At 41.4% G+C, this 53,313-nt stretch overlaps 1 protein-coding gene across 1 annotated transcript; it reads left to right on the top strand.

Annotated features, from left to right (window-relative positions):
• The first annotated feature begins 981 nt into the window (after positions 1-981).
• Positions 982-53,105, top strand: GLCCI1 (glucocorticoid induced 1). The gene is made up of 8 exons (XM_054991940.1): positions 982-1,795; positions 12,308-12,459; positions 28,261-28,347; positions 30,411-30,524; positions 34,074-34,226; positions 37,941-38,151; positions 49,048-49,168; positions 50,233-53,105. Exons 1-8 carry the CDS (start codon positions 1,273-1,275, stop codon positions 50,570-50,572), a joined length of 1,701 nt encoding a protein of 566 aa, XP_054847915.1. The 5' UTR covers positions 982-1,272; the 3' UTR covers positions 50,573-53,105.
• Positions 53,106-53,313: the final 208 nt, after the last annotated feature.

Below are 53,313 nucleotides of genomic sequence, written 5' to 3'. Positions count from 1 at the left end.
AGATAAAGCCAAAAACAGGCACAAGCCTGTTTATGTCCTGCTGGAGAGATCTAGTTCACAAAAAGAGCCGATCAAGTGATAAAACTATCTGACTATATGCAGACTGCACAGGAAGGAACCGTATGACTGAATGTTCTACTGTTTAAAAACTCCCTACATAGTTTTGTACATGCATGAATTATTTTTTTCATGGGCAATCATTAAACCATATTTCCCCAAGTCGTTCAGTCTAAAAGCAGCTTGACCATCTCATGTTGTTTTGTGGGCTCTAAGACAGACCCTCACCTAATTACCCCAAGGATACCTTCAGTATCTCAAATAAGCACCCTCAGAGGGGTGTAGTGGTTAGAGTGTTCACCCAGGAGATCTACGTTTAAATCCGCATTCTGCCAAAAAATTGTCATCTTTCATGCGTTGGCTTGTTTACTTCATTTATTTATACCCCACCTTTCTCCCCAACACATAGTTTTATAAGCACTTGTATTACTTCATGTTTTAAACTGAGCTTTCTGTGCTGCACTGATAAAATCAACACTCATATGAATATATGAAAAGTTTAATTACAAAGTTTTAAAAGTGTTGTTAAAGTTACGTTGTCTGCGTGGCCGATTGCCAGCTTTCAAAAGCCGGCAAAGCAGAGAGCTCAAAGAGCTGTCAGAACCATCCCTTCTCACGTGTTCCCGGCACCATTAGCTTGGGGGCAGCGTCACCCATCCTGAAGGGATAACTTCCACTCTCCTACCTTCGCCCCGCCTCCCGCACCCCTGTCGGTCCCGCAGCTCTAACTACCACCTCTTCCTTCTCCTCCAGGTAAGCCGAGGCGAACGATTGGATGGAGCTGCCGTCCCTCCTAGATCCGCAGCCAATCAGGCTGGAGCTAACGGAGGTTGGGCGTCCAATGGGGGTATAGCTTGACGCCCCTTGCCCGCCACCGACGGGGCGGTGGAGCCCGCAGAGTGCCATTCGGAGGGAGGGCGGCGGAGGAGGAGCAGCAGGAGGGGTGGCTGGGAGAAGCGGCGCTGCAGGTGCGGAAGCGCCCCCGGGGGAGCCGCCCGGCAGAAGCGTCCCCTCCACTGCCCCCCGCCGCTGGTGTCGTATGGACGATGTAAGCCGCGAAGGGCTGCGCTGCCGGGGCGGGCAGCCATGGCCCCAGCCCGGCGATAACCGCAGCACGGAACGGTCCGGAGCCGCCTCCTCTTGTGCCAGGGGGCGTGCGAGCGTCTGAGGGAAGCCGTCCTTGTTCCTCTCCCGCCTTCAGCCGCCGCCGCCACCATGTCCAGCTCCTCCTCGCAGCCCCCTCCTCACCACGCGCCCCCACAGCGGATGCGCCGCGGGGCTGCCGGCTCCCCCACCGGCGGCAGCGCCGGGGCCCCGGTCGGCAGCAACGGGGCCGGCGGCGGCGGCGGCGGCGGCGGAGGGGGGCTCGGAAGCGGCGGCGCCCCCGGTGGCAGCGCCGGGACTAGCCGGCTCCTCCAGCCCATCCGCGCCACCGTCCCTTACCAGCTCCTGAGGGGCAACCAGCACAGCCCGACGCGCCCGCCGGCCGCCTCGGCCTCGGTCGGCAGCAACACCGGCCCGGCGGGGGGCCGCGGCAACGGCTGCAGCCCGCCCCCGCCCAGCACTCCCCCGCCGCTGGCCTTGGCGGCCGGGACCGCCACCCCTCCGGGAGCGGGCGGCGCGGCCGAGCCGGCGCGGGGGAAAGGCCGGCAGAGGCGCTCGCCCGACAGCGGCGGCAGCGGCAGGCGCAGAAGCAGCTCACCTGAGAGGAGGAGCCCCAGCTCGCCGGTGTGGAGAGGTAAGGAGGGCTGGCCGGGAGCGCGCGCGCCTGCCTTCTCCCCGAAGGGCTGCGGGGGCTTGGCGCTGCCCCGAGGGGGAGGCGGCGGGGGTGCGAGCCTGGCGCCGCCGCATCCCTCCTCTCCAAGCCCTGCGAAAGCAGCCGGAGGGGAACCCCCCAAACCGGCGTAAAGATTAAACGTCTCTTTTCCGGGAACAGGAAGAGAGAGGCAGAGCCGGCGTTTGCTGTAGGATGCGCAACCGGCCCTGTGCATGCCTACTCCGAAGTAAGCACCTTAGTTCTGTGAGGCACAAGACTGCAACTTGAATGCTCGTGTAGCCCTTCATACCCTCTGCTTGCTATCCAGTTGTGCTTGCAGCCAGAGGGGCTGAAGGGGGAGGTCGAAACTTTCTCAACTAGCAGGGTCTGTGGCTGAAGTGAGGGCTCTAATCCATGTTAATGAGTGAGTGTGAGGAATCTGGGGGATAGAAGGTTAGCTTACCAATTGCAGAAAGCATAGTTGTTGGCTTGTGCATATGGATAGATAGCATGTTGATAGAAAGTTGTATCTCATATTCTCTCAAAGTGGGAGGCTGCATCTTAATGGTCCATTTTCCCATGTACTTAACTACTCTTTCTTCAGGAACAGAGTGGCTTGCCATCAAACTCTCTTCATGTCTGTATAAACTATTTATTTTTTGGTTACTTATCTTACAGCCTTTTTCAAAAGAAAGGCTTAAACGATGGGTTCTTAAGTATTATGAAGACTGCACTAGGAAGGACAACATGCATGAGAGAGACTTTGTGTTCTGAGCCCATAGGATGCTTGCTTGTAAACAGCTTGAGACAACAAATGTCTGTAGTAGTGCCCTTGTACTTTCCTACCTGCACAACAGGAGGGATAAAAAATGGTTAAAACAAATGCATACTGCCCAAGCACAGGTTCTAATACTAATGTTCTCATAGTATGCTTGTACTGTTACTGGTAGTGTTTATCAAATTAGGATGCTTAAACCATATTAACATCTAGAGAACTTTCTCCAGAAAGCCTAAAAAGAAAATACCCTTTTTCTTAAATACAGCCACTCTTGCAGAGCTAAAAGTAAACCTTAAGACTGAGTTGGTTCTTCAGTACTTTTTGTTAAATTCTGTGATATGATACCAGGAGGCATTAAAAATACAACTTCAAAATCCCCAGAACATATCTTGAAAGCTGAAAGCTCTCAGAAACTGTATTTTAATTTTAGCTAATATCTTGAACTTTCTCAAGTGTCTGTGGTCATTTTAGTTCACTCCACTCCCCCTCCTTTCTCGCTTGAGCAGTTGAATGAATCAGACTAAACATACTACTTGTAGCTTTCAGGTATCCTGTATCTTTTAACTTTTCTACTTCTTAAATCATGCTAAGCTTCAGGTGCAAATTATATACTTCTTTCGATTTAATATTAAAAATACTTGTCTTTAAATACTTGCAATTGGTTGAGCAGGTACGATAATTAGGGTAGTACAGAACTGTTTATATTCATCCAAAACATTGCTTTAAGTCTGTAGAGGTGGTGAATGTTTACTGTAAAAAATAATATTAAATTTCTTCCTTGCATTCCAAAGTATGCAACAGGCCTGTGATATTTAGAAAAAAATTCTTGGAGATCTTATTGGAAATAGCTTTTAATTGTATCCACTTTGTGTATAGTGAAGTTTAATTCACATTCTTAGGTCTAGAAAATGATTTACTTTCTAAATTTTAATGTATATCTTCTCATAATCTGACTGGGTTGCTCAGAAGTTAGACAATGTTTTTAAATAAAGTATTCAGTTTTCCATTCATACAAATTTTGTAGTATAATCTGCATGTCTGACTACTAACAAGGGAGGCAGTGTATTTAGGGGAAATCAGAACATTTTAGTATGTGTAACTGTTCCATCCAAAGCATCTTAGAAGAATATTAACTCTTTAAAGAAGATGAGCAGTCATTTGTTGCCTTTCAACATTTTAAATTATAACTGACTGACTGAATTGAATTTGTTCCGAGGCTGCTTTAAGCTGTTGTAGCAGTATTCAGAGCTTGATGCAGTTATGAGAAGCTACGTAACTTTTATTTATATGCATTATTTATAGCTGGCCTTTCTCACTGAGACTAAAGGCAGATTACACAGTTTGAGTCAGTACAGTCAGTTTCAAAGATACTCGAATACACAGTGTAATAGGGTGCATAAATGCAAAGTTGCAAAAACTTAAAATCAGCAGAAATCCACTACAGAGTTGAAGAGAAGCTAAAAGAGCATAAGCGATTCTCTTACCCTTCTTCTCCTTAGTCAAGCTGCTTTCATCAGAAAGTGGGCCTCACCCTGCAAATATGGAACAAATAAAAATAAAATTATTGCTGTTGTGCTCAATAACTTCTTTTTAAAAGAAATATTCACTGAACAACAAAATAACAATATTATTTAATTGTGCAAATAAGGAAAGTAACACTTAGAAACATGAGCCTTATGGACCAGGTTTCTCACTTGGCATGGCCAGCTCAGTTCTGGCTTGATCTCTTTATCAGTTGTTACAGGTTTTGACCAATGTTGTAAAATCAGAAAGTGAGCCTATATTATGGGATATCTGCAGAGAACCCAGAGTGGGACTTTGAAAATCTTTGGTATGAGAGACAGTAAATCTGGCTTCAATTGTTAATTGCTTTAATTTGACTATGTGATTAATTTATTTCATTTGAGGATGTGATTATTTTAACAGTTGCCAAAGGCATGGCATTATAGTAAAATATGTTTCACGTTTGTCATATTTCAGAATGTTTCATTTTAAGTTGCACTTCAAAGTGTGATTTTACTTTCTGTTTGCATTAGTATTTTTACTGCAGCGTATAGCGTTGACTGTATTAGTGAATTATGCAATCTGTGCTGGAGACTCTGTATGATTTGGCCATAATTATTTTCCTAGAATGTCGATCACTTCTATATCTTTCCGAGCAATCTCACTTAAATGGCTTTGGTAGTTAGGGAGCTGCCAGAGGTTCTTAAAAGAAATCTGCAGAATTGCTCTGGATTTGAAGCCTCCACAGGTCAGGCAGCTGCCACTGCAGACGCTGACATCACTACTGCATGAATGAAAACAGCTTCCTCGGTGTGTGTTTTTTTCCTCCCATTATCCTTTTCCTCTCTTGCATCTTAACGATGTCCTAAATTGTTCATTTTAAGATGAATACTAGCTCTGATTTCAAACGCCATCAAGCTAGGAAAGCTTTATGTTTTAAATGTATAGGACAGCTTTTTTTAAAAAAAATACTGCTACATCTTCCTGCATAAATGCTGCATGTTTATGAAATTTAGCCACCTTCATTTTAAAAAGCAATAGCCATTGCATGTTCTGCTTAATGCATGCATATATTACAGTCAGATATTGAACATTACAGGATATCTGATACTACAGTTCTGTCCTTTCCAACATTTAACTGTTTCCTTGCTGTATATATCTTTGAAGATGCACGTTTTATTATTAATGAAAGCTTGGCTTTGAGAAACAGACATGTAAATAAGCCCAGTGCAGAAAGCTATATTAAGAAATTATTTTAATGTATGAATTGGTAACTTGTGTGCTAATGCATTAAGGTTCAAGTTGACCAAACATTGTTTCTTTTCATTGGTAGAAATGCAAGCTGTCACATTGCACTTTCTTTGTAATGTTTTGCATCGTATAAGCTCACTTATCCATCCATTTTCCTCTTTTGTATGACGATGTATCCAAATTTAGAAAACTAAGTTGTTAAAATGCTTTATTTCTAAAGCTAATTCTGCAGTTTTCATGTACCAAAAGTACTTATGTGCTGTTTAAACAAGCAGCATATAAAATAACATTAAAATGAAGTGATCTGCATATAATTGGGAATTGGGGGTACGGCTGCCTGTCATTTATAATAGATGAAGATGCATTGTTTTCTTAGGAGCCTGTAATGGGCTATTGATAAGGAAATAGCTCTTACAAAGGTTTCAGCTGACAAGTTCAGTGGCTTCCGAGTATATTCTCTGAGGCCTAGAATTCCTCTCTGTGCCTCCCCCTCCCCCTCTCCCCATTGGGCAAGCAACCTAGAATGTAACTGACATGATTCGTTTTCTTTAATGTGAAAGGCAATTGACAGATGTATATCATGTCTGTGATAAAAACTTTGATCTTAAGTTATTAGTTTCCTGTTTACCCCTTTCCCCCCTCCCCCCTTGTTGGTGGATTGTGAGTGCCAGTTTTGAGTACTTGATGCAAGGGCGGCATAGACGTTTTTGTATCTCATTTTGCATATGTAGTATCTGTGTGTTTACACAGGCTCTGAGTAGAAAAATGTTGTGAGAGGAAATCTCTGAAATGTCCTTTGGGGATGCTCTGTGTACTTTGCTGAAAGCTAGTTCTTGTGCCTATGCAGTAAACAGTTGTCTCAGAATAAGATTAGATGGGTTGGATCCCACAGAAGATTTCTATCCCTGAAACATGACCTTTTCACCTTCCTCCTCCTTCTGCAGCCCCCAATACTGTTCCTGAAGGACTCCCAGGAATAGCACTGGGGGAAGTTTATGAAAATTGTCCTTCTATCAGTCCATAGAAATCCCCTGTGGGATCCAAGCTGGGTTTCTTCCTAGCCCAATCTTGCAAATGCTGAAATAGGCTACAAAATACGTTTATTCTTTGGTGGATGTGGGGGACTAACACTTGAAAGGGCGAAGGTAAGCCCTATAATATATACAGTACTTTGATTCTAAAAGTAACGTTAGTAATTTTTGGCACACTGATGTCCTGAGAAGTGGGGCAGGACCTGCTTTTTTATGTTTTTGCTGCTCAGGTTAACAAGAGGTGATTTCCCCCCCCCCTTGACTTGGGTAGCTGGGAGAGAAGGCTGCTTTAGCCAGTGGTGTGCAACTCAGTTGTCCCTGAAGGCCGTATTGGAAACATTAATCATCATGTGCTCAAATCTTCTTAAGCTACTCTCAGGACTAGAACCTAAGAAGACATGAGTAATCCTAAAGGCTAATGGCATACTTTGTGATGGTTGCAACTTACCTCCTCAGTCATTTAATTTTACATAATGAAAAGTTAAAATAGCTTTTGTGGACCATGTAAAATCAAATACTTTAAGGCTTAGAAGTGTAGTTTATGCACTTAGAAGGGTATAATTACTTCATTAAAATATTTCCATCTGTATCACTCAGTTGATTTATGAAGTAGATTTGATGATAAACTTTTTGTTCATGTCCATACTGTAAATGAATTTCTGCATGATGATGATGATTTCTAAGCCCAAATAATACATATTTTGTTTACCACATTGTTGTCAGTTTAAACCAGTTTATTCTTTTATGGCACAAAAATATGGTAGTGTGTATGGGCTGAAATAGCTTCAGCTGTTAGCATCAGGTATGTGAGTGAAGACTAAAAGATTGATACTTCGTAAAAAAACACAGTATTATTTTGTGTTAACTGTTGATCAAGTTATACAGTGTAGTCAATGCACTTTTAAGTGGTAGATTTTGGAGGTGAGATCAGTGTTGCCTAACTCACACCATGACAAATTTACTTTGAATCTATGAGCCAGTCCAGAAATGTAGGGACTGAACTAGTTTTCTGGCCTTCAGAGTCTTTGTGTTTTAATCACCATATTTTCTAATTGTTACTACAACAAAACCAAATCACAACGTACTTTTACGGTTTCTTTTAATTTTATTAATGCTATGACAAAAGTGTTGTAAATAAATATAGTGGTAACCTTGGTTGTCATCACTGCAACAAAATACTAAACTCTAATCTAAGAATAAAACACCCATTTTTACAGAACTGCAGATTTGGGGGGGAAATCAAGTAGGACGCCCAGGGGTTAACTAAGAAATATGCCCAATGGCGTGTTAGTATCTTGATAAAGTTCTCAAGATATATCTTCAGGGCTTCTTCCATTACCTAAGGTACTTTAATGCAATATGAAGGTTGCATTATGCATTCCCAAGATCATGAACAATCACCCCGTTTCTAACATTTCTATGATGGTGTGAACCCTTCTGAGGCTAGCAGAGTCCCATTTTGATTATGGTAGGGAGTATGAAAGCACAAGTGTTGTTGGGAGCCACAGCAGCCAAGCTAAGAGACAGAAGTTTGTGTTTGAAAATGCCATGAAAGTACCATGATGAAATTTCTATGCACCATGGTGGCTTGGTGCCTGGGATTTACCAAGCCCTGCTATAACTTCAATGTTTCCCCAAATTTCAACTTTATTGTATGTGTTCTGTAAATTATTACAAGTGGTTCTAAATGAAAATGTGTGGAATGCTATCATAGTTTAGCAAACAGTACTTTAAACAATTAAACCAGTACTCTAAACAATTAACATGTTTTTGTTATTCTAGAAGTGTAGATATTCTTGAATATGATCTGATTTGTGCTGTAACCAAAGCATTCATTTGGCAGTCATGGGATTATGTCATTTTATATCTACCAATAATTACTCAGTAGTTTGAATCTTTCCTAGTTTTGTTTGCTGTACTTTAAAAAAAAAGTGCTGGTTACACAGCCCATGTATACCTGGTCTGGAAAAGTCCCTTTTGTTTATTTCAGTAATACACAGGAAACATGACTTCAAGACCGAATGCCCAATTTGGCAACCTTGATTAAGTCCATTATCTTGACATTCAGTCTAAATATAGAAACGTGTGGTAGTGCCCCCACTTCTTCCCACCCACATGTGCTATAGTTTTTGATTTGATTTATTAGACTTTTAACCTGCCCTCTCCACAAGTGGGCTCAGGGCAGGTCACAACATCAAATCCATAATACAATAAAAGATAAAAGCATACAATAAATATAAGTAAAATATAATCAAATACAGTACAAAATGGTTAAAACCAAATCATTCCAAGATGCAGCACTTGCTGTTTCTCAATCAATACACTCAAGCACTGTAGGGTGTGACATGGGAGGTCTCCAAGATCAAACCAGCAAAAGCAGGATGGCCTGAAGGCCATAGCAGAAAGGACAGCCAAGCCAGATAGTTCACCCATGCCTCAACCACAGCCATTAGCCTGGTGGAACATCTTCGTCTTACAGGCCCAGTGGAACCGTAACAGGTCCTGCAGGGCGCGGGTCACACTGGAGAGAGAGTTCCACCAGTCTGGTGCTAGGGCTGAAAAGGCCCTGGCTGAGGCCAAGTGAACATCCTTGGGGCCAGGGATCACCAGTAGATGTTCGTCAGCTGAATGAAGTGCTCTCTGGGGAACATACGGTGAGAGGTGGTCCTGCAGGTATGTTGGTCTCAGTCCACTGAGGGCTTTAAATGTTAAAACCAAAATCTTAAGCTTGACCCAAAATTCAACCAGGTGCCAGTGCAGCTGGTGCAAGACAGGTTGTATATATGCCCTTGTCAAAGTCCCCATAAGGACACGCACTGCTGCATTTTCAAGGGTAGCCCTTTGTAGAGTGAATTACAGTAAGCCAGCCTGGAGGTGACCATTGCCTGGATCACTGCAGTTAGGTCATGGGTTGAGAGATACAGAACAAACTGCCTGATATGATGAAGATAAAAAATGCAGATCTGGCAACTGCCGTGACCTGGACCGTCATTGAAAGGGAGGCATCCAGAACCATGCTCAGACTCCTCACTGTTGGTGCAGGTGCCAGCAGTGCTCCCATCAAGGACTGGGAGCCGAATTCCCAAACCCATCAACCCACAGGCCAAGTGCAGGACCTCCATCTTCATAGGATTTAACTTCAATTGACTCTGCTTTAACCACCTAGTCACAACCTCCAAAGCACTGTCCAAAGTATTTGGAGCGGTATCAGAGCGGTACAGATATAACAGGGTGTCATCAGCATACTGGTGACAACCCAGTTCCAAACTTCGAGCCAACTAGTTGAGGGGGCGCATTATTAATATTAAATAACATAAAGGAGAGTATTGCCTCCTGAGGGATGCCGCATACCAGTGGGTAGCGGGTGGCATTTGCTCTCAAAGTGTTTGAGGTCAAATACTATTAACAGAAAAAAAGATGGATGTAATAATGGAAGTGGCTTTGCTCTGAAAGTCAATGAAAGCATGGAGTTAGCACATTAGCAATCAAAGAAAAATTCATTGAACAATCACTTCTGGAAGAAAGCAAAAAACAACAACCCTTAACAAGTGCAACTACAGGACAAGAAGTAATGGGACAGGAGAAGGGGATCAAAGTTGTGACGTCACTGGTGGAGGGTCCATGTGGAACACTGGAGATTCATGTAGAACATTGTGAACTGGGGTGGCATGGGCAGAGAAAGAGAGAAGGTAACAGAGAGGTTTGGTGGGGGAGGGTCTCAACCTGTCAGCGATAAAGTGGAATCCTCTCTACTGCTGTGTGATTCGCTTAGCAGTCTTACTACTTCTCTCACCACATGTACAAAGAGACAAGGCATGGCTCCCTTGCTCTCTTTGCAGGCACACTGTAAATATAGTAAATACATTTAAAAAAAATAGACTTGATATGCTGGTCAAATACTGGTCATTGACCACAGCCAGGAACGCCATCACGAGGGTGTCAGCTTACCTTTTTTTATTTCAGTATGGTAGCAGTTATTACTAGTAATGTTAAAAAAAATGGCTTCCAGTTTTCAGTAGCTGCTGTTTACTTTACTTTGCTTCAGTTATAATTTAAGTTTTAAAATAAAATTAGCTGTAGGTTGAAATTGGTGTTTCAGAATAAAAGCCAAAGAGGAGAACTGTCCATTTTTATATAAACTAATATTTCTAAAAGTTACAATAATTATTTAAGTTTTGAAGATTAATTTCATCATTTCACAATCAAATAATTTGTTTTGGTAAGTAGCAAGCCAGCTGTTGTTTTAATCTTTGTTTGGAAAAAAAAGTGAATTTGACTGGTCAATTAACCAAATTTTTTTTCCTAGTCAAATGCTCAGCCCTTCCAGAATGTAAAGTTACAAAACAAGCAAATAATTAATTTGAAAAGCAAATTGCTATAGGTTTCAGAGCAATTGTTTGACTATGTCAGAGATGGGGACAACTGTCATAGAGGAGTACTGAAGAGAGATGAAACTAGTTAATACAATCTAGTTTCTTAGGACCAGTTTTCACTGCGGAAGGTATTTGGGAAAGATGCCCATAAGAATATGAGAACCAAACCATTGTTTTCAGGGAGTGTTTCTAAAGAACAGCCTGGTGGATGACTGATGTATTGGCTTGGTCCTGAGAAGTCTCATGTAGGGTTCAGTCTTCATTCCTCCAAACCAATTATGGGAAGGAAGTGAACTGGGAGGATTGGGGGTCAAGATGGTAGGAATTGCTGCCAGGAGTGCTGCTGTCTGTGGGGGGCGGGTGTGCTAAAGTCCTCCTTCATGTTACGTTGCTTAAATCAGATTTGATCTGTGTGATGCTGTGGAATTAAGTAGGCCAGGTTGGCTGAAGGGTACTTGTGAAGGGAGTAACTCTTCTTCTCTATGCTATCTAGAAGAGATCCACCCCGCCCCCCACCCTTGTTGCTGACAGGATTGGGAAAATTGAATGGGCTTGGTCAGAATTGAGAGTCAGTCCTCCTTCCTCTTTCTTATTTGATGGAGCTCTTAGAAACTTAAGTTTGGGCTCCTGTTGGAGGGCTTTGTTCAAGTCCAGTCTGCTTCAGGAAATTGTGGTTTGTTTTTTCTTTACACTGGGACCCTGTTGAGTGACCCCTTTGGCTTGGATCTGCCAATAATTTGTGCTGATGCAGCAGTATTTGGAACAGTATTCCTCAAAGTTCCATCGCAGTCTTAGAGGTGGACAGCTTGTGATGCTGCCTTAGTCCATCTAGATCAGTATCATCTACTATACTGACTGGCAGCAGCTCTTCAAGGTTTCAGACACAAGTCTTACTGTGGCCACCTGATGATAGAAAACTGGCTTTGCAAATGCATAATAATCACTAAGGATGTAAACTACAATAGCTACTTATTTGAGATGATATGTAGCTCACCTGTAGTTATCTAAATGTGTAATATCAAGAATATATATCTTATATGAATGGTAATAAAAGAGTCGTGAGGAGGATAGGTATAAATTTAAAGTCAGTGGCTTGGTTCGTATGTAATATTAAATTGTAGCCCTGGGTTTGCAGAGCAAGTGCAAACAAAAGGTTTACCATTACATCTGAAATAGCAAAGTGTGGTTTGTTGCAAAGCAGTAAGTTTGTGATTTCCTTGTGGAAGGGAGGAGAAATCATGTGAGAGTCTGAATTTCCTTCCATGTAGTATTGTCTGAACCAAGCCAAATTCAGCCGCATACTGTAAAGTCTCTTGGCTTAATTTACCCTTGTCCTTGCCTGGATGTAAGTAGATGTACATATCCCCTCTAGTAACTGAATAGCTGGCATAGTTCTTACTTACCTCTAGTTTAAGGAATTAGAATGAAGTTGATCTCAATATATTTTCAAGTAATTAATTGCTTTGAGAAAGCTGCCACACTGAAAATTGATGTGTTCAGCTGAATTATTCACATCAACATATTAACAGTGGTATGTATAAAACATTTTCTCTTTCAGTGGACCGGCCCAAAGCCCAGCAGATTAGAACTTCTAGCACCATAAGACGAACTTCTTCTTTGGACACAATAACAGGACCTTACCTCACAGGACAGTGGCCTCGAGATCCCCACATACATTATCCTTCATGCATGAAGGATAAATCTACTCAGGTAAGTTTGAAAAACCAAACATGGCTACTTAACTGTTAACTGATTTCAGATGGGTCAGGCATTATGTAGACATTTTGAGGTGGCATGATTGCACATGGCTGTCTTGAGTTCTAACCTTTCTCAACAGAAACCTCTCTTGTTCATCTTTGCTTTTCTCATTTCTTTTTTTTTCTATTGCATTATCCGTGCTTCTCTTTTTGTTCTCATTGTCAAAATTGTTGTAATTCTGCCTCTTTAGGGTAGAAATCTATCTCTTTCTCATCCTTTTTTTCTCCCAAGGATATTTGAATCCCAATGAGTGGGTGAACAGCAGGCACCCAGTTCTTCTCTGGTAGTTGTGCTCCTGCCCTTCCCATTACAAAAAGATGAGGATGTAGTGTAATGGGGTTAGTACTTTCACATTTACTTGGAACATTCTAAAGTTCTGTACCTTGTTCAGACAATGTATTTGTGATGTGCTGCAGGCATCTGGCCCACTTTGCTCATGAAACACTGATATACTCTGGGATGCAAAGAATCTATATAGTATCTATGGGGATTAAACCTTTTTGACACTTCTTAGATTTTGTTGTACTCATGAGGACTTCTGGCTTGGCTCAGCATTTATGAAAGCCACTTGTAAAAATTTGAAGTATGACCAGATCAGGCTTAGATATACAGGAAGTATTTATAATCTAATTTTAGTGTGATCACTCATCACATAGCAAGGAACAGTCAGAGTCCTTATAAACATATTTCCTGAATCAAGTATACTATAACATTGCTAGAAATCAACTTTCATTCATTCTGTATTTAGAGGTCCTCTGGCGCATTTCATTATTTTTGTTCAATTTTTACTTTTTAAATTATTGCTGCTGTACCTATGGTACTCTTAATGTGCAGTGCTCATGTGCGAAGATAAGCACAGGGACAAATGAAGGGTTGAGGTATCTGTTGACAGGTAGGTAATTCAGCTTGTCTTTTCAGGCAACAAGCTTGAAAGGGAGGGGCAGCATTTTCATATGATGCCATTGCAGGAGCTTAGCATCGTGAGATGAGAGAGCAACACTGAGATTTTGCTAACAAGGTTGAGGGCATTTACATTGATTCCTCTGTCCTGTTGAACAGCAACATTTTGGGGAAATGAGTTGGCTGTAGCAGGAGGGGAAGGCAGGTATGTTCCATTCCACTGACAAGTGGTTTCCTCTAGTGGAAAACTTAGTTGATTTCCAACCTGCTGACTAAATGCAATTTTGAAGTAGAGGATAATGCCTCTCAAACATGGTGCCTAAGCAGTTTTCCTGTTTCTCCAAAACATTTCTTTCCCATAGCAGAGAGCCAGTTCTGGCTTTTTTCCTGCCTCATTGGAGTAGGAGGTGCTTCAGAAGAACACAAGAGGTATCATCATCACCTTTGTATCTGCAGGAATCACCGATTTCAGAAACAGCTGCTTTCATTGCTTGGCTTGCGGGCTCCCAACAGTTTGTGATTGGCTGGCCCTAGTACTTCATGGTAGCCATTTTGTGATTTCACCTTGGGGCACCCACTCTGCATCCTCAAACTTCCAGAAGTGCCCACAGGCCCAACAAGGTTTGGAACCCCTGTCCTAGACCATTTTCCAGTTGATCATGGAGAAAGTAGGTATAATATAGGGATACTTGAGCTAATTTTGCCCACTAAAAATGGGACCCATGTACTACAGTATCCATTTTTTGTATATTGTAGCATTGTGTGTAGATTCTTCTGTACTTTTTGGCTATATGCTAGATGGACTCTAGGCAATATGAACTTGAGTAATTTAACTATCCTGCCTGAAAAGGTGGAATTTTCATTCCAGTGCAGAAAACCAATAGTAATCCTTAGGCCAGTTTGACTACTGCTCTTGTATCTCCATCCTAAATGTATTCTTTGTTTTAAGTAGCACATAATGCTGCAATTAAGCATATAATGCTTAATTGAACAAGTCTAATGTGTAGGTATTAAGATTAGTTTCCACCAGAAATAAATCCTTTTCATTGTGATTCTATAATTGTGAACATTCTCCTCGAAGAGGTTAGTTTGTGTTCCACTTGGTGTCTCTTTAATGAGATGTCACCAGTTGTATTATGTCAAGCCTTCACAAATCAGTTATCAGAATGTTCTTCATTGCTCTGAATTTGTTTTAAATTGTCTTAAATGGTTACTCTTTTAAAAAGTAGTAATGTTTTGTTTGGAAAAGAAGTGGTTAAAAGGCAATCATTGCAAATAAATTGCAGCCTTACTGTAAGGATAAACAATATCAGTGTTTAACTAATGGAATAGTGCCCCTAGAGGTTCCAGATACGTAGTCTTAATCTGTAGGAGAGGAATAATGTCTGATCCTGGCCATGGTGGCTCTGTCATACAGGTTAGTGGAACAGATGTCAATTGACTGGCGTAGAGCCAGTTTGATGAACACCTTGAAAATTCCAGCATACCTTAGGGCAGGGGTGGTGCGGCCCGCGGGCCACATGCGGCCCACTACAGAGGTTTTTGTGGCCCGCCAAGACAGTCAGAAAAATCCGCCTTGAACCGAGATTTCCTTCCCATGCGCGATATGAAATTAGCACAATAAATAAATTGAATAAAACTACCACTATTTTATTTAATTTATATTTATTGATTTTTATGAAACAATTTATACCTTTTCTGAAATGCAAAGTTAACTAATGAATGCAATCATTTTAAAAGGTGTGGCCCTCCGCTAACCTCCGCTCCCACAAACTGGCCCCTGAGCCAAAACAATTGCCCACCCCTGCCTTAGGGTTTTCAGGAGGGGGGTTGAGATCTAAGACATCACCTGTGATTCTGTGGTTCATTAGCTTTATTGATACTTCCATTGGCTTGCAGATACTTCTTAATGGTGGGCTTTATCTAGCAGACTAGGTTTCAGTACTTATTCCTCTCTTGTTCAGTCTAGTGAGGCTTTAATATAGTACATGTCCCCAGTTGTCTTCTGATTTAATCTTAAGACTTCGTAAACATGGGTATTTTGATCCCCTTTGTCTTCTTTGAGTCTTTCAGGCTGTTAATGCATCTTATGGACTTTTTACAGCAGTGTCTGGCTATTAATTGCATGCTACACAGTATTGACTTGATAGTGGATAGGTGTATTGGAGGACTGAGGTTGATCCCACAGTCACGGAATGGTTACATGCTTACTAGATATATAGGAAAACACGTAAAATCATACAAGAGTAATGCAATCAATGTTTTGTCATCTTTGGAAGAGATCATCTGCAACTTTCACTGCTAATTAGCTTAGTTTTATGCTTGTGCATCTAGGTTATGAATTCTGTATCATTGTTGATACACTATGAACATGGTTTGTTCTGAATGCTAGTTGAGAGATTCTGGAATCAGCAGTTGAATTCACTTGCTTTTAATGCAGTATTTTTAAAATACTGGGACTGAAACCTTTTAAAATTTTTGTTTTGCATCTATCTGAACATTTGTTGGTGGCTTACCCACTAAACTCCTCATGTTTGTGAATTGTTGCTTATAAAACTATTTCTTGGATTTTTGGCAGTAGTGCAGATAATGACAAACTAATTTTGGATCTGCTACAGAATACTCTAAGGTGAAAATAAACTTATACTTCTGTGTATGTAAAGCCCATTTGCTTTTAAGAATCCTGACCCTTGGTAGCTGATAGGAATCTGTGCTTTCCTACCCTTAATTAGTGCTCACCCAGATTGCAAAACCAAAAATTTAAGTGGGAATGTCATATTCATTGTGCAATGAAAGAATTATGCACGTTACTTTTTAATAGCCTTTCTTGAGCTACTAATCTGTTTTTTCAATAATTATGTGTCATGTTAGCAATACAGCATTGAAATGAGCTGATTGACAACAAATTAAAATCTACAGCAATATGAAAATCAGAGTTGCTCTCCTGTTTTAATGGACAAAAGTAGGCACATAAGATTTAGCATAGTGGAAGTGCTACATAAAAAACTTAATTTTCAAAAAAGCTGAAGGTCACTTTGTTTTGTACGACTTCCCTTCAAATGACATAATCCACAGTGTCTAATTTAGCACCTCTTACTCAGCAGTATTTGTTTTGAAAACAAATAAAGTACAAACTAACGAGTCAGCCAAAGAATGGCTGACTCGTTAGCAATATATGACCCACATGTGGTCTGCAAAGCAGTTTCATTTGGTATTTGGAACCATGCCATCTTAATTAAGGTGTGGCAAAAATGTTAACAGAATTGCTACTTGTTTGTAGTTTCTTAGGGGTTCTATGCCTCAGCTGGAGCTGTACCAGAACATTCTAGAGATCTATCCAGAGGGCTGGCAATTTCCCTTCCCTGGAAGAAGATTGGTAACTATCTACATGTCTCAAGTGGATGGGCAAGACCTGTCTGCTTAAAGAGTATGTGCTTTAATGTTGCATACAAACCCAAAATGTGCAACTCCTCAACCATTAACTATTTGAGGAAACAACAACAATGTTTCACCTAAGTTGTATTCTATAAAGAGGACCTACAAGGAACTCTTGGGAGAGGGAAGTCCCATGTTTTTGCCTGCCCCCACCCTGCTGCCGCTTCCTTCCTTCCCGTCTATGCTATCTCCAAAATGGTGAGTGGGATCTCTCAATATCATGTTGTGAGATCACCTTTCTTCTTTGATTGCTTAAGTAGTTTAGGTTTTTAGGAGCCCCCTCACTTCTCTTTTGTGTTTTCTACAAACCTGAGGTTTCCTCCAAGTTGTAGAAAAATCTCCCCTATGCTTGGGTGACCTCTTCTTGTGGATTTTTTTGATTCACACTGGGGTGGGGATCAAAATTAGATATATGATTGCTGTCTCATATGTCCTTGTCTACCTACTTTGGGGGAGACATTCATTTGGCTGTGACTCAGCATTGCCCAAAGGTACGACAAGCCTGTCTGCTAGATGGGCACCAGTTTTATTATTGAGCCTGAGCCTTCTGAGGCTCAACAGCAACAACCACAACCACCCCCCACCCCCACATTTGATTTATATACCGCCCTTCAGGACAACTTAATGCCCACTCAGAGCAGTTTACAAAGTATGCCATTATTATCTCCATGGTCATAGATGCAGAGAAGTTAGCCGTGTTAGTCTGTGGTAGCAAAATCAAAAAGAGTCCAGTAGCACCTTTAAGACTAACCAATTTTATTTTAGCATAAGCTTTCGAGAATCAAGTTCTCTTCGTCAGATGCCTGATACAGAGACTGGTCAAACACCAGTCTCTGTATCAGGCATCTGATGAAGAGAACTTGATTCTTGAAAGCTTATGCTAAAATAAAATTGGTTAGTCTTAAAGGTGCTACTGGACTCTTTTTGATTATTATCTCCGCAACAAAACACCCTGTGAGGTTGGTGGGGCTGAGAGCGCTCCAGAGAGCCATGACTAGCCTAAGGTCACCCAGCTGGCTTCAAGTGGAGGAGTGGGGAATCAAACCTGGCTCTCCAGATTAGAGTCCCGCCCACGCTCTTAACCACTACACCGAACTGGCTCTCAATGTAGCAAAATGAATTTGCGCCCTATGAAAGTCTGACATTAAACGGTATGCACATGCAAACATAAGACTGAGTAGCGTGCAAGAGTGACTTACTAGTCTATTTGCCCCGAGGAAACTGTTTTTAAACAACAAAGAGTCTTGCGGCATCTTAAAGAATGATAAACGTATGGAATAAGCCTTCATGAACTAGAGCCCACTTAATTATTTTAGTTATTTGTGACATAATGATGGCTTGGTTGGATAGGATGGAGGGACAGGATCTTACTCCTTTCCAGTTGATAAGAGTTTTTCTTCTTGCCCCTCTGGCAGCAATACTTATGCAAGTGAGTGGTAACTTAAAGGCCTGCAGTAGCTCTCAAGAAAACCTGCCCTTCCTGCTTTAAACTCTGCATAGAGATATTTCCTTGACTACAGTAGTGCTCTCTGAATCTAAATCCACTAGAATTGCCAAATGAAAGCATGGGTTTCTAAGTATGCACATTGATTTGTCCATTCACATATTCCTAAATGCTGTTAAATATATTACAAGTTTACATACAATGCAAATTAGTTACAATTAGTTAGAGACCTAACACTTTTTATTTTTACACCTCTTTAGCTTTTAACATTTAGCTTTTAAGATTATATTATGTTTCAAAAATTCTGTTTTTCTGATTTAGAAGTCTGGAGTCGTTCGGCCATGGTTTCAAAAAGTTAAATATTAGAAACTTGGTTAAAAGCCCAAAGCTTAACTAGAAAATCAAGTGGAAAGTAAGCTTGGTTGGTACTTGAATCACCTTTTGTGCCAAGCAGAACAGACGAAAGCAAGGGAGAGGGAAGGCAAGATACAGAGACTGCCTGGCTTGGCAATCATGCTTGCTGAGCACAGAGTTAGTTTTGGGATCTGTGTCTACATGTTTTTTGCACCTTCAATTTAGGCAAGGATATTTTCTCCTCCTCAGAATGGCGCAGTTTATACTTGTACCATATCACTCGTAGTGATTCTACAAATTCCCAGATGTTGTTTTTCAAGGCAAAGAAAAGAATGCTTCTGGAAGTTTCCAAATAGTGAGCAATATTTTAAGTTACCCATCGGCAGGTAACCAGTCCATTTTTATTTAATTGAGCAAGGGATGAAGAGGCAGTAACTTTATTCTCTTCACTAATTCACTCTTGCACAAATCAACACATGGGCAAAGGGCTCTTTAACCTCTGCCCCTCCAATGTACAGCAGTAGAGGGTTTGACATAGCTTCCCTCTTAAGCAATTCACCTACTCGAAAGTACCGGAAGAGGACTCTCAAACTCACCCAGCCCATATTAATAACAGTACATGCTGAGTCAGATCTCTCATTTTATTCACTTCACCAATTTTGTTTGTTTGAGATACACACAAAGTGAATCCTGACAGTTTTGCTATTCAGGTGGGGTGGGTGGTGGCACTTACTATGCTTTTATGTTTTAGCTCATTTGGAAATACATGATGGGGAAAGTGTCCTTGGGAACCAGGGCTGGGCTAGAGGAGCGCTTAGGGCTGAATTTTGGTTCTTGGGCCTCTGTTGGTATATTTTAGCTAATTGATATCTGTTACCTTAATGTTGAAAGCACAGATTTCTTCTGCCTTGATGGAAGCAGGCAATCACAATTTATAGTGTTAAATTTCAGCACTCAGGGTTACTACCTCAAATGCTTCTTAAAAAATCCCAAACAAAAATCTACATAAAATTAGTCTTGAAAGAAATTCTTATGTGATTTGAAATGACATATATGGCACCTGCAGTAACATTAAAGCTTTATGATTGCAGCTTTTGAACCCTTTATTTTGGAAGCCTGCTTTAAGACCTGCAGTTCTCCTTGGGCCTTTTTTCCTTGTCTGCTGTGCAAATACAAACAGTTGCTTCAGTGTCCTTGAAAGCCATAGGTAGTGCATGCTGGACCATCTGTTTTAAAACCTAGGAATTCCAGAACTAGGGAGAGAGGGCAGGATTTAATAATTTACACTCGAATGCTTTGAAGGCACTACATTACCTCTTGGAGTACATGTACTTTTAACAAACCTCAACTGTTTTTTCTCTACATTCAGCAGATTGGCAGGGTGTTCCATGCACAAGTATTCCAGATTTTTATACTGTATTGCAAAATGGGTCTAGAAGTGTGTGTGTGTGCACATGCGCATGCATGTGCACTTGCACGTGCACTCACGCTTTTGTGGTGGGTGTGGAGAAATCTGGAGTCTTGGATGAAGAATTCAGGTATATTTAATGCTGGTAAAGTTGCATCACTTTAAATATATTAAACAATGAATGTGTATACATTTGACCTGCTATGCATTGATACACAGAACAGTACCCATGCATTACCATATGTCTCCTTTCCCTTTTTGACTTTATGCAATATCACAAAATCATGGAAAAAGTAATATAAATGTTTTGAAGACTGGATAGAAATGAGAGGGGCAAGAAGTGGCAGATATGAAAGTCTTAAATTATAACTCCCCAAAGCATACAGTACTACTTGTGGAAGAGAAGTCCATACAGACTGAAAAGAAAGGCTTTCTAGCAATGCACTGATTTCTTTCAGGTACCCAGTTAGTGCTGTGAGAATTAGGAAAACTAATTAGGAAATGAGCGGTCATACAGAATTGGGAAATGAGCGGTCATGTAACTGAGAATTACAATATGAGTGCTGCGTGTTATGCTCAAAGAACCATGCTGCATCTGATTCTCAAAATAATGATGTATGGTCAGTTATGAATGTACAGCCTTAATAATAGCCTAAAGTGGATATATTATATTAAGAAAACATACATTGGAACTCTCTGAGCCAGAGGACTACAAAATGGATGTATATGTTTTGGATATGGGAGTTAATTTCCAAGCCCGTCTGAGTTAGAAATCATCAGTATGTTAGAATTAGACTCTTCTAATTCTAATCTTATACTCTGTCTAGAAATATACAGGTCACAGTCAAATTAATGAGTGCATTATTTACCATAATTGAGTCTACTATAAGAATAATTTTAAGAGCATCTAGAACTTTGGACTTCGAAATTACTTTAATATATCATCTTTACATGCTTGGGTTGAAAAGTTGATAGTTACTACTGCAGGGTACTGTTAGCCTCCTCTAAATTGAATGTTGTTTGACTCTTCTTGAACCACTCTGTTGCTGTGACTGGCAGTGGAGACCAAAGAGCCGCTGAGCTGGAGGTGGGCAGCCGCCACTGCAAAATCAGTGCCTCTGGTCAGTTCCCTAAGGACATTCTGCAGGCAACTCTGGCAATACCCACCAATAAGGCAATAGCAGTTGATGATGCCCCTATGAGTGACAAACACATGTGAAGTCAGTCACTACCGGGTGGTACAGCTACTGTCCCTCGATGTCGCACACATACACACCCCCATGGAGAGCCAGCAAATAGGCAGGGAAGACCCAGCAACACCATAACCCCAAAGAAGCATGTGGCCCGAGTGCACCCACGGCCCATAGGGATGGGCATCCCTTCCCCAGCAAGGGTCTAACTTTCAACAAAAATGCTGCCCATATGCACCCATCCCTACTTCAAGCCACACAGCCCCTTCCCTCGACAAAGCAAAAATAGAAAGTAAAGAAAAGACGGGCCAGGTGAAAATCCACAGTTGTAACACCTGCATCTTAATCACTGGGGCAAGAGGGTGGAATCAAAGGAGTCATGTCAGCAGATAGTAGGCACTCCACTGCAGCCCTGACATCATCACCCACTACATGGAACTAGGCAGAGACCATTGCACAGATAGGCATGGGTCAGTGGACTGGTGCTGGGACTGCCTGGCTAGGGCTCCTGGTTTGATCTGCCCATTGGGGAAAGGCCAGAGGGAGGCAAAAGCCTCGGAGCTGATGTTTTGCCCCTGCAAAGCACAAAAGGGGGAACAGGATGGTCCAGCCAGTGGGTTGCCCCAGAGAGCCATTGTTTTAGAAGGGAAGATGCTTCTCAACCTCTCTCTGCTGCACACCTTGCATTCACGCAGTGTCCTCTGCTCCTGTACTGACAAACTATGTGGCTTATCAGATGCCAGCCGTGCTGTGACAGTGTAGGACTTGGAGACCGCCGCACCAAGCTGAAGCAGTCCCCTTGGACCGTCCACTAGCCCATTCCCTGTACAAGCTGCACATAGCAGCCTGCAGAGTGTGCAAGTGGGAAGGATATGTGAAGGGGCAGCCCTAGGGGAAGTCACAGTTGAGGGAGGGGCAGGGAGCTAGTCTTATCTGCTCAAGCAACAAAGAAACAGAGTTGTAAAGACCAAGACTTCATTGAACTGCAAGCCTTGGAGAGTCTAATGAACTCCTTCTGTCCAGTATGACACTTGTGCCTTTGTGAGCTGCTTCCAAGCAGTGTGAAGAAGCAGGCTGAGCTGTCTGTAGCATGCATCTCAGTGGGGTGGAATTGCTGGTTGGAAAGCTGCCTCAGGCGGGAAGTTCTGGGAGCTGGGCTGGAACTGGACACTGAGCAGAGTGGCAGAGATTGTACTGACCATGCTCTCAAGGCTTCCTGTTGAATCACCACTTGCATAGATGCTAAACAGAAAGATGTGCCATGATGGCAAACAGCACAAATGCTGTGGTGGACACAGCCATGGCTATGAGGCAGTGACAGGGTCTCCAGTTCCATCCACAGGGGGTACCTCTATTTGCCAGGGAACACCCATGAAGTTCATGCCTTGGATGTGGGTGCCACCATTGTTGTTGTTAACGTTATTTATAATCTGCCTTTCTCAGACTCAAGGCAGATTACACAGTGTAACTCAGCACTACCAATGGTTGAGGCATTCAGTAAATAATACAACAGATTGTAGAAATATGAAAACAAGCAGTGAGGCAGCTCCCAGGCTTATGGGAAGGGAATAGAAGGGACAGGTATGAACTCCTAGCTTGGGGCACCTGGATTCATGCCTTTACTCACCTGTCAGTGCATGGTCACCCCTTTGGGTTGAGCCTATGGTGGTGGGGTACCTGTTCTGAAATCAGACACATTAGCCTGCAGCATGGATTTTGCTCTCCCCTTGGGTGTTAGTGCTAAGTGCCCTCTTTCACACCACTGAAATGCAATGCTGTGTGCTCAAAGTGTGCACAGCAGAGACCTCTGACAGTACTGTGCTGTGCTTCCTACAACAGTGTTCTGGCTGGCATTTTATGTAGTGTGTGTGTGTGGGGGGGGAGGTGGCTGCTGTGGTCAGCTGTGGCTTTAGTTGGCATCCTGTGCTCCACTGGGACTTTTGCATGAGGTCACACCTGTGGGTGGTGGGGTGTTTGGCCTTTTCTGTTGTATGCCTGTCGATGGACTATGCTATGGTTTTTTTGCTGGCATAATTTCCCCACATATTGGGGGGATGTTCTTGGGCTGGGACAGCTTAGGGAGCTGACTAACTCCACTACACCTCTGGGTCTGCTCCTCTTTTCACTGGCACAGTAGTTTGCACCTGCAGTGCTCGGTGGTGTTGCTACGTTGGTGCCCATCCCCTCAACCAATGCATTTTCGAGCTATGCTAGCATATTTCAGGGAGTTGGCTCACTGTGCACTCCCCCCCCCCGACTGCACTATTAATGTGGGCAAATAATTTATTTTTGAATATATTGCTTTTGTAGTTATTGGCAGTATTGTAATTGACTAGGTGACAAGGTATGCATATGGAGATTATTCAAAAGGTCTGCCTTTCTTTTTATTCTTTGTTAGTAAATGAAAATGTTTTTGCCCATTTAGTATTCTTGTTTGCTCAATGCCCCAATGAGTCGCCATATTGTAAAGGAGATATGAGTAGGAGTTTCAGCCAAAAGAATTTTGTTGATGAGACTAAACGAATGTCATGATAATCAAAAACGTTCTGTGTTGTGATTCTCTTTCTGCAAATGCATTTAGATATTTGAAGAAAATGAGTACTTAAGTATTGTTCCAGAAAAAAGATAACAGCTAATTTGTGCTTGGAGGAAGTAAAGGGAAGTGCTGTCTTGCATGTTGTTGATGGTGGACTTAAAGGTCATTGAGTGGTTATATTAAGCCAGTTATGCCTAACATAGTACCTGCCAATGTTTTTCCTGGCACACATGCTTCTTTCCTCGCATAACCAGTCTTGCCTTTCCTCCATTTTGCTGGACTTGGAGATGTTTCAGAAGAGCCCATCTTTGTGTCTGCAAGGAGTATCATCTGCTGCCTGTATCATTGGGAGGCTGCCTGGCTTGGAACCTCCCACCATTTGTTGAATGATTCCTACTCTCAAAACTCCCAAAGTGGTCCCAGGATCAACAAGCTTTGGCACCCCTATAATTAAGCCACGTGATTCTCTTCAAAATGAGGAATGGTGCCAGCATCAGAGGAACACACAACGTAGATGCATGCACACATATAAGTGTAGTAATGGTTTTCTCATCCAGGATCCCTGGGAACTATGAAGAATTAGGACAGAAGTTTTCAGATTTTCTCAAGGAGGGCCAACTTTTAAATTTCATATACTTTTCAGGGACCCACATGCACTGAAACATAATGCCACTGTCTCCTACCCCAGCATAAATCACAGGAATTTTACATCCATATATACAAGAAGCTTGTATTTTATTTTTTGTGTTTGCTACCTTTAAGTACTTTTAATAGGTTTAACAGGTTATATATGTCATGGTAATTTTCACTTATGCAGTGGCGACCCCAGATTTGCCATTAAGCCTTCTGGAAGCTCCTTTCTGTGTTCACCTTGTTCCTTTTCCTCTCTCTTGGCTTCAGAACGCACTTTTGGTTTCTGTTGCTGAGAACTTAACAGTTCTCAAGGTACATTTCCCAAGATTCTTCGGTGGGTTTCATTACAGATAAGTGGGCAGTATGGACATGGCCTAATAGCATCCGGTTGTCTGCATTGCCACAATAAAGGATTCTCTTAATCCTTTGTCAACTGAATTCCAGCATAAACTGATTATGTTTATTTTACAAAACTGGCATCTTCCTTTTTGCTGAGGACATGGGGAGTACAAAATGGGCAGTATAAATCTTTCTCAGATGAGAGAAGCACAAATATGAGTTACCATTTCCTGAAAGTATCGTTTATATTTGAATAAATGACCCTGCCACCATATACATTGTATGAAGATTTGGGACCTTGGTCTGGTCTCTCTACCAGTAATGCAACCTGTTCAGAGGGCACGGCATATTACCTTGAACCTCCCCATGTAAAACTATGTTCCGTTTGGTCTTTCCTAGATCATCATCTCCTATGTAGGATGATGGAGGCAGACTGGGTTTCCATACTGTTAATAGATGAATAAAAGAGGCAATGATGATAAATCTGTACTTGTTGAAATGTTAAAATTGTTAAAAAAGTACAATTTCCATGTCCTCCTTACGCACACCATGCCCACCGTGTTTATACTCTGCTTTTCTTCCCAATGGGGACCCAAAGTGGGTTACAACATTCCTCCTTTTTCTGTTTTATCCTCACTCCAGCAACTCCAGAAGGTAGGTTAGGCGGCATGTTTGTGACTGGTTTAGTCTCCCAGCAAGCTTCCATGGCAGAGTGGGGATTTGAACCTCCCAGATCCTAATCTGAAACTTTAACCACTCCACCCTTCTGGCGTGCATGTTTTGAAAACCCTGTTGAAATTAGCAGAACAACTTCTGAATAAGTATGGTTAGGCTTGTGAGACCTTTCACTGCTTGTTGCAGGGTTGTGCCATCTGGCAGCACCTGTACGAAGAGTTACCCTTGCACAAGGAGAACGAGAGGAAGATTTTATTTGACCTTGTACGCTACTTGGGAATTTGAAATATACATGCATCGTGTGTTTTTCAAACCTCAAAACTTTGGGTTTTTTTTTGTGTGATTTATGTCAAATTACATGAGAATGGGGATCAGACTTGGAGTGCGTTGCTATCTACTAGCACATAGCTTTCTGCACAGCCCTTATATCCTGTCAGTTGAGTAGAAATGAAGAGCTAATAGTCTAGGGCTATTCTGCAGCCTGTCTGTTGGAAATCACCAGTTCAAATATTTCTTAGTTGTAACAGTCTAAACAAACGCAACAGTGTCCCAAGCTAGAACGATGTGTATGATTGGAGTGTGTTTGCTTGCATTTATGTATGTTGATTTAATTCTTCACATTGTTCCCAGTTGTGATGGCTGTTCCCAATTCATCAAAGTCCTCATTTGAGGAGGAGGAAGGGGTAAGCAAGCTCCTGTCACAACTAGCATGCTCCACTTCTTTCCCGTATTGGGATAGAAGAACACTCTAGGTTGAGCTGTTTGCATCACTGCCATTGAAGATGGGTATTTTACAACTTTTTCTACCTTTCTGCTGTTCTTAAAAAAATAAAATTCTACTCTAAAATTCTAAATTGTAGAAAATTCTGTTCTACAAATTTAAGAGAATAAAATAACTTAAAAACCAACTAAACTACAAAATAAGAGTTCAGAAGCAGCCACAAAGAGCAAATTGTTAAAAGTGCAGGTAAATAGGCTGATCTTTACTGCTTAAAAGCAAGTACAGACACCAGGTGAATTTGTCTGAGGAGGAAATTCTATAGTCAGGATACAACAATTGGGCTTTCTCTATAAGGGTATTTCCTTCCACTGCTGTCTGTCTCTGTGTCATGTTCAAAGCAGCCGCACCTGTGACAACTGCAGGTGTGAAATTGTAAAAGAATAAGGTAGTAAAGATAGGGTGGTGATGGTGCCTTATCTGTGGGCAACTTTTATTTGCATTTGGTGGGTGAGAGAGAGGCTCTTTGATATACAACCAGAAGTAGGAAGGTTGAGTAGAAATGGAGTTGAGAAGCCACTTAGTTCTGCCCCCCCCCCAAAAAGTTTAGTTTCATGGACTGAAACCCTGTACTGTACCTAGTCCTACACCTTTCTGTAGAAATGTCAGTAGTTATTCTGCATTCTTAACTTTTAAAAAAAGTGATATGTGGATCAGTTTGAGTTGCTTATAAGGAATAGGTGTTATCATGGTGTTAAAAGAATTCTTGATTCACTGGCAAAACTGTTATTTTTATCAAGAAGTTCCAATATAATGACCTAACTTTGCTATGTTACATTGTTTATGGGTCTGTCATGACTCCTGTGGAACAGACATGCACTGGGGAGTTGCATGTTGAAACTAAAATCCCAAGTGGAGGCGGGCACCTGATCTGGATCAGGACCATGGGGAAATGGAGGTTAAGCCTTTTATGGCCATCGGGGAGCTGCCTTGCTGGAGAAATTTACAGGTAGTCCCTCAGTCCCATGTAAGAGGAAACTGACTCTTGGGAGCCATTTTGGGTTGAGAAAACCGCTCTGGATGAAGTGTTAAGCCCCTTGCCCTTGCAGTGCTGCTGATCACAGCTGCTTGGAAAATCACTTTCAACTTGAAGTGCATGTCTTTTTGACAGGATCTGGATCAGACTTGTAGACAGTGTAACGTGTAGTTAGGCTTTAAGATATGGTGCTGTCCTGAGTGAATAGAGTTTGTGTTTCCAAATAGCCCTAAAAAGCTCCTGTGTTTAAGGTTTTTGCTTGTCTAAAACAAATAAATACTTTAAAATAAGTTTATTCAAACTTGCAAGCTTGATCTGTTACCTCCATAGTTTGACCAATTTGGGTTTGTTTTTTTAAATTCTATGTTTAATCCCAGCTCTGTTCTTTCTAATTTTTTAAAAGTAGAATTTAATGATTTATGGTCTGAATTTATGTTTTGCATTTGCATTGAGGCACTTTTCTGTTTCTAGACAAGTGCCCTCTTTGTTTTAAATGTTCCGCATATGCTTCTGTTCATGAGGCTCAACTTGCCTTCCCAAGCAGCATTTTCATTATAGCAGATGTAGTGAAGAAAAATGTGAGGGATGTGGCAGGAGCATAGTTTGAATACTGCTAAATTGCATGATCTGTACCGTTCCTAGTTATGAGATCTTAATTTTGTGGATGTTCTATACAAGCGTTCATGACTTCAGTACACAATGATAAAAGTATATAAATGCATATAACGACTCACTGGCTTTTTAAAAAAGGGTTAACAAAGTAGGAGAAAGATTCTTGTGATGTTTATAGACAGCTGGTGTGGTTAGTGGCAGAGTGCTAGCTGTAAATTGGGAATTTCATATTTTACCTTAACCCACAAAGTTACTCTGCGGATTAAGTAAGCTGCAGTTCTGTCAACAGACACACATACCTTGTAATATAAGGGCAACAGTATTGTTGCAGCGTTGGGGAAAAATTTCTGGGAAGTGCTTTAAACACTCAGGCAACGCTATATAAATGCTAAATGCTGGGTTTAACATTGCTAGTATAAAATAAGAACAATCAATGGTGCCAAATCATACCCTGTTGGTTTTTGTTTATTTAGACACCTAGCTGTTGGGCAGAAGAGATATTAGAAAAGAGATCGCATCAGCGTTCAGCTTCATGGGGGAGTGCTGATCAACTAAAAGAAGTAAGTGCTTAAGCTTGGTGTGCGGAGGGTCCCCCAGGTATTGCAAGTTACAGTAAATGAGGTTTTTAAGTGTTCTCTGAAGAAACAGCATGGCGGGTTTATTCTCCTTTTCAGAACCTGGGTACGAGGCGGATTGGCTAAGCATTGGGAAGTCAGCATAGATGTCTGTGTTAAGAAGACTACATGCAAACAGTAGCAGACCTTAGTATTATCATACAGTGTGTACATTTTTCTGTAGTAAGGTGTAAAATGCTCCCATAGTATACCTGACATCTCATTTTGTGCTTGTTATTTGACTCTGCTTTATATAAAATCTAATGTATTAAGTTTTGAATATAGAAAGCAAGGATGGGATACACTATTGGATTTTATATGCTCAGTTGATATCATGTTGTATGATTTGTAGATACTCTAAAATAGAATTTTGATTTTTTTTTTAAAGTAAATACTGAAAGGAACAGAACAAAAAAGTAAATACTGAAGGAACAGAATTACAGGAACAGATGAAGAGCACTTATCTAACCAGCTTGATAGAAGGCCAACATTCTTGAAGGGGCTAATTATCAAAGAGTAGGGGGAAATGTCATTGGTAGCAAGGAGAAAAACTTCCTAAATCTTATGCTTTGATACGTTGCATGTTATCCTGTATTGAGCTGAACAACGACACATTCAATTTTTATGTTGCTCCTTTTGAGAAGGAACAAATTCTGTGGTGTAAGGGCATGGATGATTTGCTTTGTTCAGCTACCATTGCCACCTGGCTATTTATTTTAATTTACACATGCAAATGAACAATAGCCAACATTTTTCTGTGGGAGAGGTTGTGACTTTGATCAACCTCATGATCCTCTCCTTATGTTTTTGCATCAGAAGAAATTCAGCATTTATGGTTACGAGTGTGCATTTGAAGGGTTGCAATGATGATGGTTAGGGGTATGCGATTTGGGTTTCGGATTAGGGTAAAGTACCCGAATTGAACCCAATTCGCAGTGATTTGGGATTTCTGAATCCAAAACCCCAATTTCCGATTCCAAAACCCCAAATCAAAGCTTCCTGAAGCAATTCATATCTCTTCAGGAAGCTTCAGGTCAAGGGGTTTAAATGCCCCTTTCAGTGCCACTACGAAACAGCACTGAAAGGGGCATTTAAACTTGTGGATCAGCTGTTTGGCGGGGATATCGCTACCAAGCAGCTGATCTGGGCCTTCCCCACTGCCGTTGGCTGCTGCGGAGGCGGCGGCATAGGCCCCACAGGAGCCGGCTCTGGCCTTCCCCACTGCCCACCTGGCCACTGCGGCGGCGGAGGTGACAGTGCGGGCCCCGCAGGAGCCAGCTCTGGCCTTCCCCACCGCCCAGCTGGCTGTTATGGCTGCGGCGGCGGCACGGGCCCCGCAGGAGGCGGCTACGGGCTTCCCCACTGCCCAGGTGATTGGCCTTTCCTCTCTCTGCCAGCCAGGTAAGTGGGGTGGGTGGTGGTGGGTGGATGTACTCCAGGGGGGTGGGGGTATTTGCTCCCCCTCATTTCAGTTTGCTCTGAATCTTTACGGAGCATACCGAAGCGAGCTAAATGCCAGCTGCTTCGGGATCCTGGTAATTCTGGATTTTTTCCCTGCTTCAGGTAAGCCCAAAGCGGGAAACCCGAATTTTTTGGGGGGGCACACCCCTAATGATGATACATCTTTATCTTGGAAATGAGGCCTGGAAACAGCTGCAGAATGAATGCCTCATCTTTCTAAAGTGGAGATATATATATAAAACACTTGTGGCGTTGTACCTTTAGGATTGTCATTTTTTGATATATTCCTCTGTTATCTCAGGCGTAACAAAAAGAGATCCTCCTTTTTAACTTAAACTTCATAAATTAATTTTCTTTATAAAACATTTTACACCCATTAAATTTCATGAATCAACAAACAGAAATCACATTCCATAACCATCTCCATTGTATGATATTGTAGTTGTATTATTTGAGGCAGATACTATATCCTCTCTGCTAGCTTGAAGATGTGAATTTTCTCTGTTCTGCACCTCCTCTTATTTGATTTGGTCTCTTTTCCCCATCAGATTGCCAAACTGAGGCAGCAGCTCCAGCGCAGTAAACAGAGTAGTCGTCACAATAAAGAAAAAGAACGTCAGTCACCTCTCCATGGCAACCACATAGCAATCAATCAGACTCAGGTAAGTAGATAATTGTAGTTGTTCACACCGCATTTTTCATAATTTAAAGCGGATAACCTTTTCTACTCTGAATTCCTGTCCATGTCTTAAAATGATATTTTACGGTATGATTTCTAATAGAAATTCCAGCCCGACGTTAGCTTCATGTAGTACAAAGTAGAAAAACTGCTGTAACGAAATGGGTTATTCAGTAAAAGCTTCGTTATCTGGCACTTGGTTACCTAGAGTGCTTGGTTAACCCATGTGTTTTCTGGCAACTGATTTCCCACTCGGCTGTCCAGCTGACCAGCTTGGTGCCTGCAGCTCTTCAGCGCTTCTAACAGATGGCTCAGCTAACTGACATCATCCTTGGGTGCCTCCTTCCTACTTGGCCTGCTTCAAGCTGTTGGGAGGCAACACTTCTGAAGGGCTGCTGGGCAGCTTGTCCGCTTGACTGCCTGCTACGTAAGAAACTCAGCAGGCAGGAAAAATGACCTGCCAGGTATGCAGGGCATTTGCCTTGGCATTCCTAACAGAGTGGGGTATATTGCTGCAGGGTTTTTTTTTCTGAGTAGGGGGTGTAGAGCAATAAGTTTGGGTAGCTGACACATTTGATTAACCAGCAACCTCTTTTGATTAGCTAGCGACCTCCATTTCTCATGAGATCTAGACAACACAGTTTTACTCTCCTTGCCCCAGGAATCATTTATAAGTAGAACACCAGGATTTCATTAGTGGCAGAGGTTGTCACTGCTAAAAGTCCCTAATATTTGCTTTGAGGACTGTAGAAATAGTGTGCTGTCAAAAGTTCGGCAAAACGGCAGAATACAGCACCCACAATGGTACAACAATACTATTCTTAACTGGACTTCCTGCAAACACCTCTTCCATCCCCAGAATTCATTACTTTTCAGTAATGTATAACATAAGAAGCATCTTGTGAGGCCCCGCCCCGCCGGCTCCGCCTTCCCCACGTTCCGTCGTCCCTCTGGTCGCCACCAGGGGGAGGTGTGGAGTTCCCTCAGCCTCAGACCAGGCAGAGACTGTGGTTTCAGCACCAGCGCCTGTCTCCTGCCTGCTGGTCTGTGAGCCCTCGTCCCTCTCTCTGAGCCTTGCTCACAGCCAGCTACTCCTCCCTGGCGTCATTGGGAGCCTCCCCTTTATAGTGGCTTACCTCCCCGCCCTCGTGCCTGCCACCAATCCCCACGTGCCAACCCACCACCATTGGTTCTGCCTCCTGGTCTCCTTGCCCCCATTGGAACCCGTGCCTGCCCGTCCCCCCTCTCCCTCGTTGCTCCCAGCCAATTCCCGGCCGGTGCTGGTCAGCCTGTGCCCGTGGCTCACACCGGTGAGCCCTCCCAAGAGCCGTCCAGCCACTCAGCGCCCAGGACGGCTCGTTCCCAGGCCCTCCCCTGTACACCTGCCCTTGGGCTCGACCCCACCCCGCTGCTGGCCGTGCCCACCCCCGGGCCGCTGCCCTGGCTTGCCGTGGCGCCGACACTGGTGTTTCCCTCGCCACGCCGCTCCCCGCCCGCGACCTGGGCGCTAGCTGGCCACCGAGTGGGCCCCATCAGCTCTGGCCCCATCAGCTCTGGTGGCGGCGGCGGCATCTGCTCCGTCAGGAGCTCGCCCGGAGGTCCCGCCACCTCGGGGTGGCCCGCCGGAGCGCCTGGCCGCGTCTCCTCTGCCCGGGAGAAGCTCTCCCCCCTGGTGATTGCTGGGGGCAGTGGGGAAGGCTGGGGGTTGGGTCGGGGCGCCGGGGTGGGTGGGGGAAGGGCCGGCCGGGCCCAGTCCGGCGCAGGCGAGGCCTGCTCCGGACACATCTATTGCAAAGTTTATTAGATATTATGGAGCCCCACACTTTTTTTTAGCCCATCCTATTGTGATATAAATAAATGTAGAGACTTGATTTTTATTTTCCTAGATGTGTGAATGGGTTTTGGAAAAACTTTTGAGTAGAGTGCACATAAAAGTTAGTAGCACTGTTTCCTTGCAGCCTCTGAGAAAAATCTCATAGGAATTGTACAGACACTTATAATATGGGACCACCCAGAACTGTAGACAGTTCCCTTGCCCTTCATTTAAGGGTAGCAAAACTGGTGTCATTTTTTGAAGGTTTTCTACAAGAAAATATTTTCTTTTACTAGTCTGGTTAATATTTCTTTTATTTCAGTCTTTGGTGTGAGTTGATTTGAGGTTTTTGTGGGGGAGGCTTGTTTTCTTGTGGCATATGGCCATGTTAAAGGAGGTACCAAAACTCTGTAGCCAAATACTGTAAACTATTATTTCCCTCTAGTGACGACTTAACACTTTCTTGTGACATTTAGAAACATTTCTGTTAACTTATGTTGTCCTGTTATGCATATTATGGTTTCCATAATCTCAGTAGAAGGTTAGAAGCTGGCTCATACGTAATAACTTTAAGATTGCTCTGTAAGTGTTAGAAGTTATTTGACTTTATCCTCCCCACAACAGTATTAAGAGCCTTTGCATCTAGTAAATAATACAGAATGGAAATTATTAAGAGATTTGCATAATTTGAAATTAGTAATAAGATATCCATCTTAAACATTGTGGGTAATTAACAATTAAAGCAGATCCTTAAGAGATTGTAATCAGTTCAGTACTGGACACAACAGAGTGGATCTGCTGAGCAGTTTGAAGCCTTCCTCCAGCCTAAGGAGTCTTCCCCAAATGTAAGAGGCTCTTATGTTGGAGGAAGAGCCACTTTAAGTTTGAGGAAGGATCCTTGGAGGATTGTTGGATCCACCTCACTATCCTTCTCAACCTGGGATGACATGTGTTGACACAGCTGTGGTAGTCTTGCAAGTGAAGCAAGCAGAACAGTTCTGAGATGCAAAACTCTCAGTTACTATTGCAGGTCGTTAATGTTGCTTCAATGCAAACGGCAAGCCCATCTGGCTCTGTGGTGGCCAAAAGAGCATCTGGCTGGTCAGCATGTACTGCAGGATATGTTAAATAATGGTTTTAGCTCTCTTATGTCAAGAATATGATATTCCAACAACAAGCAAACAACAAACAAAAAACAACAACATTCAATTTATATACCACCCTTCAGGACAACTTAACGCCCTCTCAGAGCAGTTTACAAAGTATGTTATTATTATCCCCACAACAGAACACTCTGTGAGGTGGGTGGGGCTGAGAGAGGTCTGGAAGAGCTGTAACTGATCCAAGGACACCCAGCTGGCTTCAAGCGGAGGAGCGGGGAATCAAACCTGGTTCTCCAGATTAGAGTCCCATGCTCTTAACCACTGTACCAAACTGGCTGTCTGTGTTGTGCTACTATAATGTCCTTTTACAACATCCAGTAACATGGTAACTGAAGTCGTATTGGGCTATTAGGCATGTATGTTAAAGTGAATTAGATCTTTCCTCCTTCACCTTTTTGAATCCATGACTCTGCAGCCTCTGAAATGCTCTTGGATTCAGACACTAATGCATGGATATTTTTGGTAACGGGAATGCAGAATTTGACCTTTCTCCTCCATATGCTCTCTTGGTTACAACTTTAAAACTAATCTATCATTTTTCTTGTTTACCCTAAAGGCTTCTATCTCAAGATCAGTCCCTATGCCACTGTCAAACGTTTCAGTGCCAAAATCAACTGTTTCACGCGTGCCGTGCAATGTAGAAGGAATAAGTCCTGAATTAGAAAAAGTGTTCATCAGAGAGAACAGTGGAAAGGAGGAGGTGTCCAAGGTAAGATGATGCTGATAATGGATATTTGAAAGACCACAATCTAAAAATGGAATTTAGAAATGTATGAATCCATCTAACATGGCTCAAGTAAGGTCAGTTCACATTAAAAGCATAAATTGTTCTGCAAGCACTTATTCATATAAATATAGTATCATTTTTTAAAGGACTTGGTAATCTAAAATGGCAAATTTCTATGTATATTTCTGTAGCTTGTAATATCATTTTCTTGGTATAAGAGAGCTAAAAACATTATTGAACAGTTCCAGCAGTAAAGTAACAATGACATCTCTAGAAATTTGGACTTTAGGATACTAACAAACAACGTGATTTAAAACTGTTGTCATGAAGCAAAGCAGATTATGAACTTTGCAGTCAACCACTTGTGTCTCCCGAAACTTCCTGAATTTCTGAGCCTGTGCAGTGAATCTGGCCACTTTAAACACACAGCAAAGTAGAAGCTTGAACTTGTCATTAAATCCCATTTGTTAATCCTCCAAGGAGTTCCTTCTGTTGACAAATCATAAATAGGACAGCACAATAAGTAATGTAGAACACGTTGAGTTTCAGACAGATTACATAGTCATAAATGTTGCTTAAGTGGAGCCCTTCTTGTATCCCTTCTAAAAACAGGTTGAAAGCATAGTGATTAGAATAAAGATGAAATAGTAGAGCTAATGTTAAAGCTAATATAATAATACCTTAAACAGTTCTCCTTCCATCTCCTCCACATTATATGTCACTTCTTCTGAAATTAGGATGCTAGTTTATGGATCATTCATCCATAAACTGATGGTGGTGATCTCTAATAATTTATTGTTGGAACTTCAAGTCTTATCTCTCCGAACTGCTGAGGTCTTTTGTGCTCATCTTCTAGTACTAGTGAGTATGTTGACTTCATTAGGTCTCCTCGCCGTTTTAAGTGGTTTACTGGATGATCGCCAGCTTCAGATGCACGGCAAGAGCTAACATCAGAGATTTTTCTTTCTCCTAAAGCCACTTTCTCCACATATAGGTGCCATACTCACAAGCCAGTGATCATGTAGAAGTGGGGGGGGGGCGGGGGCAGGGGGGGCAGCACACTCATGCTTGCTGTCCCTTTCCATAGGTTCAGTCAACTTCCAGAGGGATTATATGTACTTGTGCCAGTAGATATATTAAGAATGTTTTCAGTAGTCCCATAAGTTACCAAATGGAGTCAGTTGAGGCCAAAACAGAACCCGCATTTTCTGCTAACGTTACATTGTCTTATGTATTTGTTCATTGCTGTATTGTGTGATGTTCTTGGGGTGCTTGACAATGTGACTGCTGTGAAACTGGTGCTTAGTATGATTTGATCAATGACTTGATCAATGAGTTCAATCATAGGCATCTCCAGTTGTCCTATAAGAGGTCATAGGAAACTCTGCCTGAGACTCTAGAGACCCACTGCCAGACAGAGTAGGCCTTGCTGACCTTGATAAACTAATGGTCTAATTTAGTATAAAGCAGTTTCATGTGCCCACGTGCCCAAGAGCAGCAACACAAATCTTATTTTAGGTCACAGGCTTAAATCAGCTCAATAATCATGTTTTCTGCATTCCCAAAAGCATTTCGGAGAGGATATTCGCTATTGCTGACATCACTGTATGTCCTGTTTATAACTTTCTGTTCTGTTAGTATCCAGCAAAATGCTTGTAGATGACTGGCTATATTTCAGACAAAAAAAAGCAGAAATCATATATAATTTCCCATATTTTTATCATAAAAATGCTTGTGAAATGCTGCTCTACTGTAAATAGGACAAAAAACTATATAACTAGGTATCACAGTAATTACAGTTTTATAGGTTTATTGTTTTAATTGTGCTTTTGTCACCTTTTGTTATGATCTGTGTATATGCATGGAAGGCCCTTGAAGCATACACAAGCACATCGCCTTCGGTTGCTAGGACTGTTCATCACTGTACCATTATAGGTGGCTTTGTGTCTGTTGCTGAGTTGGCACCAGCCATCAGCTTTGCTGCTCTGACAAGGGCTCCAGCTTGGCAGTGATACTAGGAAAGTTAATTTGCGTGTGACTGGTGGGGGGAGACGGTGAAGGTGGAGCTGATTGCCTTTGTCTGCGTTGTCCTGTGAGCCTTTTGAGCCCAGTGGAGTCTAGAGAACCCTGTAGTAGATGCAACAAATAGTAAAGTGCTTATGGCAGGGCATCTCTAAGACAGTGCAGTGCCCTTGCCAGTGGGTAGTATCCTTCAAGCTGCAGTCACTGTGGGTTCATAGGATTGAGGTAGTAGTGTGGCCAGTGGAAAGAAATTTTGAACAGTATGCTTATCTTGCAGAAATTCAAAGCAGGTCTTATTGTTATTTTGGTCATCTCATTTAAAAGCTTTGAGTTAAAAGTGCTGTTTAAGTGGGAATATTCCTATCATATCTAAATTTACAAAAATAGATTTTTTAAAATTGGAAACCTGAAAGATAATATGATTGTGGGGTGGGGGGGAGGGGGGCAGAAATAGTATCTGCATTGCAAAAGTAATTTCCCAAAGATCTTGCATAAGTAGGTGCTATCTAAGATAAATGTTTGCTTTTTGGAGCTTGAACTTTTTTGCTTTTGTACTGCTTTTTTAATGTCCATGCATGACAACTATTACCGTTTTCTTTACAGAAGTCTTTCAGAATTTGGAGAAGGGTTGTTCCTTTCCCTGCTATCTTCTTCAGGGCACATTCAGCATTTTTGCATCTTTGTTCACCTTTGACTTCTCTCACATTTATCAGTATTTTCTTTGAAAGGGGTGGTCAGATCATGGATTGACCCATACAGTTTTTTGTGCGTTACTGGCATTTTACTTTGATGCTTAAAAGAATGTCTCATTAACATTGAGAAGGTCTTGGGTGAACTGGGGTACTAGTTAGTTCCCAGTTAGCGCTTAATAAAGTGGCCACAGCCTTAAAAGCTAATTAAAAGTATTTGTTTCCAAGTTAATATGAAATATTAGAAGAAATAGATTAGATACCCATTTTGTAGAAAACTCCTTAAAACATTCTGGTCCTGCCTATCAGTTGAGAAACCTGCTAGAAAGCTGGTTCTGGGGTGTTTTTTTGAGTGCTAGTTTCCTTGGAAGCAGTCATAAACTTTCTCAGGAAAGAGAAGCCAGTACCAAGAAAAAGTTGTTATATATACTGACTCTGTCCCTTAAATTACCTCTGCCTGCTTTTTTGAAGTAGGTCCCAATGGATTGTGTTCAAAATTAGAGGTTTATTTTCCCCTATTGAACTTTTCTAAGAGAAGTAAGTTGGAATTCCACTGTAATGATGATAGTTTGTCTTAAGCTATTTCAACTTCTGCATCTCTTCCATAACCACTAAGTGTCTTGTTTTTGTTTCCTTTAATACTGTTGCTATTAAAAACAGCGGAGCATTTGTTTAGTAAAGATAACTCTGCATGTGGCCTTATTGCTGAAGTGCATCCAGCCCTGACGTTTATTTAAGGATATAGCTGCACATTCAAGTTGACTGGAATTTCCATGCAGTCTGTTTCACTAAATGAGTTGATGAACAGCATGCCATTGTGTCATTTGCTGCCTTTTGTAGGAAGTTGACTTCCCTCCCTCCCGCAAGGTCATGTCTGGCTTGAAAGAAATTAGCACAGGTCAAAGTGCCCTCTAGGTCTCAGACTTCACTGCGGGAGAGTGAGTACCCACCATGCATTTTAATACTGGTGTTGTTTCCATTGCAGCCTTTGGACATTCCTGATGGTCGAAGAGCACCCCTACCTGCTCACTATCGTAGCAGCAGCACACGCAGCATTGATACACAGACACCTTCTGTCCACGAGCGCAGTAGCAGCTGCAGCAGCCATTCCCCCTGCATCTCTCCCTTTTGTCCTCCTGAATCTCAGGATGGAAGTCCTTGCTCCACTGAAGACACGCTGTATGACCGTGACAAAGGTGAGACCCCCATTTGATTGGTGGTGGTAGTGGTTTGCTTTTACCTTACTGTACCCTCATTGTGCTACATCTATTTTTAAGTTTTTTTGTGCCCGTGGTGTGAACAAAGACTGCTCATAATTGTGTTTGCTTGTTTACATATGTCTTCCCTTTTGTTCATGCAGTTTCACAAACATCTTCCATAATTGTCAGAAGGGCACAGCAAACTCTAAACACTTTATGAAGGCTATTGCATGAAGAGCGGCAAAGGGTTAAATATTTCATGAAACAGTATGAATTACTGGCCGAATAACTGAACCCTGAGTTAGTATCAGCGTTCTTAAAAACTAACATCTTTTATTTCTTTATTGATTTAGCAGTGTTGGTTAACCTTGGAAGATCAAAATATTTATTTCAGATAAGCACATGGTGTAGTACAACTTTAGAATGGCATGTGATGGTGAGCGTGTTGTGGGCCGTGTTTTGCTGTCTTTTTAAAAAAATCTGAGATTTCCTCTTAATTTTCAAATTTTGTCCGAGTCAGTTGGTTGTGTTACTTTTCAGTTTTTCAGTCATAGGTGTTTGTATTGGACACTGAATTCAGTACTCTTAATCTAAAAGCTTTTGTGCCCTTTCCCACTGAACAACAAAGATAGGCAGATAGAACATTGTGGGTAAGTGTCTGGAATCTCAGAACTTGGGGACAAGGATATGGAGGAGTCAGCTTCTCTCCCTTTGTTGTAACCAGCAGAAGCAAAATAAATTATGCTTGATTAGCAAATGTATGCAGATCTAATTGCTTCGCATAATATATACACGCTGTAGAATTGAAACTTACTACAGAAATCCTTGGACCAAACATGAAGAAAAACATTAAATTCATCCTCCAACAACAGACAAAATCCATCTCCCACAAGAAACTAAGAGGACTGTACATGGAAGCAAGAACTTAATCTCTCTTGAGTGCTTATAGCTGAGGGAGGGTGGAGTGCAGGTTGTCCTTGTCCCTCTACCAAGCTGAGAGGAGACCCAGAATCTTTGCAGTCTTGGAGATCTTGGAAAAGTAACTAAAGGCTCTCTGTTTGTGCTAAACCTCTGTGAAATAAACTCTGTTTTTGTCCATGATTTTCCATTCCCCTTCAAGAAATCTCCTTCATCCTCTGCTATACAGTGATACAGGACTCTGGTCCAGGGCTAATAGGTAGGCTATTCAAATGTATGCTGTTAAATTAGATTTAGAGCAGCTAGCTCCCAACTTGATAGCTCCCAACTTGATTTTTTTAGTGTTACAGAGGGTGGAGAATTTTTCTGGATGGTAGGAAAGAAGAAAAGTGTAATTTACATTTACCCCTTTTAAGCTCCCCCCGCCCGCCCCTGCTTGAAAAGGATTTCTTCATTCCTCCAACACTCCTGTTCTTGTTTTACAGGAACCTATAAAAAGGCACTCTAGTGGTCTGGGGATAAACTGCAACTGTGTTGTAGATCCCTACTTATTAAAACAATGAATATTCTTTATGCTAAATCAAAAAGAGTCCAGTAGCACCTTTAAGACTAACCAATTTTATTATAGCATAAGCTTTCGAGAATCAAGTTCTCTTCGTCAGATGCCTGATCAAAACTGGGCAGATACAGAAGAGGAGGGGGAAAGAGAGGGAAGGAGGGGAGCATAAATCACAAGAAGGCAGAATGCAATTAGCATAGAGGCAATCAAAACATTCCTTTGCTTGGAAATGTAAACATTTCCTTTTGGTGTGCAGTCAGTTTGTAGCAGTGAAGGTATCCAATTCCTATGTAGTATAAGCCTTCGGTAACCACAGCTCTCCCTGCCAGTTGCATCTGACAAAGAGAACTGTGGTCCCCGAAAGCTCACACCAGGCGTCACTGGGCTCCCCCAGATCACGCCTCTGTAAAGAGAATCTGTTACCTGTGGTAATGTGATAACCATTCATAGTCTCTATTCAGTCCCCGCTTGACAGAGTCAAATTTGCATATGAATTCCAATTCAGCAGCCTCCCGTTGGATTTTGTTTTTGAAAGGTTTCTGTTGAACCACAGCGACCTTTAAGTCTTTGGTGGAATGTCCTGGTAGATTGAAATGTTCTCCCACTGGTTTTTGGACGTTTCCATTTCTAATGTCAGATTTGTGTCCATTTATTCTTTTGCGTAGAGGTTGGCTGGTTTGTCCAATGTACAGAGCAGAGGGACATTGTTGGCACATGAGGGCATATATCAGATTGGAGGATGAGCAGCTGTAAGAGCCAGAGACAGTGTAGTTGATGCCATTGGGTCCTGTAATTGTATTCCCTGGATAGATATAGGGGCAGAGCTGGCATCTGGGTCTGTTGCAGGGCTTGGTACCTGTGCTGGTGACTCTGCTGGCCGATTCATGATTGTAAGTGAGAAGTCGTTTAAGATTGGGGGGCTGTCTGTAGGCAAGGAAAGGTCTTCCACCCAGGGCTTCTGAGAGAGAGGTATCATTTTCCAGGATGGGTTGTAGCTCACTGATGATACGTTGGATGGGTTTGAGCTGGGAGCTATAGGTGACAACCAGTGGTGTTCTGTTGTTAGTTCCTTTAGGTTTGTCCTGGAGCAGACTGTTTCTGGGTACTAGTCTGGCCCTGTTAATTTGTTTCTTCACTTCATTTGGTGGGTACTGTAGTCCCAAAAATGCTTGTTGTAAATCTCTTAAGTGTGAGTCTCGGTCGAGAGCATTGGAGCAGATACGGTTGTAACGTAAGGCTTGGCTGTAGACAATAGACCAAGTGGTATGTTTAGGGTGGAAGCGAATGGTTATCACATTACCACAGGTAACAGATTCTCTTTACAGAGGCGTGATCTGGGGGAGCCCAGTGACGCCTGGTGTGAGCTTTCGGGGACCACAGTTCTCTTTGTCAGATGCAACTGGCAGGGAGAGCTGTGGTTACCGAAGGCTTATACTACATAGGAATTGGATACCTTCACTGCTACAAACTGACTGCACACCAAAAGGAAATGTTTACATTTCCAAGCAAAGGAATGTTTTGATTGCCTCTATGCTAATTGCATTCTGCCTTCTTGTGATTTATGTTCCCCTCCTTCCCTCTCTTTCCCCCTCCTCTTCTGTATCTGCCCAGTTTTGATCAGGCATCTGACGAAGAGAACTTGATTCTCGAAAGCTTATGCTATAATAAAATTGGTTAGTCTTAAAGGTGCTACTGGACTCTTTTTGATTTTGCTACTACAGACTAACACGGCTAACTCCTCTGGATCTTTATGCTAAGTAGCTTTTGTGAAGGAACAGTCACATCATTAAAAAAAGCCCAACCTTCTCTTTTCAATTCCCTCTTTTCCCCATTTTGCATACTAATTTTCTGCTTTTCTTTTCTAACATACATGACCACATCCTGTGCTGTGCATTAATGAAAGTGGTCATTCACACATCCTTTGCAGTTTAATCATTCTCTCTAGAGAAGCCTCTCTGACCCCACCACACATGGGTACTTCTCCAGCACCATGTGTCTTCGCTATCTTTATTTGGGTCTCCTTCTTTGATTCATCTAGAGTAAGGCATAGTATGTATTTCCCTCAGGAGACAAGGCGCTTTTGTGATGGAAATGAACCTGAGGGCATTGGTTACAGCCTCAGCCTTCTTATGGACGCACACTTTGCTGTAAGCCATGGATTCAGAGCATAATCTTACACTGTAATATTCATGAATGTAAATGTGAATCTCTTGTGCTGTACAGTGCTAACCTTATGGTGTGTGGATGAGAAGAAATAAGGCACAGTGGTGCTTCATGGTGGGGAAAAAAGTTCTGTGATTGACTCGCTAATGTACTGCTGCTTCTTGTCGAGTCCTTTCACAACAGATGTTACTTACAGGTGTTTCCTTCCAGCTGACTACTCTTCTAGGTAGTTAACTACTGAAACAAGCAAATCCAAGGAGAGAGAGTAGGGTAAGTTGCCCCAGGCTTCCTTTGTCCTATGCCCAGATTTGTTGCAGCGCTAACATGTATTGTCATAGCATAGAAGTTAAAAGTCCAGTGTTCTGTGGAATGTTGTTAATGTTCAGTGGCACCTACACATTTCACCATGCCTACTTGAATGGCTCTTGTAGGTGCAGTATTTGTTGAGAAGGAATATAATTTACAATCTGTTGTAATACGAACAAAAAAAAAGTAAAGGAAAATATACATTACATGGAGATTTAATACTGCCCCAAACCTGTGTAAATTATACAGTGTCTACAAGATTAACACTGTGCAGGTCTGACTGATGCCTAGGAATGGTATCCAGTGTCTGTGTGCCACCACACAAAAAGCTGTGTCCCCAGTATCCACTCTGTGAAGGGTAGTGCCATCCAGAGTGTCACTTCATCAGAAGATCTACATGCATTAGTTGGTAGATACTGGAGCAAGTGGTGGTTCAGGTATCCTTCCCATTCCAGGCTGTGAATTTCTCCAGGAAACAAACAGTCAGTGCAGATCTTGAAGTGACAAGTATAAACCCTATTAACTGCCACAGTTAATCATCTTCTGGTTATCTGAAGATAGTGGATTATTTTGGGTTAACCACTCTGACGTCCTTACAATTTTAACTATTGTACATGGTACCTTAGGATGAGTCTGACAATTTTACCATTTGCTTTTTAAAAGCTGTTTATGCACAGATGTTTGGAACAGGTGAAAACCTTATAAGCAGCAGTGCATCTGCTCAATTATCCAGTGATCAGTGGAAGGAGATAGATGAGTTATATTAGCTGCCATGTTCACTTAATATATATTAGGCACAGTGCACAACCGGCAGACAAACTTAACCTTGCATGAGCTCCCTTGAAGATATGTGAACAGTTCTCATCTGTGTTCTTTGGTAAAGCTAGTCTTAATCACAGCACTTTGCTCAGCTACTATGTCTATGCAGTAGCTGCTTGTGTGCTACAGGGCCAGGTCATTGTAGGCCGCAGCTGCTTTTGCCCAGTCAGAGAACTCTGGGAACTGACAATGTAGAAGAGGTGTGTATCCTCCCTGAGGTCTTGGTTGAGTTATTAAATTTTCCAACTTACATTGTAAAGCATGGAAGCAACTGCAGTTCTTTACCTGTGCTGCCAGGTGTATCCTTTGGCTGTCCAACATCAGTTAAATGATCAACTGATCAAAAGACTAGTCAGTTTCATGGGCAGATACCAAAGTAGACAAAGACACCCAAATAGTAAGTCTTAACTTAAGCAAAAAACTATTTGATTTTTTTCTTAACTGCCACTTTCAAATTGGTGGCAGCACATGAGTAATAATTGTGAGAAAGCAGTGTAATCATGCAATAGTTCAGCTCAAACGCATCTAAACAGCTCACTGAACAATAAGCTCCCTGCTTGTGACTGGAAAAAATGATGTAAGCCAAACCAGTGGATGATAGAGGATGACTAGTGCACTTGTGTGCATGCACAGGAATAACAGAACACTGGGTAAAACACTATGTATGTATACTAGATATTGTTGCGTTTGGGGGGTGGTGTTACTGCATCGTAACTTTACTTAATTTGGACCAGTATACTTATTACAAGTAGCTGATTTTTTAGGCTTTTTTTTAAAAAGGAAAGCGTGCTAACATCAGCTGAGATAATATCTCCAGAAGATTTCTGAATGAACAAGGGAGGCAAGTGTTTATCTTGTTTGGAAATCCTAAAACAATTGTTCAGTTGCTTGGCAATCAATTAATTGCCTCAGGTTTAATGTCTGAATGCCTTAAGTCACAGTAATGGAATGGTAAGAGGTAGAGGGTGATGATTTTTAGATTGTTTCTGTCTAATCTAGTGATCAGCAATTAATAATGCTGTGCATTTGTCCAGAGATATTTGCAACACTGGAGAAACATTGAAGTAATACCCAGCGTTATGTTTGTGAGGATATAGGAATGTATATTAGAATTTTTTTAACCACAGTTGGAAAAACACCTTTCATATTTTTTATTGGGAGATAAAGGATAAGCTGATAGTCATGGGTAGGCATCAGACGGTAGACAAGATCTTCTCCTGTCTTCTCATCAACTCCCAAGAGGATTAAGTGGTAGTTTTGCACCTGCTTTTGGATAATAAGAGTTAGCAGTTGTTGTATTGGTACTTTTAAAAAAAAGGTTATTTTTCTTCCCAACTTCCTTGTTCTAGAATAGAAGTTTCCAATCTTTGTTGTGAAGTCCATGTTCCACGGCTCAACTTCTGTTCAAGCCATCTGCTACTTTTAGGGCTCTCCCATGACGATTCAACCTAAATAACTGATTAACATCCTGTACCAGGGTTTTGGAAGGGCTCATTTTTAAGTTTGAGTATCTTATGCTAAAAAGATGCTTTAAAATGCTCAAAGATTCTGTATTCTGTTGTTCCTTGTCATAGGCCTTGTTTTCTTCTTCAGCTAAATTTCCATTATACTTTTCACTAGTAAATCAGCTTTAAGCTGGACCTTACTGTGTTTCTGAATAGAAAATGGAAGTTAATAATTGATCAAGCGTGGGGAGAGCTAACCTGCTGGCCAGACACAGACCTGCTTTACATTTCTAAAGCATCTTTTCTTTTTGGTCTAAGGCTCTGCTTTGACCACAGTCTCCATTGCCACTCTTTGGATCAGATCAGCTGTTTACTTTACATTTCTATAAAGAACTGCTTTAAATAGGTTGAAAATTTCAAAAGAAAATGAACGTAGTCTGCAAAGAGAACCCGTGGTCTGCCCTGGGATGGGAGAGTGATCTTGCACAGCAGGGGGTGGAGAAAATGTTAATGGCACCTGTTGTGTGTGTGGGGAGGAGGAGGTGAAAAAGGCCCCAGCCTGCAGTGTGATTAGAAGCAGTTTTGTTACATTAAAAGTGCCAGCTCCACAGGGTGCCAGTGATTAGAATTCAGTTTGGTGACCCCGTGTGCTGTTTAGAGCCCGTGGGTTCACTTGTGAGACCTTGTTCTGGGAAGAAAGATCCTGGTTTTCAGCTTTTACTTTTGAATTGTAGAATAAAATCTCTCTTCTGATAAGTAACTGGCAGAGCCTTTACATTGTTGATTGACCGTCTGTTTTAGTATAGCTATTCTTAAGTTTCTGAACAATGTGATTACAGCAGTTCCTCCTGTATTAATGTTTCGGACTGGCTTTGTGTCAAAGATGAGGTATTTGAAGTGCATTAAGGGGGAATCAAGGGATATGTGGACTTTGGAAGAAAATAGCACATGGTTATTGTTAATCTTAGGTTAGAAAACTGGAGACTATAGAAAGATCCTACAGTCATTAATAGGCGGTAGTAATCAGTTTAAGAGGTTAGGTCACATTAGAAGGATTGAATCGACTCTTTTCATAATTATACATTATCGGCAGATTCCAGTAGATAATCAAAGCTGCCTTTTCTGTTTCTTGTGGGGGGTGTTCTTCCCAGAGCAAAGATTTATTCCATCCACAGAGAAGGGCAATTAGGAGAAAAATAGCAACTGAAATAATGTTAAGGTTGTCAAAAATTCCCAACGAGGTATGTTTTTTTAATGCATCCCTTTTTAGAGCGTTCTATAATGCCATCAATATTTCAGGCAACATGTACTAATAATGATTGTCAATTCCTCACACTCTTTTAAGATACATTTTTCTCAGTGAACATCTATCAAAGCTCTGGATGGTGTTTATGTAATACCTAGGATGAAAGGGAATAAGAGTCCTTAAGCTTGACAAGAGTTGTTTCCTCTTTTTTTGTAACTAACTTCCAACTTTCAATTATTCTTAGTTATTCTACCAAATGTTTGGTAGACTTTTGGTTTCCATCTTCTGTATTGATCTCAGAATATTTGTGAATAACCAATACATGGTTGATAATTTAGGGATGCAATACATCAGGTCCTCCTTTCATGTAACCCCTATTCTTAGTAGGGTGTTCATTAAAAAAGGGGCTATATTATATTCTATTTGTGGATGAGAATATTTGGCTGTGTAGTAAGGATGGTTAACAGTTGAAACATGAATTACAAAATATGGCTGTATCAGTAGCAGCATTCAGATCACATGTGAACAATTCATGATTTCTTTGTGACAAGAGTAAATCTTTTTAAACCCAAAAAGACCATGGTGTTCCGTAGCCAATTAGAAGAAATACTACCATATCAAGACAGAAATATTAATTATATTCAGTAGTTACCTACCATACAATAATATTTACAGATGTTATTCATACAAAGATACACAATTCTTGTATCTTGTATCGTGTGCAGCATGCCTAGCAGCTTTGGAAACTTAGGGAGTTTACAAACCCAAGGGATGGATATGTTATAAAACTACAACATTTTGCTAACTGTAACTCTAAAAAAATAATTTATCTTGTCCAGTGTCCTTGTAAATTAATTTATATAGGATCAAGTGTGGGATCAGTGAAAACAAGAATATTGGAGCACAAGGTCACGTATTAGAAATCAAATAATTGAAACTCCCATGGTGAGCCCTTGGGAGCCTTTAGGAAAAGGGTCACTCTGCAGATGATTTATATTTCTGTATAATTTTTGTTACTCCCCGCACCCTTATAATTTAGGTGATGTCCAGAAATTATTATCGAAGCAGGAGACATACTGGATTCATAAGTTAGGAACAAGTATGCCAAATGGATTAAACATGAATGTTGATTTCTCTCACCATATATATAAATTAAAAAATAAAGACTGGAATATGGATCAACCACCATTGTTATACTACACAGTATAAGTGTTTGTGTAATGGAAATATATTATTATTGCTTCAAGTGGCAATGTGTAAATCTTTGGTTAGAAGAAAAAAATGGCATGGTCTTAATATAGGTAATCTATGACTTTAAATTAAACAAGGTTTGTTGCACAGGTTTTTCTCGTTAGAACAATATGTGACTTTATAAATCAACTAGTGATCACTTTACCTAAGAACCATTTGGCCATTTTGTAAGGAAGCAGACAGTTGTCTTTATCTTGGAAGAATTTATTCTGTGGAGAGCGAATGGATGTTGGCAAGTAATACTTAATAATTAAAGGCTTAGGGTAAGTTTATAATAAATTACATATGAATTAGCTAATGGACATTATAAATGTTGTATCTGGAACACAAATTTGTTTTTTTAATATTAATTTTATTTGTTCCATGTGACATTTTTGCATAGCATGTGACTTTGAAGAAATTTATGAAAACGCACCCATACTGGTAGCACGTTTGGTCGCTGGAAAGCAGGAGGATCTCTTCAGGAATTTGGGGGAAAGAAACAATGAGAGACTTTGTCAATTTGTGTATTTACCTTTGGAGTGTTGCACTAGTCTTGTGAAGAATTGTGTATCTTTGTATGAATAACATCTGCAAATATTATTGTATGGCAGATAACTACTGAATATAATTGATATTTCTGCCTTGGCCCAGTGGCATTTCTTCAGATGAGTAAATCTTTGCCATCCTTTGGTTTGCACACTCTTCTGCCCTTCCTTGCACTGAGATTTCTTCTTGGTTTAGAACTAGTTGCAACTTACCATGACATCTGAATCAGGCACTGTAACAATTTGGGGTTGTTTCTTGCCAACAAAACAGGATCCTAAACAAGCTGCAGTTTATTACGGTACCTTGGTCAAGTATCGAATGAATTATGTTTAGAAGTACTCAGAGATATATTGCTGCATCCCAGAAAGGACATTGCAGAGCTGGGGAAAGTACAGAATAGAACAACCAAATGATTAAGGGATTTGGGGAGTTTTTAGTTTAGAAAAAAGATGACTGAAGGAAAACATGATAAGATACATTTATAAAATTATGCCAGGGTCAGAGACAGTGAACTTCTTCTCCTCCCCAAATATTAGAACTCAGGGGTGTCTAGTGAAGTTGATGGGTGATAGATTCAGGATGCACAAAAGGAAATACTTCTTTATTCAACTAGTGATTAAAATGTGGAATTCAGTGCCAAAGGATGTAGTGAAGGCCACAAACATAGATGGCTTTAAAAAGGGATTAGACAAAGTCATGGAGGATAGGTTTATCAGTGGCTGCTAGCCATAGTGAGACTAAAGGGAACCTCCACAGTTGGAGGTGGTAAACCTCTGAAGCCAGGGCCAGGAGGCAGCATCAAGGAAAAGCCTCTATGCCCTGTTGTTGGTCCCACAGAGCAACTGGTTGGCCACTGTATGAGACAGGATGCTGGACTAGATAGCCGACTGGTCTGATCCAGCGGGGCTGTTCTAATCTTAACTAAACCAGAGCTCCTCACTCTCGACACTCAAAGGGAAGGAGCATGTGGACAGGAGGACTTTGAAGGCTCATCTTGGTTTTAGCAAATCGTGCTTTGTTTAGTAGCCTGAATGCAAGCTGTGTCAGCCTTGAGAAACAGGGATATGGAGCATTTTCCATATTTTTAAAATCACTTTTACATAGATTGAAAGGTAGGTACATCAGGTTCTTTATTTTACGTTTGTTCTTCCTCTTTATTTTTCAGTATGACACCACAGAGTAATATTTTTTGTTAATGACTTTATATTTCAGCAGCTACTTGTGAGCATTTTTCAATTACTATGTTTGTGCATTGACAAGACACAACTGAATTTTACATCGTCATTAACCACTTGCCCTTTCTCTGCAAATGCCGTATGTACTGCCTTGATAATTTTGCATTTTTGAAATGCTTAATAAAGCACTTATTTGTTTCTAGGATTATAGTTCTGCTTTATGCAATCGGCAGCATTCTGGATAAAAATATCTTCCTATTACGTGTCATTGTGTGGCAGATTACTGCTTTACTAAAGGTTTTATTCAGAAGGAAAAGATGTGCTATACCAGAGAGTTGGAATAGCTTGCAATAAAAGATGATGTGAGATTGGGAGCAAAATTGCCCATAGTAGCAGAGTTGTGGAAATTCATCTTGTTTGGAAATCAAGTTTAATTAAAAAGCACTCTCAATCCCTAGTAATCCAACTGCTTTAAATTTTCAGACAGTGGGAGTAGCTCACCGTTGCCCAAGTATGCCTCGTCTCCTAAACCAAACAACAGCTACATGTTCAAACGAGAGCCCCCAGAGGGATGTGAGCGAGTGAAGGTCTTTGAGGAAATGTCGTAAGTAATGCCTTTTCTATCAGCTGGGATCTGCAAATGCAGGAAACCTTTTTACTGGGCCTATTCAACTGCAGATGAATAAACTACTCCAGCTGATGAGGGTGTTTTTTTTCTCTCAGAAGCAAACCACTGTTACCAGTTTTGCACAGGCAAGAAACTGAAGTGTTCCTGTCAGCTCAAGGGGGGAATGGAGTGCTTTTTCTTTTGATCATGTGACTATATTTATAAAAGTACAACTAAGGGGGAAGCACAAGCAGAGCTGTGGATTGTTCACTGTTCTAAAAAATGCTTTGCATCGCAAATAAGGCTGCCTTCATAAGTATACCTGTTTAGCATTCATCCTTTACAGCCTATAGACAGCAGCTGTGGCCAGAGTTCTTTTGGCAGTATTTGAATTTGTATTGACCTGTGTTTCCATTCTGTGTGTGTGAGAGAGACAGAGAAAATAAACTTTAAGCAGGGTAGTTAACTATGTGTTATAGAACATTCGACTCTGGCCTGTTCATTTCCCACCCCAACCCATACTCCCATTCAAGAAGCTGCAATGGTGGCTACTCCTTAGGTTAGGAGGGCAAGCACACGTCGCGTGGGCACCTAGACAAAGCCAAGGGTGGATGTTTAGTGCTGCTGTAAAACTTGTGCTGGATAATTAGTGGAAGTTTCTGTGGAGAATTAGGGTGGCTTACTAGGTATGAAGAGAGGTAGTTGCTTTAAAATTGCAAAGCTGGTGTCAGTTTTGTTTGCTACAGTGAGGATATTCTGTTCACGTGATGGTAAGCCACACATGAAAGGATTTTAAAGTCATGGTTTGTGTGTCTGAATCCATTAGGATGGTATTGAGAATTTTTTAATTGCTCCCTGGTTGCTTTTTTTTTTTGCATGCATGCATATTCATTGCTGTGGATCAAATAATCAGCTGACTACCAATATGGAAGATGTTTGCTCATCTGTCAAATAATTCCATTTCTTGTCGTCCATGTTTTGGAAACATGTAGAACTGTGCCCTTGCACTGGGCTATTCAGAAATCTTAACTTGTTTTCTTGCTTCTCTCCCCTGCCCACAGGACTCGTCAGCCTGTCTCAGCCCCTCTCTTTTCATGCCCTGACAAAAACAAGGTTAACTTCATCCCGACCGGATCAGCTTTCTGTCCTGTAAAACTGCTGGGTCCTTTGCTACCTGCCTCTGACCTGACACTGAAGAGCTCCCCAAACTCTGGTCAAAGCACATCTTTGGCCGTGGAGCAGCTTTCCTCTCGGGTCTCTTTCTCCTCTCTGTCAGACGACACCAGCACAATGGACTCTACCGAGGTCTTAGTACCACAGCCATCCCAGCAGCCACCACAGCTTTTGCAGGAACTGCAGTCCGAAGAACATGCCTCTTCTCAAAACTACGTGATACTCTAGAGTAAGCCGAAGTGTCAGTCTCAACTGCATGAGTGGCATCTTTCCCCCCCCGAACAAAAACCAAGCTACTTCTCAGCATCCTTTCTAGAATTCAGTGCTGTTCTTGGCAGGGATGGAAATGCTTTTCTTCAGCATTTTGTGTGCGTGTGTGATGGGTGTGGGGGTTCAGAATGCTTGCAGAATCTGTATCATTAAGCGTTTTAAGTGGAGACTATGCATTTCATAGAATGTTTGACCAGATTAGTACTGTGTCCTGTGTTCTGTTTCAAATTCTACAGTATAAATAAGCTCTATATCAGACGAAGGTTGCCTGTCTAAATAGAATATGTCTTGCTGTGTTGTGTTCTATGGAAGATACTGTACTTCAGGATTATGTTTACAATTTATCCAGGTATTTATGTTTTGAACTTCTGTAATACATACAATGCAAAAAAAAATGAAAAAAGAAAGAAATGGCCACAACAGTTGCACAGTGCCCACCCTATGGCCTAGCTTCAGGTACTTCTCTCGAAGTCTAAACTCAGGTAACTTGGAATGTATATCATATTGGGATATAAAATATTTTACAGCTAAAAAGCTAAAGAGGGAACATCACTCTTCTGCCTTTCCTTATTTTATGCATTAATGTTTCCTCATTACATTCCACTTTATTGGAAAAAGTGCATTCAGGTCCAGGGGAATACCAACCCTGGACATGGGTGAACATGAGGAGAACCAGCAAATCCGTGATGCTCCGACATCACTTTGTCATGTGGTTACAAGTAAAACAACTGTTGCATTACTGTCATTTCAGCGTGTAAATTGTGGCATTTAAAAGTTTCAGGTGTTGCACAGTTAATGACTGTTAAGCTGTTGTGAATAAAGTGTTCAGTACTAGGCTGTACATAAGAAACATTCCATGGCGTGTGTGAGAGAGAGGATCTAAGGCAAGAATGTTTTCATTTAATTTCAGCAGATTTTTTTTCAGGTTTCAGAAGGGGTGGTGGGAATTTCCTCTCATGTTTGTGTTGGCAAGTTAAGGATGTGAGATGCTACTGTTGCCGTTTTGAGAGTCTAATTAATGTTTAGTTTCTCTTTTGGAGGAAATATTCATTCGTGTGCTGGTTTGGGGGGAAATTCTTGCGTTTTTGACAAGCAATGATCGATGAACTTTTATTTGTACGGTGGGTATTTCACACTTGGACTGAAACGCTCATAAGCAGCATATGAGGTTTTGTAAAAAAAAAAATAAGAAAGAAAAAAGCAATAGTTTTTAAGTCACATTATCTAATTGAAGCCTTTCCTAGGAATCTCTGGTTTAGGCCACTAGCAGGTAGATTCTTGCAGTTTGAAGAAGGCAGGTAGGTAAAATGCTGGCGCTGGTGAGTTGTACACGACTTCAAAAATGCTGCATGGCCTAAGCGCATCCAGTAGTGTCACCTTACTGCCCTGCAACTGCAAGAGCACGGCTTTCAGAGATAACGCCTTGCAATACAAAGAAGACCCCAAAGGCAAAAGAGTGATTCTTGTGTCTTTGGTTTCAATTCAGTGGAAGTAGCTTTATGCAAGTCGGTTCAGAAGAAAGCTTGCTTCCCTTGTGTCAGGAACTGAAAAGATTAACAGACTGCAGCTGTTGCAGCATTTATGTTCACTCCACCACTTTTTCTTCTAAGGAAGTATTTTAGGTGGAGGGTAGACTATTTAAAATGCCTCCATAAAGAGTACCTAAGAGAAACAGCAAATAAACAGTGCACGCCTGTGTGTGTTGCTGCAAGATGAAGCCCAGTTCCTTCCTATCATCACCAAAGAGTTTGGTACTAATCTGTTAGGAGGTGTAGACCGACAGCCTCTAATACAGTTGTATGACTGTAAGCACAGGCTGATAGAGCGGAAAGGTAAAGAAATGTTTGCTTTTTTTTGTTTTCATGCAGTAAATCTTTTTAATACAGACGTCTTTAACCTTGCTAATCTCAGGCCTTGGTGAAAGCACTATGTAGTTTGTACTTTGAAGTGTAAGGAAAAAGCATCCAGTTCTTGTGACTGAAACGTGAGTTCTTTGAAGTCTGACATTTCGAGTTGAATATTACAGTACACTTTTCTTATCGTCTAGTGTTTTCCAAATATAAATACATAGTTGTTGGGGCTGACAGGATACTCTGCCAGGTGACCTAAATCAAGAATGAACTTTGGTGTACAATATTTACAGTGATATTATGTTTTCCCATGAGAAACTAAATATTAATTGTCACACACATTTTTCTTAGCATATTGGAAGGTTCTGAATCAAATTTGTTAAAGCTGATGCTTTGCTATGTAAATCTCCCAGCAGTTGTTGATCTCCAATATATCCTACATCCAGCTATAGAAATTTGTCAAATATTTGTTTCAAGAGTTTTGTACATAGTTGTACTGTTATTTCTAGCCACTGTGCTGAACAGTATTCAAATTACCACACTATTGCTTTAAACAAGAAAATGTGTGGCTTTTGTTTTGTATTTTTTCAGTATAGAGGTTCCTGTGTCTTATTTAAATAAAATTATTAGGAAAAAAACAACTTGCAAAAGAAAATTGTCTATTCTGAGTTTTAAGCAGTGGGAGCCAATTTGAGTATTCAGAAAAACTGTGTGGGCCTCCTTGAACTTTTCCATTTTAGAGAGGGAAGAAACTGCGTGCCGTCCCATGCCAGAACTCCCCTTCACACATGGAATGCTTGAGGTGCAGTATATTCAGCTGCTTGCCAGATAGAAATGGGGCATTTGTTT

Source organism: Eublepharis macularius, chromosome 11 (genome assembly GCF_028583425.1).
Source record: "Eublepharis macularius isolate TG4126 chromosome 11, MPM_Emac_v1.0, whole genome shotgun sequence".
NCBI lineage: Eukaryota > Metazoa > Chordata > Lepidosauria > Squamata > Eublepharidae > Eublepharis > Eublepharis macularius.
This window is presented reverse-complemented; position numbering and strand designations above follow the sequence as displayed.

What these genes read in the sequence shown, in the direction of transcription:
- GLCCI1 (XM_054991940.1), top strand. Translation starts at nt 1,273, where the DNA reads ATGTCCAGCTCCTCCTCGCAGCCCCCTCCTCACCACGCGCCCCCACAG. An exon ending in CAGCTCGCCGGTGTGGAGAG is followed by an intron (nt 1,796 to 12,307) that starts GTAAGGAGGGCT and finishes TTTCTCTTTCAG; the next exon opens with TGGACCGGCCCAAAGCCCAG. An exon ending in GCTGTATGACCGTGACAAAG is followed by an intron (nt 38,152 to 49,047) that starts GTGAGACCCCCA and finishes TTAAATTTTCAG; the next exon opens with ACAGTGGGAGTAGCTCACCG.